The sequence below is a fragment of the Argiope bruennichi genome, chromosome 4, assembly GCF_947563725.1.
Source record: "Argiope bruennichi chromosome 4, qqArgBrue1.1, whole genome shotgun sequence".
In the NCBI taxonomy this organism is placed as follows: domain Eukaryota; kingdom Metazoa; phylum Arthropoda; class Arachnida; order Araneae; family Araneidae; genus Argiope; species Argiope bruennichi.
In genome coordinates this window covers 54,087,796-54,159,884 of record NC_079154.1, presented here as the reverse complement: position 1 = coordinate 54,159,884, position 72,089 = coordinate 54,087,796, and the positions used below count along the sequence as shown (strand labels likewise).

The window sequence follows — 72,089 nt, the reverse complement described above, 5'->3', positions numbered from 1 at the left end:
AGTCTGATTATGAACATGATTTTTAAAATCCATGTAAATTTTTATGCTCTTAAAAAAAAAAGTTTGAAGATGGAGAATTAAGAATATAAATTAAAGATGTTGAAAGCATTTATTAAACAGAATTTTTTCACTGTGAATGTTTAAAAATTAAAAAAAAGAAAGAAAGAATATAGGGAAATAGAAAAAGTTTGAAAGAATTATAAACTTTCATCCAGCATATTTGGCTAGAAAACCCAGGGTATGCCAGTGCCTTCCTCTGAATTCTGTTCCACCGCATTCTATTTTTGACATTTGTGCACCAGTTTCTTTTCTGGATAGCCAGGAGGTCAAATTATAAACTTTAATACCTGCAAATTTCCTGTGTAATGGCTATGCTAGTCCATCATAATCATAATATTTTTCAAAAAATTTCTGAATATAATGTTTTTACAAAGTTGAATGACCAATAAATGATGCTTCATTTAATTCTGTAAAATGCGGGGGAAGTTAGTGTATATATGCATGCATCATGAACAAAGAATTTAAAAGTAGTGTGAATGATTCTACCTCTAGTATGCTGGTCAATTGTAATAAAATCTAGGATCACTTGTATTCAGAAAGTATTTAACAGAATATGATATTATTTAGACAATTTTGACTTGTGAAGTATCTTTAACTGTGCAACAGATAATATTTCGTTATTTTACTGTAACAGAAATATTGCATTTGCTGCTTTGCATTTACATTGAACATGCTCTACTAAATGAAAAGTGCAAAGATCAGTTCCATTGGTTTAAAAATAATATATTTTTTATTATAATGAGCTGTTAAAAAGTCAAAAAGTGTAGATTTAGAAACATTACTCAGTTAAATACCATGCATTTTATAATATCTACATAAAATGGCTATATTTTTAAAATGATGAAATTGAATCTCATATAAATTAGAAAGAAGCTGTAGAATTTCAAAAAATTATATTCAAGTTAATGCTTCAAAAAAAAGAAAGAAAAACAAATTCTGAATTTAATGTAATTGATATGTATGACAAAAAAACCTTAAATCATTAAAAATAGGACTGGCTACAGGTTAAGTAAGTATGTTAATGTTAAAATAGAACATTTATATCAGTAAGATTAAGGGGTGCATCTGGAAGAGTCAAAAAGGCCCAATCTACTATGAATATTTGCAGCAATGCCAATCCATGGAAAGAAAAATGTTGTTCGCAATATGTTGAAAATATGTAATGAGCGTCATCTTAAATAAAAATACAATTTTACATGTCATAGGATCAGTCGAGGAAAATTTATAAATACTTCATGAAATGTGTTGCCTCATCCAACAGTTTTATCCCATGTTGCTACTTCAAGTTATCATTTCTTTCCAAACCTTTCAACTTGAAAGAGGTTTACTTTAAAAAAAAATTAGGGAAATTATTCTTCAAACAATAATTTTTTTTCAGTAGTACAGTTTATATATAGTCTAACAAATAAGTAGTTGTTTTACCTTGGATGGAAAATATTTTAACCAAATCTCTTCATTTTAGTAAGACATGTCTTATAAATCTAATATTACAATTTTTCAGAAATATTCTTTCTCATTATTTATTTGTGCTGGACAAGTTGCTACTGAATGACTTTACTTTATGTTCTAAAGTTACCAGTTTGTTACTTGTGATGTTCATCTTACCTGTACAGGAGGATGTGAGTGTGATATGCATTTATCAAACAGATATCATTTTTAGTTTACTCAGTCTTTCCAAAATATGTTACTCATGCAAAGCAAAAGTCACTCTTGGTTGCAATTTCATGTTACAAGAACTGCATCAGTGATTAGAGATTATTAACTACAATCATTTATATTTTTCTAGTAATAAACTAATGAAGAATAGTTGTAAATTTGAAAATAAATTCCTGAAGATTAAATTTAAAAAAAAAACTTAATAGGTTAGATTGAAAGGTAGAAAAAAAATTTATTCATCCATTCAAGTACATTTTTGTCATAAGAATAACAAGCATTTCAAAAAAAAAAAAAAAAAAGATTTATACTCAAATAAATTTTTATTAATGTAAGTTGTTGCATAATTAACTTAATTTTTGACTTTTCAGACTACAGAAATTTAAAAATCTTAGTATCAAAATGTACAGACCTATATTTGATGTGAAACTTTTGTACTAGATATTTATCCTCAGCTTGGTTATATTCAGTCATTTGTATCTGTATTATTTGTCCTTTTTTTTTTAAGTGTTCAATCTATATATTCATTTAATTAATGCTATACTGCATAATAATAATGGCTACCTTTTTAAACTATATGTATGTCATTATTTTGGAACAAATTCCTCCTCATATGACAGCTTTGTTCTTGAAGAATTAAGAAAGTGACCTTATATATTATGGAAGATTCAGAGTTTTTCCTGTAAAATAATATCAATAGATTTTTTTGTTAGTCAATTTTAATTTAAATAAAATTTGTTGTTCAGAATTCTTTTCTTATCCATTATTAATATTGTGATTCTGAGTTAATACATTAATTCATCTGACTGCAAAAGAGTTTTAATTTTATAAAACAATTATCACAAATGTTTTAATGATAAAGAACTTTTAGATTACAGGGTTTGATGAAAACTTTCATTTTCTTTGAACTATTTAATTTAAAAATTCTTTTTAAAAAAAAAGATGTTGTACTGGGAAAATACATTATGCTTGCATATAAGTGAATATTGTCTCATATTTCTTTTAAAAAGTTAATTAATAATTTAAATATTTTTATCCACACAGAATCCATTTTTTTAAATCCATTATATTCTATTCAATTTTATTTGTGAAATGATCAATTACTATGTGCGAATTGAAATTTCCTATTCTTATGCATATTTTTTATTGATAACATTAAACTGACTTGCCTCTATTCATGTCTTCAGTTATAAATGTGCATATCATTTCATTTTCTTTCTGAATATTATACAATCATACATTATTTTGATTATCAGTTCATACTTCCTTATTATATAGCAAATTCTAATTGTTTCTGATATTGACATAGCAGCTGCTGCATGGTAATGAGATAGTACTCAGAAGTTATCATTATTGATTTTCTGATTATTTTAATTACATATATTGAAAAACCTGTTACATATTTCTCTGCAAATTTGAAAAATTAATATTTTACCATTAAAATTCCAAGATAAGTATTGTTACAGATTACTTCACCTCACTACTAAGTCCGTAAATTCACCGGGTTCGATTGTAGTGGGTATATGGTTTGAAAACAATCAGCTGGCCTCAGTAGAAAACAACAACGACGTTTATTTAACACGAAGACACATATACAAAGACGAAAAATATGTACAGCCGAGACGAACACATAGCAGCACACTGCAACAACAGTAACCTACAAGTAAAAATCGACCATGGCACACAAAGCGGTCAGACAGAATTCAGCAGAAGAGGGGATCCTCGGAGCTTCGCCAAACGGCTAAAATTCTCCACTGTCTCCTCGCATTAGCTGTATCCAACTGCTGACTCTCTACTGTACGACTGGCTACTCTACACAAGACACTGCTTCTACAATAAATGCCAGGATTCGGTACACAGCAGTTCAGCACTCGCTTGAGCTCCACACAAGCGGACTATTCCGCCGTTGCTTCGTTATCCTCTCGACGACTCAACTATAGTTGAATTTCAATTTAACTCTTTAACATCCAAGCACTTTTCAAGCGGCACTCCCTTTAACATCCAGACTTTCTCAGCGTGTCTCTGGAAGACATAGACTCTCCCAAGCTGAGGGGCAGTTACCCCCCGCACTCCGAAGTAATAAATCTGTCGACGCTCTGCCTTGAATAACTGCCTTGCGGTTTTCGACAACCAGATTCATTTTCCATCAGCTTAAGAGTTTTATTCTAATGTATTTATATTTTTTAGTGTAAAGTGTTTCGTTCATCATCTTTGTGGGTATTTTTTTTTTCACAAAAAAAAATGTGAAATTTATTCTATAATTTAGAGATTATAATTTTTATTATTATTTTTATTATAATAAAAATTATAATTAAATTATAATTTTTTTTGTAAGTTTCAAAAACATTCTTATGTTTCATCTAATTTTCAATAAGCTTTCACTTTTTTTTTTTTTTCCAAAATTAAATAATATGTTATATATTACCATGTAAACATTTTTTACATAGTAATGTGGAGCATGCATTGTGCATATATCAATGCAATTAGTACATTTTTTTTATATAGTATAGATGTCAATGCAATTCAGTGATAGACGAGATAATGTTTTAAATCTTCATTTAATACCGAAATAAAAATAATCGTTGAATTAAAAAAAAAAATATTGCACTTTTTGAAAGATGTTTCGAAAATAATACGTTCTTTCAACAGTCAGCTAAGATTTTTTTCTTGTCTTTAGCATTCTTTTCTTTTTTTTTTTAGTATAAACGATTATCTTCATTGAATTTTTAAATATAAAATATTATTTTGCATTTTCGATAGTGATACTAAGAGAAAATTTTTAGAACTTTAATTAAATTTTTAAAGAAATTTTCACATTTTTTTCCCCCAAAACCTTACGAATTCTTGCTTTTACATTAAATAATCGAAAAAGAATGTAGGGTAAATATACATTCCAAAAATATCTTTATTTTGCCACTCATTTTTACTAATCTTTTAAAATATAACTATTAAAATTTTTGTTTAACCAAGGGAATATATTATGTCAAACGTTATATATCTCATCTATCGAATTGTTTAGATCAGCGGTTCTTAACCTATGGGTCACGACCCAAAATTGGGTAGCGAAGCATATTTCTTCGGTCGCGCTGAGTCAAACCAAAAAAGTTAGTAATACACCGAATTTCAGACATTTTAGAAATGACGACTTGAATAAATATCAACAATCGAAAATGAATGTGATTAACAAGATCAAAAAATATCAGCTGATTAAAAAAGCGAGAGCAAAAAAAGTACGTGTGATGATAATAACGGTGAGAACTAAATGGAACAAAGCTGGCGAGGGCGTACAAGAGAAGCGCTCCAAATATTTGAATGCCATTTAATTTTGATGTAAGTGATTTGCATGAGGAATTTGTTAATATTAATCAATTTCAAGAACAATTAATAGAAATACAAAGTGCTTTCTGGTTAAAATTAAAAACCGAAAAGCCAATAATTGTTAAAGAAGCCCTAAAAGTATTATTGCCCTTTGCAACAACATATATGTGTGAGGCTGGTTTTTCGGCTCTGTGTGTAATCAAAAACAGTTACTGGAACAAGTCAAATCCTGAAATAGATATAAGGTGCTCCTTGACAAGCATTCAACCGAGGTTTGAAGATCTTTCAAAATGTATTCAAGCACAAGGTTCTCATTAAAACTGTATGACTTGCATTTAAAATTTAAAAGACTTAACATATGCATTGATATTTCTTTTTTTTTTTTAGGAATAAGTTAAAATGTCAATTATTTTCAAAAAGTTATAAATATATTTTAATTTAGTCAATAAAAATTATTAAAAACACTTGATTATTAATTAAATTTTCCTTGGATCGAAAAGTACTTTTGTTTATCTTTATTATTAAAAAAATAAATAAAAAATTTGTAAGTTAAAAAAAATCATCATCGTAGGATTGAAGATTTTTTAAAAATACGATCTAAAATAAAGCAATGAAAAAATTTTGACTTTTTTTGGGTCGCGACATGAAAATATTTCTCAAATTTGGGTAGCGGCTTAAAAAGGTTAAGAACCACTGGTTTAGATAGATGAGATAATATATTTTTAAAACTTCATTTAATACTGAAATACAAAAATTTATGAAATAAAACTCGGGAAAAAATTACTCAGCGAAATATATTTCGAAAATACATCCCTTCAGTTTTCAGCCTGAACATTTTACTAAAACATTACATTCTTCAGAAACTAAATATGAAGTTTTAACACATTTAAAATTACATTCATCATAAATATTACTTTTTTAGTATGAACTGTCATGCTGAATTTCTGATTTTAAAATGTTATGTGAAGTTTTCTATAGTATTTTTAAGACAAGATAAATTTTTGAATGAAAGTTTAATATTAAATGTCCACAAATTTAAGCAAGAGGAAATCATTTGCAAATTTTTGATAATATGTATATTATATAACATTTTTTGACTCCTCATCTCTATCTTTCTCATTCATCTGACCCTCGTTAGTTTCATCTCCTGCTTCTTTGCTTAGAATAAACGAGAGATCAGCTAAAGTATCATTTTTTGGCCAACCATCATTTTCGCTGATAGATAGATCACTGTCATTTTCATCATAAGCAAGTAAAATTGCTTTAATTTCTTCTTCAGTGTGTTCACGATTTCTTTTACTCATAATGAAGAAATAATAAGCGTTTCAATACAAAAATTACTCTGATAATCCAAAAACCCGATTCACAATACGTGCAATAAAGAGTAGAAATTGACAACTAAAGGGAAATTTTCAGAATGGCATTCGAAAAAGGAACTCAGTATTTATATAACTTATCTCACTCTGTGAAGGAGGCAATAAAGAATACTTCCAATCATTTTTTTTAATTCTATTTTGAAAGCGGTAGTTTGTACTCAGCCTCAGAAATTCCGACAGTCCTTTGATGACAGAATAAGACGCTTGGAGTGTAAAACGACTTCGACCTACAGTAACAAGAGTCGCTACACATTTTGTGAGAAAACTGCGATGTGAATAGGCCGCAATGACAATGCAATAGTTTGTCTTTATGTCATTACAATAGTCTTAATAGTGAAAAAAGCTTCTGATCTTATCCGAAAAATAAACAACTTGTCGGTATCCTTATATATCATTCATCGTTAACAGAGCACTTCAGTAGAGAATTTTTCATAAATAGCCATAAAATATTTTCAATTTTGAGCTAACAACACTTGAAAATAGAAACTAAAACCCTTTCAAAATACAAAATAAACGCCAACAACCTATTTAGTGAATTCATCCTCAACCCCTACCGCCCTAAGGCACAGATGAAACTACTGTGAAAAAACCGCGATTGTGGAGGATAACGAGGACCTCCTGGAGTATTTAGTAGAGTTGCCGCTTTTACTACCTATCTCCCCTAAAACGGCTAGCAGCCACCCCAAACCGACCCACGGGGAAGTTATTGGGTAAATTCTCAAACCGCCCGGCTGGAATCGAAAGGGTTAAAAAGATGCTGGATCCATTAATTATATGTTTTGTTTTTTGCCATTACTTAAAAATTTTTGAGGCTCTAATTCTAAAGGTAACTTAATAGTTTTCTAATGTAATATATATAAAAATTCTGTTTTAAATATAATTTTTAAACTATATTTTGTGTTGATATATGAACTTTGATATTGTAAGTTTTAATCTTTACAGAGTAGGGATTGCAATACCGGACCAAAATTTCAATACCGGTATTCGGTATTTTTTAAATCTTAATACCGAGATACCGGTTTTAATACCGGTATTAGAAATTTTGGAAAAAGAAAGAAAACACAGGTGTTTCTTTGTTTTATTTGCCAGTTTTGTTAGAGAGTGTAAATATCACAAAAAATAATTTGTAACTTATAAATTATAGCAGTATATAATCACAAAAAAGTAAAGAAACATCTTATTTATTTAAATCACAAAAAAAGTGTAAATATCACTATTCAGTCTGTGGTACTATTACAAATTTTTGAAGTGTGATCTAAAAAAACAGTGCATCCATTGTACTGTCGTTAAGCCTGAAAAGTAATTTTGTGTAAAAATGACCAGCTGTCGAAAACGCTCTTTCGGCATCTACGCTAGTTGGCGGTACTGTTAGCAATGCGCAATATACTTTTTCTAAGTAGTTTCCTCTAAATCCCTCATCTTCAAATAAATCGATTTCTCGTCGGATGGTTTTGATATAACTGATTTCTGTATTGCATTTTGGTTCGTTGAAATTTTCTTATTTATCGCTAATTCTAATTTTTGTTCAAGGGGCAATTCCTTATTACTAACGACATTACTATCATCATAATCTTCGATAACTGTACCGAATTCTTCTGAATGTGGAAAGGTTTGTGGGTAAAAAATTTTAGAAAATTTACTCTAAACTTAATCAAATTTGAATTGGTTAATTTCTTTTCTTCTATTTCATTTTCATTTTTAAAATCATTATAATTATGTAAATACCATAAGACATTTTCTATTTCGGTATGCCTTTCTTATGTGAGATTTTTCAGTGTAATATATAATTCTTCAGATAGTGATGTGTGCTGTTCTTTCAGTGACTGCAACATGAAATTTATTGTTGCATTAGCTGTTAATAAATAAGAATCTCTCCGACATAATGTCTCAATAGTCAGTTTTATTGGAAGTAGAGCTGATATAGTTCTGGATATTAAGTCGAATTCACTATCTGAAAAATTAATTTACAGGTTTAAGTCGATTATTGCTTTTTGGATTGGATTTCTCAGTTTCAAAAATCGTTCCATCATTAGGAGTAAACTGTTCCAACGTGTTTTAGAATCTAATATTAACATATATTCTGTTTTATTTTCAGTTAGTATATATTTTAGTAATATATCCTTTTTATAGGGGAACGTTTAAATATTTTAACAATTTTTCGAACTTTATAAATTATAGGAAGCAACTCTTGATAGGTTAATATTTCATCCTCATTAGCAGTATCATCTTCAGCAATTACATTGTCATTATCTTCATTGTCAATATCACTCTCACTCTTACCCTTTTCAAAGTTGGAATCCGAAGTTTCTATATCCACAGTATTTGGATTCTTCTGTTCTTTATTTTTTTTGGTATAATATATCTATTACTCCTAATTGAATTCCATGTGCATAGCACAACTGCTGATTTCCACCAATCAACTTTCCAACTTTTTTCATAATTGTTGCTCCATCAGTCGTTATGGATACAATATTTTCTTTCAGGGATAATCCATGTTTCGCTAATTTATATTTAAGCAATTAACTAAGCCATTCATTAGCTAATTAATTTCGCCCGTTAGGGAGACATAAAAACAAAAATGTATACTGTATTGTTATGTTCGCGATACCTGAACAAATAGTGGAGACAATTTTAAAAATTTCTAGTAAATACCGAAAAACCGGTATTTAAACTTGTGAATACCGGTATTACGAAATTGTACAAATGGCTCAAAATACCGGTATTCGGTATCCCGGTATACCGGTATTGCAATCCCTAATACAGAGTGATTTAAATCTCCATATACAAATTTTTAAGAGTGTTAGAAAATTCAAAAAACAAAACGGAATCACATAGAAATATATGACCGGAAACTCAAACTTGACTCTGGAAGTGCTATCAATTGGCGGTGAAATTTTAATTACAGCGCTGCTCATATCAAATTCATATGGAGAGTATGGATGCATTATGAATGTTGAAATCGTGGACAAGCACCTTGTATATAGTGCAGTTGACGGCAGCAGAAAGGTTGCGACAGCTTTATATGTCGAACGGTATCCGAACAGACGTATTCCGAATCGCCACATGTTTAGAAAATTGCATCGTAATGTATGTGAATACAGGACATTCTGCAGTAGAAGACATAATATAGGACTTCCATGGGCGATACGCCGACCTGCCGTCGAAGAAAAGACATTGCATCGTGTCGAAGAAATTACAGGTTTCTTTCCTGGCAACGAACCATTGTCCGTGATATCGCGGCATCTTAATTCAGTGTGTGGCACACATTACACTGGGAGCATTTACATCCGTATCATATGCAACGAAGTCCAATCATTGCAACCTGAGGATTATCCTCGACATGTGGAATTCGCGCACAGGTACAGGGGTGTTTGTGCTCCGGGGAAACCCCGGAATTCCGGGGATTTTGAACTTCGATACCCGGAAATTCCGGGGATTTTGAACTTCGATACCCGGAAATTCCGGGGATCGTCGTTCAAAAGGAAGTAGGAATAATAATGAATTATTTATTTTGATCTGGGTAATTTTGTTTGCTTTGAAAGCAGAAAACGCAAGGTCAGTGTGTGTGGTGAAAACTTTTCCTTTCTTTCTCCAAAGGCAGTGATAATGCGTGAAAAGGGGGAAAAAACTTCTTTTTTGTTCTTTCCTTATTGCGAGTTATGACTCATTCCCCCGGTTCTCGGACATTCTCTTCTGGATTCTTTTCGGCAAGTAGGCGCGGCAGAAAAAAAAGGGAGAGACTTCGTTCGACCAGATGTGCGATCACGTGACCTGGGTTCAAAGGTCTTAATTTTGCAAAAAAAGTAATTCATTGAACTTTTATAATTAGGTCATTCAATACTTCATAATTGTAATTTTTCATTTCTCCCCCCCCCCTTCTCGAAACTCCAAAATGTCGGTAGTAAGTCCGTAAAAGTTTCAGGGGATTTTTTGGGGTCCCACAAACACCCCTGCTGGTACTTAAACAAACGCAATAAGAACTTGACGTTTCTTACTTCAATTCTGTCCTCGGATGAAGCCTCTTTCTCTCGTGAAGGGATCTTTAATCAATACAATATTCATTTGTAAAGCCATACATAATAAAATCATAAACATTTGATAACATTTTTGATAAAGGTTAAATATGTCGCCGTAATTTAAATGCATCATGAAAGTTAACATAAAACAAAATTAGCATAAAATAAATCTTAATATAAATAACCTCAGAAGTTTATATACACTTAACACTTCTATCAATGAGCAACATGGTGATTGGTGCTTTTGATAGGTTGTTTATAATTACTGTATAAACTAACGGAATCGGAATAAGTAAATTATAAGCTACAAGAACTTTGCTATGATGGAAGATTGCAGAAATGGAATAACGAATTATTTTTGATACTTTTCGAGGCTACAATGGACATATATTGTTTTAAATTTGCCTCACAGAAGAAAGACGAGAGGTACCTTCACAATCATTTTATAACATAGCACTGCAATTGTGAACGAATGACTCGTTGGAGCCTATAATTCTGTTTTGAAAACCGGCTCAATTTCAAAAGTTCAAAGAGCCACTAATCGGTTAATTCTGCTCAGTATTTGGTATTGAATAATTAATGGAACAACCTTTCTCCATAATCTCATTGAATTTCGGAGTAGAATTATGTTAAATATATATATATATATAATATATTGAGGCAAAGTTTAGTAATTCTTAGTTTTATTTTTCAAAAATACAGAATTTTTATCTCATTTCCTGCATTTAATTTCAAAGTAATATTCCTGGATTTTTTAAAAAAGTTAAATTGAGATTTAATTTCTTTATTACTCAGCATAAAAGAAAAGATTTAAACCACAATTATATTCCCTTTTTCTATACTTTCCATCATTGCGGTATCGATTGCTGAGTTTTTTAAAATTGATTTCGATGAAAGGTTTCAGTTAATTATTTGTGTTAATTAATTATCTTTTATTAATTCAAAATTGTACATGTGTAATTTAAACACTTCTGCTAATTCATGTAGAAAGCTAAACAACAATATGATAAAAGGGAAATGCATAAGTAGTTTATTGAAATCCAAATTGTGAAATAAAGTTCCATTAGATTTCTTTTCTTCCTTGAATACCTTAAATCATCTAAAATTCAAGTAAAATACGAAAACGTTTTATGCTATAGAAATCCAGACCTAACGACAAATTTTTATTTAGTGTCAACTAAAATTAGAAATGCCTGCCAATGACAAATCCTTGATTTGATTGGTAAAGCTCTCAGCACTAAATCCCTAGGTCTATGTTTCGACTTTCCAGTGGTTTTCTTTTCCGAGAGGAAATTTCAGATAAGAGGATTTTGTATATTATAATAATTTACTTAAAAATAATTTTAATTTTGAACTTCAAATTACCTGAACAGCAAATTGAAAAATAACTATTATACTGCATGTGATGAAAGGAAAGTCAATTTAAGTTCATTTTTATTTGAAGCTTTTTTTTAATTTCATTTCCATGGCTTCAGATTAAAATTATGTAATTAATGTTTTCATACCAAGCCCATTTTTATGATTTACAAATTTTTTATCTTAGAAATCAATATTTTACATATTTACTCTAAAATTTCGTTTTTACTATTTATTATTGGTTTCAGGTTTGAAATATTGCTTCTTATCCATTAGAATCTTCTTATGAAATAAATTTTAATTGGAAATCAGTGATGCTCATTCTAAAATTTCCCATTTTTAATCTTTTTTCATTAACTCGCTTCCTGCTCTATGTATATCTTCGGGGCAAATTTTGCAATTAATTTTAAATTAACTTTCCGATGAGCTAGAGATTTGAAACTTTAAACATACTTCGGAACTAGGTGACATTGCAATATTAATTCACTTTCTGGTATGTTTGGTACAAATTTCGTAATCGATTAAAAACTTTTATTGCTGACAGATGGCGCCATATCAGGTCGTTAGCTCATTGGGAAATTAGTTTAAAATCTATTATAATTTCATACACAAGACTAAAGAGCAAAAAATAGTAATTTTAATAAAATAAAAATTAAGTATATTAGGTTTTTAAAACTGATTAAAAAGTATAAACTAATTTCCCCTTGCCTCATACAGATTTATAACTCCATACATATTAACCTAAAAATTTGTGACTGTGAATTTTTGTTATTTTTCCGCAACCACTCATTTTTTTTTTTTTTTTGGATTTCTATGTATTTATTTCATACTTTTTAGTTCGTTTTAAAAACGTGGTTTATAATGAAAATTGTTTACATAATTATAATTTCAGTTATATGTTATTCTAAAATAAAAGTGAGAATTTAAAAATGATTTTTTTTCATTTATTGTGCTAAATTTACTACAAATAATATTTATTCATGATTTTACCACTAATGCTTCCATTTGACCATGATTGATGCAAGATATATTTCAAATTCATTTGCTAATGTCATGCCCCAAACCTGGCAGTAGTAACTTCCTTATTTCATTCATATCAGTTCTATTATTTTTATCAGTGCAAATGTCTACAGCCTAGAAAAGAAAGAAATTTGAAATTATGAATTTTTTGGATTCAATTAATGCTTTTTTATAATTGTAAACTTTAAAATAAATATTGATATATACATAGTTATGCATTATTCAAATGATGGCTTTATAAAGATCCGTCTTTTGTATAATAGTGAAGATTCCAACTATAAGAAATTCACTAAACAATACAACTCGGAAATTATTTAATTCTATGAATAATGATTTTTTTAAATGGTTTCGTCTTTTTTATGGGAATGAAGACAAGGGAGCGTCTCTTGTTTTTATAGTAGCGCCAACAGTACGACTTTGCTACTCACGCATCACTCGTTCGCTTGCACAACCCCTTTTTACAGGAGGGTACATTCACATATCTCACAGATAGAACAACCATGCCCAAACCGGGACGCCCAGATCACGGGGAAGACGCGCTACCCCTATGCCAGGACGCCGGCTCAGTTAGCATTTGCTTTGGGCGAGAAAATATCAAGTGTTTTTTTTTTTTTTCAGCGATAAGAAATATTATAAATAGTTTTTCAAAATAATTTTTATCCCTATTATTATTTTAAAATATGTGTAGGACACACGTGTTCTGTTAATAAACCAAGGGTTTAAAGTAAATCTTATATAGGAAAAATCACTCTTTCGCGCACGCGTTTTTGAATTGTTGAATGGCAGACAGTTCGCCTCCCTCTCTAATCACTCATGGAAATCATTTCACCAAAATCTCAAGTTGGAAGTGTTTTTAAAATATGTGATTTTTTTCTAATAAGTAATATACATTCAGTGTATTACTTATAAGATTCAGTATATTTCTTATAAATAATATACATGAAAAGATATGGCACTTTTTTATTTTGTTTATTTTTAAAATATGAATATTTATTTTTAGCAATAATAAAGTAAAATCACGCAAGAAAAGAAATTGAATAAATCATCATCATGATTTTTTAAAAAGAAACGAAGACAAAATTTTACTTTATGTAAGGATAAAAAATTTGGAATATTTTATATTTTTAAATATTTTAGTAGCCGCAAAAGCGTAACCTCTGTCCTTCCGTATTGTCAAAGAATGATCATCTTCGCCGCAATAGCATTTTGGCGGGAACTATAATGAATCTTAATGGTCACCGACTACAGTACGACCTCTCCCATAGGAGGTTTGCCTCGCCATCCGAGTGGAAAAAACAAGCCCTATGCTGTTACTTTATCCACCAGTAAAACGAGACCCAATCACCCTACTGGAAGCTACTTCATTTCATTTTTGAGATGTCCCTCATAGAGGAAGTGTTTTAATAAAATGTAATTTATAAAACAGCATTTTCAATAATTGTTCAATTTTATTTAACTTAACTGCCAAAAAAAGTTTCTTACCAATCGTAAATTATATGAACAAAACTATTTTAGAAATTTTCAATACGTTCTATTATTCTAACTTAATTTAAAATACGGTGGCGATTAGGGTTTGACAGTTTTTCAAAACCGGTTTTTTAAAGCAAATTTGTCACGTTTGAAAACCGGTTTTCCGGAACGCCTGGATATTCCTCTTCTTCAATAGAAACAAACAAATATTTTGAATTTTATCGGTTGGGACAGATTCGTCTAGCAGCTTAAGGCAATGAGATGCCAATTTTTTAAACAAGTGAAGGTATATTTGAATTTCTGGTAAATGAACTAAAAAATTTAAACACTGAAATAAGTTTGAAATTATTATACGCTTTTAAAGAACGAATTCAAGAAAGAAGAACAAGTAGAATTAGCAACTCTTTTGCTGTATTTACAAAATCCACAAAACATTTCTAGTTCAGCGAAGAAATCTAGTGTACTTTCTTTAGCTCCAAAAATCGAAATTATCAAGTTAACTAGTTAGATATTGTCTAGAATATTTCCGAATCCTTATGTGGAAACCGATTGATGAAGAGCAAATCGAAGAAACTATACATCAGAGTAATGCTTTTTTAAAAGAAGCCATTGAAAAATCAATTCATAAGTTTCTTGAAGACCCTGAAGGAAAACTTACAAATCCAAAGACACTGAAAGCTGAATTTTCATTATTTGAGGCAGCGAATAAAAGAACAAAGATTTGTTATTTGATACCATGAAAACTATAATGCCATCAAAAACATAGCTTGTAAAAAACCAAGTCTCGCAACTCAGTTCTTCTATCGTAAAAAGTTTTGAGATCCATGTAATACCAAGTCGGACAATTTATTCAGTCCCTACTTAAGGGTCCTTCTGTCTTAAGTTATTACGTAATTAGCTAACTTAACAACATCTTATAGTAACCATATCAATATTAAAAATCTTTTATGGTTAAAATAAATAGATTGACTTGGCCATCGCATAGATTGACTTGGCTTCTCGGTGAACTTCGGGATGAGACCCCATCGCATGAAATCACAATGTATCTTTACATTAAATTAGATTACATTAACATATTATATTAAATTAGATTGTTTAGTGCGATTGCCAAGTCAATCTATTTATTTTAATCATAAAAGATTTTTAATATTGATATGGTTACTATAAGATGTTGTTAAGTTAGCTAATTACGTAATAACTTAAGACAGAAGGACCCTTAAGTAGGGACTGAATACATTGACCGACTTGGTATTACATGGATCTCAAAACTTTTTACGATAGAAGAACTGAGTTGCGAGACTTGGTTTTTTACAAGCTATGTTTTTGATGGCATCTCATTTCTTTTTGTATGTAGTCTTCCTCTTTTTCTTTTCCGGTCCTACTTCTTGAGCTTCAGCTACATTTTTTCTTAAAGCCCACTCCCTGTCTGTATGGGTTTTTCTCGTAAGCTTTGATGTTACAATTTTTAACAAGTCTGGACGGTAAATGCTTCTTAGTTTGTTGTATTCACAAATTGAGGATTCCTGCGCTTTAATACTTCCAAAGTCGACATTAATTAGATGTAAGCCATCCAGACTTGTAACTCTCGACAGTGCCACGTAAGCTTGACCGGATGTGAATACTGCAAAACCTATATCCATCAGGGAATTATTTAGAGTTAGGCCTTTTGTGTATGGTTATAGCATAGGCTATACATATGGGAAACTGTTCGCGATGAACATAAGCTCTATTAATAATTTCAAATTTAGTTTTGAAAGGACTAAGCTCGTAAACATGTTCTTTATTAAATGTAATGTACGTCAGCGTTATTATCAGTTGCGTCCATTTTATTTGTGATCATATCGAAGACTCTTTTTTGATCGACATTAAGTTTTGCGATCATACTTTGCAGATCAGTTTGTTCTTCTTCTACCAGATTGATTCTCTGAAAGTCACCTATTGCGTTTGCAACTTCCAAAGCTTCAAATTGAATTATTTCAAATTAGATATTGTTACAAACCTGTAATTTTGCTTCCCAGCGAGAATAGTGTCATCATAAGAAAGACCGTTTTACATTAATCTGTATTGGATGCTGTCGGATGTCGAGCCAGTGATCCCAGAGCTTGGTGACAAATTTGGCTACCATTTGGCGACGAGTTTGCCGACAAAATAGATAATGCTCGAAACTTCCAGAAATTTATCGATCCGCCCATTATTACACGCATATTTTAGTTTTTCCTTGATTTATACACTAAACACTAATTGTATTCTAAATTTAAAGCTTCTATGTCTGCTAGAAGTGCCTTAGAGTTTTGATGATCGGTCGGTCAGTCAGTCAGTGACAAAATTCACAAATTTTGACTAGTTATAATTCTTACACTACTGGTTCAAATTTGATGAAATTTGAAATATACCGTGTTTATATAATGCCTGCTTGGTTACTGAAAATTCAGGCTTCTAGCGTTATCCACAACGAAGTTATAGAGGGTCAAAAATGGCCTGAACTGCTTCGAGAAAAGGATGGTACGGCCGTGCCGCTTGTTTTTGCTCGACTTGGCGGGGGCACTGCCGTGCCCCCAGATCAAGCTCAGCAGCTAGTTGAACGAGTATTTTCTATTTCTGGCAATATGTTCAAAATAAGAAGAAAACTTAGACACCTTTCAGTGGACATTTTATGTTTTTTTTTTTTTTAATCCCATTTTCTAAAGAGAAATTAAAATTAGTGAAAATAATATAAATATTATTTGAAATTTTTGTTTGAGTTTTCGTTATTTTGTGTAAGTAATACACATACGAATCCTTAATTTTTTAATATATTTTTTGACTTTGACAATGATTTCGTTTTTTGTTTTTTTATATAGATTAAATAAAATATTTTTCCCTATTCTATTTTTTTTTTTTTTTTGACAAAAATTCGAAAACCGTCTAAAACCGGTTTTTTGGAAATATTGAATTCGAAAATCGGTTTTTCAAAAAGTCGGTTTTTGTATAAACCCTAGTGGCGATGCTTGTCGAAATTATCGTAATTTAAAAAGTAAGTTTCCATCTGTTCTTTGACTTTTTTTTTATTGTCAGTTTTAGCAATGTTACGTGATTTTTCAATAATTTTTTTATGATATATCATTTTGTATTCAGATACGTAAATAAATTTATAATCTTATTTCAAATTAATATGGAATAGAAAGCAAATTTTGATATATTTTCATTTATGAGCGATGCACCTTTGTTCTGGAGACATAATAATATTGGCACATAAAAACACATTTTCATTTAGATGGTACATAAGAACTATTACACACTAAGAATTACCTAAAAATTAGTCTTCAGCTTTTCAAACTCAACTGCTTATTTATAATGGAAATTTTTCCACGATCCAATGATTGGAAATTAAATCAGAAAATTTAACCTTATTAAATTATAACATGAAGGATTTTTTTTTAGAAAAATAGACACTTTTGCCAAATTTAAATTATAGTTCATGAAACCAATGTTTTGCCATTTTGCTTGAAAATGGAAAAGAATGCCTTACTTAAATTGAGATATACCAGCCTAAACACAGATGCTCCTAAACTACAATCGCAATTAGGAATTTTTAAATCGCTTAAACTTGGTTAATATCTATTGGTTTTTTTCATACAATATAATGGGGGGGGGAATGTTTTTATTGAAAGTGTAACTTGATAGTTTACTTTATCTTAACAGATGGGCGCATTAAATTCAATTCTTTTTTATTCGTTGTTAATTCATATTTCAACGTTTTATTTTATTCTGAAACTAGTTTATCTGTAATTCACGAAATATTAGAAGAATTGCCAAGGGAAAAAATCTTTAGAAGGCCTTGTTGAAGAACGTAGAAAATGATATAACGGCTTTTTCGCAATACATAGTTTCCACTAAAACTTCACGGAGTCAGCGGGCTGAACTATTAATGCTTTTCGTGCTGCAATCTACCATTTGAATATAAGATGAAGAGTTTTCAGCGGTCAAACGAACTATGTAAAAGTGCGTGATGCTGATAAATGATTTCTTCCAAAATAAATAAAATATTTGAATTATAGTGTGCGATGATTTATATGGACTAGTGAGTGCAAGAGAGGATAACGTTTTAAGGCGGAACAAATGTTAATGTTAAGGAGGGATAAAGTGTACTTTCACGTGCTAATAATTAATGATTCTTGTTCTCGCAAATCGGCTTTCAAATGACCCCGGCCGAAGATTCGTGCTTTGTGGTTCTATTCTGGTTCGATAATCGTCAAATCGAAATATGGTGATAACACGATGCGCTCTGAAATTACCCTGCTGCTCGTGAGATTGAATTTCATAAATGTGATGACTCATTCTTTGGCTAGTTGGCGGGCATTGATTTGAATAAATATTTGCACTGTTATAGCCATTTTAATGAATTGGGGATGCTCAGTGGCGCTTTTAGGTATTTTGCGGCTCCAAAAATTGATCAGTTTAGTTTCATATTTCAGCACATTTTTAACGTATTAATGATTTATTTTAGGTTAATATATTTTAATAGCTGTGTAAATATATATATTATTTTTATTATTGAAACAAATATTCAGTGTTTACAAATATTATAATAATTAAAGGTATTTAATGAAACATATGTGACCTTGATAAATTATGTATGCTTAACTATTAATATTATTTTATCATGAATAGGATTCGTATTCTTTACAATCGTATTTATTTGGCAATTAGGAAAATTAAGTTTTTCAATTGGCCTCCTCTCAGCCTAGCGGTCCTGGGCAGTTAGAAATCCGCCATTGGATGCTTGTTATTCTCTTCAGTTATTTTCTCTTAAGATTTTATGCGACTTTTTAATCATTGTATAATTTAGGTAGAAAATTTATTCAAAGTTCTTTCATTTTCAATTCTATTGTGTAGAAATGCCTATCGTGGCTGGTTCGTGAGTGCTTTCAATAAATAGGCAAATAGAAAACTTAACAAATTTATTGCAGATTCGTTCGAGTTACTCTGCTCAGTAACTCCTTCTCCTCCAAGAGCCAACACTCGAATGACATCACTCTTTTAATTACACTCGCGCTAGTGGTCTAGCGCCATCTATGAACGTTTATTTCCTAACGCTTCAAAATCCAAACACTACAATGCCTTCAATATATAACATCAGTCTTTACATTGTGTTCTGTCTGCTGAAAAAATGCATTGGAGATGATTGAAAAATTTTTGCTTTATGAAAAAATGTTTTAAAAAATGGTAGGTTAAATGCCAATTGTTATGGATTCTTCGTAGTTACACCGGATTTTACCGAATTATATTACCGGATTTTACCGAAGATTACAATTTCTACAAATCGAATTTTTACACTTGCGCACATTGATTTAATCTTATTCCTTTATGACGATACTGACAAAGGATATTTTTTTAGAAATAGAAATTTGTTTATTTAAAATATGATGAAATACAGAAATGATTTTGAATTCAAAATTTTGACATAAGTTTGTTTCCGTGTATGTATGTGCGCTGCAACCACCTTCCCAATGTTGACATATATGCTGTTATTGTATTAAATGATAATTATAAATATATTTTCTCTCCCGCCCCGTTCATTTGTCTTAAGCACTTTTCTCCGGTTATATTCGGTTTTACTTTGTATGTTCATTTTGTTATTTTATTTATATATTGTTTTGCATTTTTAGATCACTTTGTGAGTGTGTATTTCATTTCTACTATTTTATAGTTAGCGACGAATAAAGATTAATACGACAAAAATGATATAGTTTTTTTTTAAAAAAATGTTTTTTAAATGGGATAATAAATAAAGATTGTTATTATTATTATTATTTAAAGAAGAAGAAGAATTTTTATAGAAATTGATTGGGGACATGAACTGAAATCACCGATAGGTGACGCTTTGTCTCCAAAAGCTATTACTCATTGGGAAAACTTTTACGAATTATGTTACAATTTTGGAATATTCATCTTTATCAGTAATGACATGTACCAGATGAAATACGGATGTATACTAATAGAATGATTCTACTGGAAGAATTACGCATTGATGGCTGATGATTTTCTCAAGTTCAGCAAGCTTTAAGAATTTTGTTCGTACATTATATTCAAAGACACCTTTTGCAGGAAAAAATTACGTGGATTAAGATTGGGAGAATATCAATTTATCTATCTTGCTAGTTATCAAGTGTAATGACGTGGTTATCAAAATATTCATCTAGGAAAGTGAAAACCTGATCGGTCCTATAGAATTTTGCACCTTACATAGAACAGACTGTGCTGTATTAATCCTTCAAAGGCCTCGAATATTCCCAAAGTGATTCTATGCTACCAGTCGATGATATTTGGTACTAACAAAATGGTTGCTGTTTAATTTTCTGTAAGAGTTATTTAAATAATTGTCATGCCGGCATTCTGGCATAGGGGTAGCGAGTCTTCCCCGTGATCTGGGCGTCCCGGTTTGGGCATGGTTGTTCTTCCTGGTCTATCTGTGAGATGTGTGAATGTGCCCTCCTGTAAAAAAGGGTTGTGCAAGCGAATGAGTGATGCGTGAGTAATCAAGTCGTACTCTTGGCCCAAGTTGGCTCTACGATAAAAACAAGAGGCGCTCCCCCACCAGCTTAAATCGGCCGCCTTTGAACAGCGGGCTTGTCCGTGGCAAGTGCCATAAGAAACAACAACAACGAATAATTGTCATACTATCTCATATTAAAAACTATCAATCTTTCTGAGCACCTTATTTTATAAAAATTTAAATACCAACAATAAATGCTTATTATAATGAATCTGTATCCATTTGTTGTATTTATGGCTCCCAGTTTACTTGGTGATTTTCCGATTACGCCGAATTTTATTTTACATAAGATGATTATTTTATACATAATGCATTTCGCCTGCAATAATGCAGTCGACTTCATTTGGCGGGGTTTTTAATTTTTTGGCGATCTATTGCAGACACCATAAATATCCGCAAGTACTACAGTTTGTTATATCAAATACCAGCGATGTGCCTGCGAATAGTTTTCTACGATAGTCGTCCCGAGTTCTCACTAAGTATAATAGATCTATAATCTTCGCTTAATTATTTGTTTCATATATTTAGAATTCAAAGGAAAAGGTTAATTTTAAAAATTTAATTTATCGAATTTTTGTTTGACTGTATCATTTTTTCCAATTAATAATCCTGTAATATTCTGTGCATGTGAAAAATGGATGACAATAGGAAAAAATGCATACTTTTCTCAATAAATCCGGCGATATGGGCATGTTCGCACTGTATAGTTCTTCATCCACTTTTTCTCTGTACTGCAAATCAAATGCTGGTTCTAGGCAGCTAGGTAGCGGATATGGCGACAGCCCAAATTTCTTGATCACGTCTTCTCTCATCATCTGCACGAGATCATTTCTTTCTTTCCTGAAATAGGAGAAAAAAATGATCACTCCTAAATAAGGAATTTAATGTTATTATTTAAATACGGTGGATAGCGTTTAATACGTTTGTAGTTGATGTTATTCGCTTTATATTATCAAAATCCTCTGATCCCGAACCGACGTATTCAGATGTACATAAAAATATTCGTTTTGTGTAATCATTATATTGTTTAATGTTATTTTAAATAGATAATCAATTTATCCTTCGTTTTCAACAGTCATTTACGATTTTTTCTTGGAATTTTTCGCTTCATTTTTAAAGAAACATCTGAGAGTCATTTTTCTAATGAGATAATTTATATATATCAGTACTAGAGCGGTCCAGATTGATCAACTAAAAATCATGCTGCAGGTGGAGGTTGAAATGGAACAACCTTTAACTAAAGCTACCACTAATTGTGTAACAAAATCAAAATGGATTTCTAAAAAAAATTCAGCGTCATGGATTTTTGAATTTTGTGACAGGTATGAAAACTTAACTGCCTTTCCTTTATGAAATTTTGAAAAGTCGTTAGCATTTTGTGAACCAGACAAAGAAATAAATGTCGGTGATACTTACGAGAACGAATGTACAGAAAAAAACACTCGAGCGAACGCCGAAATGAGTCAGGCTGTTGACATTTTGAAACGCGACGTGCAACAGCTCAAAAGATTTTTAAAAATAATACAAATATGAATATATTTGAATTCCTGAGGAATAATTGTCAACAAGCAACAAATAATATTTTTTTAATTTTGTTATTTTTGAAATAACTTAAAGATAGCTCTGAAATAAGTTTTTTTCATTTTTCTCTTTTGTTATGATAAAAATATAGTTGTTTTCACCCAACACGGTTATTGTTATCAATCGGTTAACGCTATTGAAATTCTTAAGTCCCATAGCTATCACATTAAACAGTAACTTTTGTATTTAGATTTTTATATTATAACATCTGGAATGAAAATTTTCCAATAACTATATGTTAATGTATATGTTGGAGCTACTTTCGCACTGAATGCAAGTAAGCGACGATCTTTGTTACCAGTTGTTCTAACATCAAAGTGAACTTCTTTGTGATTCGATATTCCGAGATGAAAACTTTTATGTCAAAGATTTTACCAAAACCGACTAATGTTTTAATTTTGATTCGAAAAGAAATCAGATTTCAATTTCTTCATAATGATTTCCAAACAACTTTTAATATCTTTGATGGAGAAAGCGCTGGGCATGTGCTTTAACCCTTTCTAGGGCCGTGGGAAGTATGCTTCCCACCAAATTTATCAATCTTTGTATGAAATTATGTAGGTTGGCATAAGTTCTTAGTAAAACAGAAACTAAGATACTTCAGTTTTTTATCTCACACAAAATGATGATTCTTGATTTATTACTTAATTATTAATTAACCAAATTAATTAATCAATCAAATTAAATTTATCTAATAAGCTAAATGAATCCCTTTTCTTATTCTAATTTCAAGCCTAAAAATATTTTAACATAATATGATTAAGAGAAATGGCCCTTTAAAGGGTTAACTAATTAGTTTTGGACTTCTCTGTAAAAGAAGGAGAGGAAACAGTGGTCGTAGTTCCGAGATCATGATGAACCTTGTACCCGGACATAGGATACATTAAATCTATCGGAATCAACTTTCCGCAATAGTGAAAATATAGGGAGGGGAATGTTATCGGTTCCGTCATCTGACTGTCGTCAGATAATGAATGTATCCCAAAATAACTTTCATGTAGTTTCAAAACAGAACATTAATCTCAAAAACTAAATTATTCTCCAAAAAAAAATGAAAATACCGATTTGAAAGGGAAGATGCAGTATTTTTATTTATTTACTTTAATTTGTAGCCGTCTTTTATTTGAAATCAGCTAGTGATCGTATGCGTTTTGATATATGGTAGAGATTTCGTTTCATCTTGTTTTATATAGCCAGTTTGGGATATTCTCCAAAAAAAAAAAAAAAAAAAAAAAAAAAAAACATTCGATTTAACCATTACAATGGAAATTTTATCATTTAGTTTGTTAATTTTCGGGAACAATAATTTTTGTTTGCCATATGATATGAACCATAAGAATAGCGAAATAAATATTTTTAAAAATATAAAAGACTTTGAACTTAATGTTTTAATTTTAATAAAGAAATATTAGATATTTTTTTCACCGTAAGTATTTTAATTCCACAAATCGCTTCCGCGTAATTTTTAAATGAATAATAAAAAATCAATAGCCAGTAGCAGGCGTTTTCTTCCCTCAATTTTATCTCACAGTATGCGTGTTTTTGTTCAACTTCATACGATGGGCATTTTAGGAATATGCCTCTTCTTAATGACCGATTGGATTGAAAAATGAACGCGTATCAATGAATTCGTGTTAAAGGTCATAAATTAAAATGTAACCATCTCACTTGCTTCATTTTCTAATAAACAAGTTTACATATACATCAATAGAAAGACAGTCAAATTTTAAACCCAATTTAATACATGTCTACAATTATCATAAAATTATATGCCGAATTTCATCCATCTAGCTCGTTGCGATTTTGAATTACGGCGAACGGGAAGACAAACATACTTCCAACAAACGTTCAAAAGTTGAGAGACATCTTACAATTTTGCTGTAAAGATTCATAAGCAACCGGTTGCGTTTTAGGGTTATTTATTGTGTTCTTGGAGATATATAATTCTAAAATTGGTTTCTTCGAGGTCTCGGATGCCAAAAATGTAAAAACTCATAAAAATTTCGAAGCCAAATTTTTTAGCAATCACAGTTGTTTTGCTTTGCATATTATAAAGTAAAGAAAAATTTCTATTTGGAAATCTTTGTTTTGAAATTTTCGAAATCATTATGCCAGAACTTTTCTTAAAATAGTTTTTATTCAAAAATGTGTCCCACTATAATGATTTCAAAAACTGTCAATCAACCATTGAGATTTTTTTTTTGGAATTAAGTTCATTTTTTTTAAATCTTTAATTACCCGAAGGATCTGCTTTAAGTTTATACTTTATTTTTTGCTTCGTGATCAATGTTTTCAACGTTACATTTTAAAATATTCTACGCAGCTTCCTTTTGGGTGTATTACTTATTGCAGTGCTACAGCTTCTAGGACAGAATATATTTTACTAATAAAGGACCTTGAAATCGAACTCAGTCTCACATTTAAAAATTTATTAATGATTATTTCTCTAAAGCATTATATATGTATCTTTTGGCGATGGCAGTACTTTTGATTGAAATTGAATTGGCGAGGAAAGGCGAAAATGTTGGACGAATTCGTTGTTTGATTGTCCAGCTCTAAAGAGATTTAAATTTTCCCATATCTCTTGCATGACTGAAGATAATTTAAATTGCCCGAATTATAGACTCATCACAACATTTATATTCCCGATGTTTCAATAGCAACTTTCCCTCAGAAATTAAGAGTTAAAAGCTAACTCTCAGCCAGTGACTTCGATAGCTTTTTTATCTATACTTTGTTGGAAAGACTAGCCTGCATTTTTTCCCAGCCTTTTTCATATTCAGCTTCATTGGAGGAGAATGAAATTTCTTATCCTTATATGCGTGTTAACCGTTAAAACTCGAAAGCCGTTAATCTACAGATTAACTGATTCGCATCCCTCCACTTTTAGTTTGGTTTCGCCAACGTCTAGTCGTCTTTTATTTCTCATAATTTGCGTAGGCTGCCATTGCATAGCATAGCTAAATCTGTTTTCAAATTCGCCTTTGACTGTTAGTGCATGAATTTCTTTTGTGATTTTTATAAAAGCAGAAAATTTAGTTCCACGTATGCAAGCAAGCATCGAATTGGTGAGTAAAACGAAGAACAGCTTCTTCGCAAACCTCTTCAGCGAAGATTCAAAGTAGAATAGTGTTTTAATGACAAAACGAAAGTATTTCTGAATGTTCGTTTGCTGTAACTTGATTCTTTAGATATTAAAAGATAAATAAACTAGGGATGACAAATATTTTCAGAGCGGTTATTACATAACCAATATCAAAAAGTCACAAATACAAGTGATCAATACTTTTCAAAGAGGGGTGTGATTCAAATCCTTGATACGATCTTACTGATTATATTTCGATTACAGGTTTTGCATCACGATAGAAAGTAACAATCGATACGATATCACTGAAATTTGCCGGAGCGGTGACTTTACTGGAAAATAAGAATCGATATGATCTGTCCAATGGAAGCTCTCGAAAGAAATCTGTGATTGGATTGAAAAGTGAACGGACCGGTTATTGGAATTATTGTATCGTATCATTGAATTGCTTATCACTGAAATTTATCGGAGCGGTGATTTCACCGGAAAGTGCGAGGCTTCACTAGAAAGTGCGAAGTCACCGCTCCACTTTACGGGAGTGACCGATATTCGTATTTGATGATGCGCTATTCCATACAGATCATTTTTAATTGCTCGTGACATGATTGACTTTGATTACATGTACTCTGTTTACTGCTAGCGCCATCTATTGGTAGAATATAGGACTAAAGTAAACATTTTAAAGAAATGACATATATTTTTAACTCATCTTTTCCAGAAAATGGTTCACTCTAATAAATAAATTAAATAAATAGTTTTGAGAAAAAAAATAAAATTTAAGGAGTAAGCTGAAACAGATAAATTCAATCACACGTTAATTAAATTAGTAAATTAAGTATTAATTATAATAAATAAATTTTATATTTAATATTAAGTAATAATTTTCAATTAAAAATATGATTGGAATAACAAATATTTGGAACGCATATTTAAAAATAACAATAGCAATATTATTTGTTATTCAAAAAATCGTGGATTATGCATCTTTAAAATAAACAGCATTTAATTTAAGCGTACAGAAACGTTGCTGTTGTTCCAGCAAAGTTCTTATATTCACTTTATCGAGTGCCTGGTTCGAAATTTGCAGATTACCTAGGTAATTTGAGAAAGGAAACAATTTTCCGAACTTTAGGGAATCACCCTAAGTAATCTGCACTTTAGCAGTAAAATATATACGGATAAAAGAAAGAAACTTCCGACAGGAAGTTTATACTTACATCTCAATATCCGATTTCATCTTTTCGTCTTCAGTACTTTTTCGATGAATTTCAATTAGTTCTTCTGAAAACAGAGATTAAAAATACATACATATTTATAAATTAACAAACTATTTAGAGAAGCTTACATATTTGCTTGTCAAATGTTGGGAAAATTCAAGTTTGCAGGTTTGCTCTTAATTTCTTTAATCAATTATTATCTTTTTAAAGAATTAATATTCCATTTATTACCTTAAATAAGAAAACTTCTTAAATAACTTTATTGTAAAATTATTAACAACACGAGGATCCAAATATGCGAAATTTTGATTTCTGCTAATAACTTCGATCATTATTCAGCAATGAATTTTTCCAAATATGATTGAAACAGCAAAGTGTTTCAAAAAATCGAGCTACCTCATTGTTTCATTTTTTATTTCGTACTCTAAATTGCTTCAACATTTTAAACTAGCCGTCTTTAGTGACCATTTGGTTCGTCAGGATTGATGATTGCTAAAACTTTTAATTAAATATTTTATATAAGTTCGTCTTAATTTATTTCCTCTGCAAAATATATTTCAACGAATTTTGACATGTACAACTCATTCTATTTTAGAAGCCTTAAACTGTTCTGTTCGCTGTGCTATATATTTCTATAATTCACTATCAAAATCTTTCTGCAAGCAATTACATCAGAAGGAAGATTAGCAATGTTTGAAAATGGATGCACTTTAAAACATTTTCGCCATTGCCTAGTTATTTTTAAGGAGTGATACACTAAAATTTGTCATAGATATAAAACAGGCATAAAAACTTCTGTCTCCTGTCTTTTTAAAAAGTAACTGAAATCATAGTACGGAAGCAGTGGAAAGGAAATCTTGATTTTGGAGGCAACTTTTCGTTCTTATACAATATTTGATGATATCCATCGTCAATGTTTAGAAAAGAAGAATCCTCAAAATGAAGTTGCTATAATAGACTATCGTGATGAAACAAAAAAGTTCGTGAATTATGGTGAGAAAATCCCATTTTTTTTAAATTAAAGAAATAATTCAGAATATAGCTTTTATTAAATTAGAGTTACTACATATTTTCTAAAACTTTGGTTATCCTTAATTTAAAGAAGCCACAGAATAAATAAATAAATTAAGTGAAAATATTCCGATCATAAAAAAAAATGTTCTCTCTTTATTCCAGAAATAAAAAATTCTTTTGTAAATGAGAAAAATTATAAAAATTTGATCTATATCTTTCAAATAAACATAGAGTTTTCCCTATGTTGCAGTAATAATCTTTGGTTATTTGCAATCTTTCTCATGACCTATTAGTTAATTCGTTAAAAGCTACCTGCTGCATTTATTTCTAATTTTAACGAATGATTGTTTTCTTTTGCAACTTGAATGTAATGATTTATACAACTATTCATATAAACTGTACGCTGACACCTTAAATAATACTCCAAAATAGATTTGCGGCATCGCAGTATGGATCTATCTCATTTTTATGAAATTGTATCATTTCCAAACTTTCCGCTCTTCTTCGAAAGCATGCTTTACATTAGGGGTGGACACCACTAAGTAGATCGCGATCGACCAATGGACCACCAAGACATTTTGGGGTGACCGCCTTTACTAAGACTTAAGACGCGCATACTAAAAGAAACCAATTGTTACATTCAAGTGTTACCCATTTGGCAATGTTGATGTGGACGAAATAACTGAAAATATAAATTATCTATATACTTATAATAAAGCTCAATGTGTGTGTGTGTGTGTGTGTGTGTGTGTGTGTGTGTGTGTGTGTGTGTGTGTGTGTGTGTGTGTGTGTGTGTGTGTGTGTGTGTGTGTGTGTGTTGGCTCTCTACAGGCAAGGTCATTTGACATACAGCTATCAAATTTGGTACATGTATTCCTTAGAGGTCGGGAATGTGCACCTGGGGTCCCTTTTTTTGAAATTTTAATTAGAATTTTAATTATTAATTAAAAACTAACTTTCCCGAAAAAAATATCTTCCATTTTCTCCACCGCCAACTTTTCCGCCAAAAAAATCTTCCATTTTCCCCACCGCCAAATGAGTAAGGCTTCCGTTTTTTTTTTCTCCCAACAGAAATGAGGCTAGGGTTAACGTTTTTCGGCGGATAATTTCAAACGATTCTGTTTATTTTCTTAATGTTTTATGCATTTAAAATCAAGCATTGTTAATTAATCCATGTTTCAGATTCATTCTGAAGTACTTTTGAATTAAAATAACACAGAATAAAGGAAATTAAAAATGTATAATCTGCATAGCGTTACTCCAACTGGCGTAGAAAAATTCACGCATTTGCGTTACCGTAACTGGCGAAGAAAATTCACTTATGCGCATTCTGTTCCGATTGTTGCCATGACAACCATTATCAACGGACGATCTAAATTATTTTTAGGTTAATTGCATGCTTTTGTAAGTAAATTGTATTTATGTTAGTTATATATTTTTTGTATATGCTTATAGTTTTAAGTACATCGTTTTTTAAGTAGTTTTTTTTAACCTGTTTTCAATGATTTAAATTATTTTTTGGTTAGTTGCATGCTTTTGTAATTAAATTGTATTTATGTTAGTTATATATATTTTTTGTATATGCTTATAGTTTTAAGTACATCGTTTTTTAAGTAGTTTTTTTAAACCTGTTTTCGACCGATTATTTTAAACGATTCATTTTATTTTCTTAGTGTTTGATGCATTTAAAATAAAACATTGTTAATGAATCGATCTGTTTATGATGAATCTGAGAAAATTTTGTTGACAAATTCTTGAGATAATACATAAATTAAGAAAGATATTCTTTAGTGCCCATAAAGTTTAAAGCTCAGTGACTCTATTATCAGTAATCATATTATTAAAAAAAATGCTTTGTTTCAGTAAAAAATATTATTATATTAATTGCGGATTAATCATTTACACTTTAATTTAATGTAAAGCATAAATTCTACGGGAGCTAACAGAAAATTAGAGAGATACAGATTACGTTATGACTGAAGGTCTTTATAATATTATGAGTGAATTGAAATTTGAAATTTTGAAATATTTTAATGAAGAAGCTATTAAAGTAGGAATTACATAAAATATTTAACTATTAAAATTTTAACGAGCATTAAGATTGGCGAACCGGCTGGTCGCCAAAGGCGGCTAGTATATATATATATTACATCTTGAGGAAAACGAAGATTTTCTCCTTCTAAATGACATAATTTCAAAAGCACGTTGTTCAGAACCTAAGAATAACTTTTGGAATCTAATAGACGTGTCCTAATTTTTAAAAGCTGCATATCATTTAACATCGTTCTTTGGTTCTACCTACCTGTGTGAATCTGTATTTCAACGATGAATATAATTAAGAAGAGATATCGCTCCCATCTCACAAACGAATCCAGTGCAAGATTAGCAGTTAGTAATTATATACCGAGATATTGGCGGATTGTATGTAGCCGAAGTCTTCTACTAACTATAATTACAAAAACTAACTTTAGAAGAAAATGATTTATTTTTTAATGCATTTTGAATTTTTTGATATTAAATACCCAATTTGATGTTATTATATTTGTGGCAATTATTATTATGTTTGTAGGTATGTACATATTCCGTATTTATTATTAAGCTACTATAAATATTGTAGACCTACGCCACTGTGTGAACTGCAACACCTTGAAAAAATTAGAAGTAGCACATACCCTGAAAAAGTCTGCCCACCCTTGCTTTACACCATTACAATTATCCGCTTTCGGCTGCTTTTTTTATGTATTACCCGAGTTTTTTTTTTTTTTTTTTTTTTTCAAATATTGAATCTGCGAAAATTAAAGAAATATCCATCGTAACATTTAAATGAATACTTTACTCCTCTTTCTTCTATCCGAATTCTAATCCTAATTATGATGGTGAAGTAAGGGATTCAGAAACCAAGATCTTCATTATCTGTACATTCATTGTCTATATGATGTTACTAAAACAATGCTAATTTAATGATTTAATTACTGTTGTTCATCTCATTATGAATAGAAACAATGATTTGAAACTAACTTCTTACTTGGATATATCTCAGGATGTTGTTCCATGAAAGTCAACACGAACCTGTCGGCGTCCGTCAGAATAAACAATTTACCACTGGCACGAATTTCTGCACCTATGTAGAAGTCCTCGGCCGTGTAGAATTTGGGCTTGACACTCTGGCCTGTATCAGGTTTGGGTACTTTGCATCTTTTGAGAAAAGCACCACCCGGGAAGCCCGAGTTCGGAATGCTTTCTTCGGTGATGGCCATTGTGTCGTCGCAAGGGTAGAATGTCACCACAAATCGTCGCATCTTGTCGTCTCTCAAAGGAGTCACCTGAAATGAATCGTTTTTGATAAGTATTTTAAACATGATTAGCAAATAACTACTTTTGGATTGCACCACTCTTCTTTTAGACATATATTTAATTGTTAACTTTATAATTTATTTATTTTTTAATAAATATTTGCTGCAAAATACTTTTATAGACGGAATTCGCTAGTAATGCATGTTGAAAGATAAAATTCGTGCTCAAAGGAAGGAAGAAATGGAGGTTTGTTTTCCGGCGTATGCTCCTGAACGAGTTCTTAGCTTGTGCCGGGTTAACAAAATCAAAACATGAATATCACAAAATTGTGCTCAAATGCCTCTAACTGTGGAGATTCGTACACAATGGTGAGAACTGTTATGCTTTTATCACCTCGTAAGTTTGATCTATTCAGAATAGTATTCATAAGGATGATATTAGCTTATAAATTAAGGAAAAATAATGGAATGGGATCGAATTCAGCAAGAAATATTTCCTGCACAGCTTTATTTCTTCTAAATGCTGTTACTGTAAAAAAAAAAAAAAAAGTCTCGATAATATTAAAAAATTAGCATTTTTGTAATAGATATTCGCCTTGAGAAGTTGTTGGGATGGGGGCTCAAAATCTATTTGATGTATAATATCATTACTAACTCAGTAGAAAATCAATGACTTTGACTAGAAAGTACCTCAAAACAATTTTGCGCCTGAAGCTTCAAAATCAGCTACAAAACTAAAATACAGTTTTTTTTTTTATCTATGAAAAATTATTAGAAATTTTTTAAATTCAATAAGTTTTTGTTTTGACCATACAGTTACAGAAAAATATCTTATTAAGCTTTAATAGAAATAGGCTTGCAACTGAAGTGTATTTTAAATTGCTGTTTCTGCCAGATAATATAAATAATATAATAATTTATCAAAATATACATCATGTAGACAAATCAACCATACAGTTACTAAATATTATTCTCTTGGTATCATTTGTAGGAGAATTGTACATCCTAACTCTACGGATTGCTTCTTTCTAATTTGCATAAATTTAAAGTACCTTTTCTTTTCTCATATGAGGCCCGGATCCAAGTAACATTGCAAAAAACCAATAATCTATCTTCTAATCTCTGCTTTTGCTTAAGAAATGAATGAAATATTGATTGAAATACTCATTCAATTTGTGATAAAATATTCTTTAAAACGTAATCAGACTTAATACTTGCCAGTTCAGCCTTATATCGCAAAATTACTCCATCATACAGCAGTTCCTTCAACAGATCTTTTTTGGGTGGTTTTGGGACCAACGATAAGCAATTCTGCAGTGAATCTTCCCAATTTCCTATTCCAGTGTGTGGCGGTAAAATCTAAAAGTAAAGAATTAATTTTGGCATTAAATTACTTGCAAATTCAAAGCTATTGTCTTCAGAAAACGCTGGCCACCCTTTCTCTATTCAATCTGAACTTATAGTTCTTGTCTGCACCATATTGATATTGCGGCTGTTACACTAGATTTTAAGGATATATAGATTTTAATAAATAATCATTCCTTTATACATCATTTTTTTCAATGTACGAACAAGCTTGAATATTTTAGGTCTTGTCTCGGCTATGCTTGTGACACTATCCACGTTCAATGGGTTCCATTCCACGTCTGTCTAAATAGCAATAAGCTAGTTGATGCTTTAGCCAAGACGGCTTCAACTGAAACCATGCATGGAGACAATCTCCTCAATCAAACCAACCATGAATCTTCTCGATTAAGAAAAAGGATATAAATAAGCTTTAAGAAGCTGTTTCCAACCATGCATAATACTTTGGTCGAGTACCAGAGAGGTCTCTTCAATTCAAGAATAAATGTAGAAGGCAACAAAAAGCAGACAACTCTCCCACTATTATTAGTGGATACATCAATGTACTTACTTTACAGCATGGCCGGAAGCCCTTTCCTGATTATCATTGATGTCAAGATAATTTGACATCCAGCTCCCACATTCTTGATTGCTTAGGTTTTACCAAATATGACATTTTAAAAGATCCAATTTAAATCCATCAACTTTTGAGAGATGTCACCTTTGCTGGATCAATTGAGTTTAATGCCAACAACATAAAGACAAATCAATGTTCTGTATATTTCGAATGAAATATATTTTCTGCTTGAAGCATCAATGATATAAATGCTCGGCATTAAGCTATCAAAAATAAATAGCTATTAGCATAACACTCTTTTCCGATAAGCTAAAAGACCAAAAGATTATAAATAGATGTGTTGCCCAGAGTGTCTGCGGGTAATCTAGCTGTTGATCCATCAACTAATAAGTCAATTAAAATAATTTTAAAATGCATATGGAGACGATTTACTCTTTTCTAATTATAATTTAGTTTGCAAAAATTTAGTTTTAGGGACAGCTTTTATTTTCCTTTAACGGAAAAAATAACGTCACCTAATGTAAAGACAATGTTTCAATATTATCCAACAATCATTTATTTTCAGATCGAAATGCATTATATATTTTTAGAATTTTCTAATCTATACTTATAATAAAGCTCAATGTGTGTGTGTGTGTTGGCGCTCTACAGGCCAGACCGTTTGACATACAGCTACCAAATTTGGTATATGTATACCTTGGAGGTTGGGAATGTGCACCTGGGGTTTCATTTTTCGAATTTTTAATTAGAATTTTAATTATTAATTAAAAACTAACTTTCCAAAAAAATCTTCCATTTTCCCCACCGCCAACTTTTCCGCCAAAAAAATCTTCCATTATCCCCAGCGCCAAACGAGAAAGGGTTCAGTTTTTTTTTCTCCCAACAGTAATGAGGCTAGGGTTAAAATTTTTCGGCGGATTATTTCAATCGGTTCTGTTTATTTTCTTAATGTTTGATGCATTTAAAATTAAACATTGTTAATGAATCAATCTTTCAGATTCATTCTGAAGTACTTTTGAATTAAAATAAAACAGAATAAAGGAAATTAAAAATTTCTAATCCGCATAGCGTTACCCCAACTGGCGTAGAAAAAATCACATATTTGCGTTACGTAACCGGCGAAGAAAATTCACGCATGCGCATTCTGTTCTGATTGTTGCCATGACAACGTTATAATGGATGATTTAAATTATTTTTGGGTTAGTTGCATGCTTTTGTAAGTAAATTGTATTTATGTTAGTTATATATTTTTTGTATATGCTTATAGTTTTTAAGTACATCGTTTTTTAAGTAGTTTTTTTAAAACCTGTTTTCAACCGTTTATTTTAAACGATTCGTTTTATTTTCTTAGTGTTTGATGCATTTAAATTTAAACATTGTTAATGAATCGATCTGCTCATAATGAATCTAAGAAAATTTTGTTGACCAACTCTTGAGATATTACATAAATTAAAAAAGATATTCTTTAGTGCCCATAAAGTTTAAACGCTGAGTGACTCTATTTTCAGTAATCAGATTATAAAAAAATGCTTTGTTTCAGTAAAAAATATTATTATATTAATTGCAGATTAATTCTTTCCACTTTAATTTAAAGCATAAATTCTACGAGTGCTAACAGAAAATGAGAGAGATACATATTACGTTATGACTGAAGGCCTTTATAATATTATGAATAAATTATATGATAATCAAAATTTGAAGTTTTAAAATATTTTGATGAAGAAGCTATTTAAGTAGAAATTGCATAAAATATTTAATTATTAAAATTTTAACGAGCATTAAGATTGGCGAACCGGCTGGTCGCCAAAGGCGGCTAGTTGCTAAGTAAAACTTATTTTTGTTACTTTCCTCATTAATTAATTTATGGATATTGTAATGGCAACTTTTCTTTAAAATTTATTATATTCTGTATGGATGAATTGACTTACTCTTGGCACTGCTGGCTTTGGCTTCTCCGCAACGGCGATGCTCTCCATGTCTTCTATGCCATAGTGAGTTTTGTAATAATGTCTAGTGAATTCATCACAATCATAAAGAAAAATTTTCTTCCCCAAGATCACAACGTCTTTTCCAGTCCTCAAATCTTCTGGTTTAAACCAAGTCATGTCGTCTTCCTTCACTTCCAAATAACTCGTGGGGAAGCTGTCTGAAATGCATAAAGATTCCTGTAGGATGTGATAATGATCTCTAACAAAAAATAGTTTTAGCTTGATGGTGATGAATACAGACCTGGTAACTCTTTTGCGTCCACGGGTATTTTTTGTTTCCTTATCAACACTTTAAAAGGAATTCTGCCACAGTTGCGCGCATGATCTTCTAATACCTCCATTGTATCATCCGCTAGGTAGTACTGAAATAATGCTGCATAGTTAACTTAAATGTCATGTGAAGAAATGACATAAACATAACCTGTACTTTTAAGAATCTGCTTTAACTCTTTTTGTACCTCCTCGCATACGTAGTATAGAAAAAGTATTGTAATCATCAATAATAATAATAATAAAATACATTCGAACACATGATTTTGACGAAAGTAACTCAAAAACATTTTAAGCCAGACGGATGAAATCTGATTTACGCTTTTTACACCAAATTTGTAGATTCCTGTCAAATTTTGAGCTAAATCCATTCAGAGGAAATCTGTCTCTTTGACTGTTCGAACATAAGTTAATACGATAGCTACAAAATGGAGAGTGCTTGGTGGATAAAATTTGGTACATAAATGCAACATCTATAGTATCTGTCAAATTTTGAGCCGAATCCAACAAGGGGTTGACCGTCTGTACTTTGTTGACCGATCTTTCAAAATCATAACTCAAAAGCGCAATGACTTAAGTATATCGAATTTGGTATGGGATTTGGTGTCTACAATTGTAGTTTTGTATCAAAGTTTTGTTTTAATCGGTTGGGGGAAAAATGTGTTTAAAACACAAATAATTATCGGATACCATTAACCACATGCCAGGGATTAATCTCCAAAAAACTCGCCAAGGATGACACGATATATCCAGTAAAAATGCTAATTTGACTCCAAAGATTAATATTTCATAGCTATTATCAATCAATTCGCGGGATATGTTTTCTGAGATAACATCTTTATTAGAGAAAATGCGAGAAATTTTTGGGGAGACCACACCGAGTGATAAATTATTTAGGAAAGGAGAAATTCGTTCAACAACTAAACAAGTATCAAACTCGGTACCTATAACACCGTTGTAACACAGATAATGTTTTTACAGTTGACAACAATAAACTGAAATCCTTATGAAGAAAGTTTTTTTTTTTTATTTCATTTAGTTTCTGAAATTTAAAAAGCAAAGCATTTGCATAACGACATAAAAAAACTTTCTTTTAATCATTGTTGAACCACGGGACTTTTCTGGTACTCTCGGCATTGTGGTAAACATATTAGAACCAAAATATACAAATTAGGATTTCACAGGAGGTACGTTTTTATAAGAAGAGCGTTCAATTATAGAAATCCTAACTTCTCATAGATGTGATAAAAACTCAGAGACTAAGATGTGGTTCAGGTGTCGTCACTGTTAGGTTGTGTTTCAAAATTAGGATGTCCATTTCTGAAAGTTTCGCTTTCTATTCAAAACTTTAAGAAACTTCTTCTTGATAATGATTACAGAGTTAGATATTTTGTTAGATCCAGTAAATCATTTATTTTAAAATTTAAGAATAGTTGTGTTAAAACAGCTTTACTTTATTCACTTTAATCTCGTGAGATATGTACAAGCCCGCAGAATTAGTTTTAAATGTATTCCAAATGTATTTTAGATGTGTATTGTGTTCTATAACTGTGTATCAAATTTTATCCACATTGCTTTTTACAGTAATCATTCACTTTTGTCCCGGACAGACAAACAAACTTGATATGAATAGAATTCATTCAAAATTCCATATTATTCTACAAATTTATAGTAAAGGTCGCATATCAAATTTCATTTGTCTAGCTCAAAACATTTTCGAATTATCATGTTCACAGACTGATATACAGATAAAATTGTTGTTTAAGCTTACTCGCAGCGCCAGATCCCTGGGTAGGTGAAAGAACGACCCCTGCCCCCTCGTGCGAGCTGGTCTAAGAAATAGATGCCCCTTTACTTACCTCCCATTAAGCGAGGGTGTGATATAATATTGCAATTTTATAAGGTTTTAATACTTTAATTACTATTAATCAAATTATAATTTGATATCTTTGTTGAGTTTCACAATAAACTGGTTTATAAACTACAGTCCACTTCATTTTGTTGAGCTAGAGACAATTGCCAAAAATGTGTTTTTTGGAGTCAGACCTGAAACGTGAAAATTCACCAAAATTGCGAGTTCGAAATTCTTGGATGGGTGCAATACTTTTTTTTTCTTCATATGTCAGAGACCATTTCACGATTTCTTTTATGCGAGAAAATAAAAAGAATTTATTAAGTTACCTGAACGATTACTCTTCTCATGTCTGGTGGCTCATTGAGAATATCTTGCCACATGCCATAAAATCGCAGCACTTTCCGATCGTTAGTCAAGAATTTGTATAGCTTCTCATCCTGCAAACTTATAGCCCTTATTTCCTTTCTCGGTGCCATGGTGAGTTTTTGCTGTTCATGAGGATCTGGTGGAATAGGTTCTGGCTCGTTCAATTCTATTCCGGCATCTATCAGATATTCCTGCAAGGAATATTTGAGTGGAATATATTTCAGAAATATTACATGATTGTATTAGAAAGTATGCAGTGCTTATAAAACCAGTTATAATTATGCATCAAATTAAAGGCGCCATTAACACTAAAATGCACACCTGAAATTTGACAAAAACAAGGCTTGTCTTATGTCTGGCTAGCCACGTGACACCGTATTTAATTTCCTCCTATATTATTCTTGTAGCTCAGGAATGAAGTAGGAGGGGTTGAGTATTACTGTACGGTTCAACAAAGTATTGTATATCTAAAAGACTCCTGTAGTACCTTCATAAATATTTTATTTAACTTGTTCGAGAAATCCTTCTCCAAGTACCAGACCCCCCGGGGGGCACCTCGAAATGAGGATGAGATGCTTCCGGCATGGTGGTTGGATCTCGCCACCCTGGAGGGTACACAAATAGGTGGGGGCTCTGACTCCTCCCATCGATGACGGGACGTATTTCCTTCTGGGAGGGTTGTACAGTGGCCGGTGATGGCCCTTAGGACTCAACCACAATTCCCGCCAGTGTTGCTGTTGCGGCGGTCCGGTCATTCAGTTTTATGGTTTAAATTCGTGTGCCTTCGTGGCGGGTGGGAGAGTCAGATGGCTGACTTTCCAAGTACCAGAGTTTACCTTAGCACTACAGCTATTATTGCCTCTAACAAAAGCCCCGTCAATATTGTTGGGAAAAAAAAACACAAGGCACATCAATTTTTTTTTTTTTTTTTTTTTTTTTTTTTTTTTACCCATCAATAAGGGTTAATGTTTAGTAAGTGATTCTTCTGTATCAGTCAGAGATAAGGTTCTAGAGGCAAGATTTTATTACGTTGCTTGTGGCATTTTATTTCTTGTCATATTTTTATTGCTTAGTTACAAAATATAAATCCGAATTCAAACAGTAAGCATTTTTTTTTCTGTATTCGTACACTTGTTCATAGTTTTACTAGTCTTACTTGTTTAAAAAGGAAATTAAATAATACTATTGTTTCAGTTCAGTTTATAAGAGCTAAAGTCGAGTTTCAAAAATTCAAAAAAAGATATGTTTTAATAGTTTGATGGGTTTATTAAGTTTAGATTAGTAAAAGTACATTGTTTTTAATATGCGTGTGCTCGTTCAATAAATACGAATCGTTGATTAGTAGATGTGTTGTATCTTTTCATCCTAAAAATTTGCAATTAATTGAATAGAATGGATTATGTATATCTAGATACGAAGAATGTTCCAATGTACTTTCAGAAAATGCACGAATTGCTGCGTTAATATTGCCTAACTCAAGCAATAATATGGTCTTCTGATTTCTATAACCTGAGAAAATCTTACTTTAGTCCATTGATCACAGTCTGTGAGACGGATGCTGATACCATAAACCATGATGTCCTTTCGCAAATTGAGGTCCTTCCAAAGATATTTTCTCCCTTTACCACTGGGGTGAGGGAAGGCGTGTCTTTTGAACAGTGTGCCCTGAAAGAATGAAAAGCCAAAATTGATTGCAGAATATAGGAAGTGTTCCCATAACAAATGTGTGACTCTATTGGAAATGACACCATTCTTCAGTCGATTGTATCCATTCCAATGTCAATGGGCATAAGCACTCACACACACAAAATATGATTTGTAACTATACAAATAAAAAAGATACATTAACATATGAAAAACAAATTCTTAACATTTATGTACGTAATAAAGCAAGCGAATGGAATCGGTTACTACCTTGATTGAAAGATTTCTTCGGATACATTAAGAAATTATTTTATACGACCTATAAACTCTCTTCTGTTATTCTTATTGATGCTTGGCAGAAGATATTTTATTTTATATAAAAACAAAAGTATTTAGAATTTTACAGTTATAATTGAAAAATATGAAATAATATATTCTACAATATGCATTTCTTTTTAAAACTCCAAAAGAAATTATAATAAAGATACAAATATATCTATATCGATATCTATATCTATATCTATATATATATATATATATATATATATATATATATATATATATATATATATATATAAATGCAATTTAGGATAATTTGATTCAGTCTGCCGTTTAGCTCATTTTCTTCCCTTGTGAGTTTTGGCATGTAAAATGAGCATACAGATCTTATTTTGATTTTTTTTCCCCATTTTGTTATTGATCTTAGGACAAAATAAGAAAAATTTGTTTTACTCTTCAAAAAATAAATAAAAAGTCATCGCAGAAGAGTTTTTCGTTTCAGCTTTCTCAAGTACTGAAACATTATGCGAGTTTTGTGTTCACAGTGCAAAGAAGAAAAACCTGAGTATGTCTTTCTTTCCGCTGTATCCAAACTTTGTGTTTTCGAGATATTCCATTCATGTAATCCCAATTATGCAAGCAGATAGTCTATCCTTTGGGGATTAGGTCCATTTTTCTTGCATTTCCAGACAGACAGATATATTTCGCATCAACGGATTACGTCCAAAATTTGGCAGAAATCTCAAAAATTAGTGAAAATATCACTTCTTAAGAATGATAATTGTAGTTGGTTGCATATTTACTTTTACAAAATATAAAATAATTCGAATATTGCAATCGTTTAAAAATTCGAACTCAATATTTTGACGAATCTCCATCTTTTAGAACTCCATGAGACCGAAAAACCATTTTTAGAAAATGTAACAGCTGTCTACTGGGAAAACGATAACTCAAAAATGCTTTGAGATAGACGGGTGAAATTTGGTATGCCACCTTTACACCAAATTTGTAGATTTTTATCAAATTTTAAGCAAAATACGTTCAGATGAAATTTGTCTGTCCAACTATTCGCATATAATTTAACATGATGACTACAAAATGACGAGAGTCAGATGAATAAAATTCGGCACATTTATTTAATACTTATAATATAGACACCTATCAAATTTTGAGCGAAATCCAACTACGGGTTGATTATCTGTCGGTCTGCACTTTCAGAAACAAGTAAAGGCAATGATTCAAAAACCCATTGACTGAAATAAATCAAATTTGGTGTGGAATTTTGTGACTACAAGTGTAGATTTGCGTCAAGTTTTTGTTTCGATCGATTAAGAAAAACGGATCTGACACACAAATTTGATTCCCGGATACTATTAACCTTATGCCAGTGATTTATCGCCAAAAAATTCACCAAAGAGGAATGATAGATTCAGAAAAAATGTTAAATTCATACCAAAGATTAATATTTCGTAACGGGTGTACGCCAAACCCATGCAAGGTGTTCTCTGAGATCACACCTTTATTAGAGAAGATGCGAGATGTTTCGAGGAGACCATTCATGCTAGTTGGTCTGATAAATAGACATAATTCCAAGCATGGATTCTTTTGCATTCAGGGAGATTTTGAAACATGGAAACTCATTAAAATCAAGAAGTCGAACTTTTTGACGATTTCAATATTATATCTTTGTATTCGAGAGATTTGTAGTGAATAGCTTATAAGCCAGTTAACAACTACGCTGCACGAGCAATTGCTTTTGTATCTTGGTCATGTTACTGGGCTGCGAACCACAAGGTCCCAGGTTCTCTCCTCGCTCCTATCAATCGGCCACATTGGTGACCTCGGACGATGAACCTTCAACCTTCGTACAGCTGTTGTGGCGCCATCTACCCGCAACCAAAGTCGTCAAACTCACTTGACGCAGCAACAGCATCAGCAACCACTCACCCACACACGCTCGCCATAAAGCTTGACGTTACTCAAATGGGTACAGGCGCAATAGACTCAACAGGAAATACATCATCACTCAACAGTCATATCTTTCGTCTCACCTCCGACTCACTGGAGGGAGAGTCTGTAGTGAATAGCTTATAAGCCAGTTAACAACTACGCTGCACGAGCAATTGCTTTTGTATCGTAGTCATGTAACTGGGATGCGAACCACAAAGTCCCAGGTTCTATCCTCGCTCCTATCAATCGGCCACAGATTAATAAAGAAAAAAAAATGTCATAGTAAAATAAGATGTTTTGATTTGTTCCTTTTAATTTTTCTATATTCGTAAAATTATACTAATGATTTCAAACTTCCAAATGACCGATCCATTTAGCTTACCTGTAAAAGACCACTGTTGGGTGTTTGTGGTTCAATCACCTCCATCGTATCATCCTGTAAATAGTATAAAACCTTCACCTTCCGTATTCTGTAGTTTTCTCTCGACCAATCGAAGATCTCTTCCCGGAAATATCCAAAAAACCGCAGAACCTAAATGAAAATTTTTTGTAGATTTAAAATCAGCGCACTATAAACTGATGAGTAAAACAGAAAATTCAGAAGTATTCCTAACGGTGTACAGTTTTAACGAAAAACAAATTTGTCTTATCTAAACGTAATTCCGCTTTGTTTCGACAGACGCTAACGAAGTACAAGCAAAATCTGTCAAAATTATTTTTTTTTCTTTAATGATTTTTATTAAAGAACAGCACCAATATTCAGAGTTGCAAAGATCTGAACCCCACAAATGGAATATTTTTGGAAATTCTATTTGGCTCCTAATATAAAAAAAATACTGAGTCTATCATTATTGGCACATGACTCCCAATCAATGACTTGATCCTATGATTTTGTTGCTCAATTATTATGGCGTAACGAAGGTATCTTAAAAAGTTCTAACAAAGGCAAATGTTTTTAAATGATACCTATAATAAATATTAGCGCCAATGTACAACTCTGCAAACTGAAGTAGCATAGTCAAAAACGGTTTTTAATCCATGAAACACTGCTAAACCAGAACAAACCTACTCTACTCATTAACCAAAGTTAAGAAAAATTGTTTTTCACCCTTTCCAAAGGGCGAAAAATGAAAGGTTCAAATTTTTTGAAACTATTTGATTAGTATGATAAATTAGTATCATAAATAAACCAAACATTTCCTCATTTGAACGATTATTCCTATAAATTTCTTATAAGCATTATCAAATATTTAATTAACTTGTTAAGCTGTTAGGCTATTATTATGGAATTCATTTTTTAAGAAAATTTGGCCTTTTTTTTATTTAAAGACTCCAAAACATGAATATAATTAAGTCAATCTTCCACAAATTAAGCAGATGTTCTTTAAAAAATATATATGCTACGAATTAAAAGTGGAAGGGAAAATCCTTCTTCTGAGTTAATGTCAAAAAAATGGCAATTTTCCTTAATCTCAATTTTAACAATAACAAAAGAAAATTTCGAGGAATGGACTTAAATTTCTTAATACTTTTTAAACATTACTTCAGGCAACTTATCAATATATATATTTATAAATATAAATATTTGTTCTTTTTTTTTTCATATAAAACACTGTTTCAGACAATATTTTAAACATTCATATAAAACATTGTTTCATGCTTTTAAAATATAACTGAAATAATGCTTTAATGGTATGAAGAATATTCTTCATGTTTTTATAATATTGTTTTAGACAATGTACTAAATTAAAATTTTTAAAAATCATTAAAACCAAAAAAATTGTACAGAAATGAAACTGATGTGAATAAAAAGGTAATTTTTTTAAATTTTAAGATAGTGAGAAAACCATATTTTTCAGACAATATATAGTATAGGAAGACATGAGCATTCATTTCCATAAGCAAGCCATAGCAATTACCTATCCAGGGACGGTTAAGCCTATTATTGCGCTCCGTTAAGCTTTCAGTTTGACGTCTATTTCTGTCATCATCATCATCTTCTTCTTCTTCTTCTTTTTTTTTTTTTTTTTTTTTCGATTGAATGACCTTTTTCCGAGAAATTTCCGAGAATTTGCAATTCCCTTAATTATCTACTTGAAATGCTGAAGTGCAATAATAAAAGCGTTCTGTGAAGTAGTCTGAGATCGTCTGATGGCAATTTATTTACATTTGACTGTTACCATTCAACTGTAAATAATCAGAAAGATTTCTGTGCCATGTATATTAAAGTTTTATGCACATAAATTGTACTAAACTTGGTTTAACTGCCCAGAATAACTTTCTCGAGTTTCTCCAAAACATCTGTTATTCTAGAACCAATCTTTAAAAAATGTAAATTTTCCTATGTTCTTAATGTGAGGCAACCAATTAAATCCAGATATTCAAGTACAGTAATCGACAAAGGGGAAAAAATCGAATGCGAGATTTTGACGAATCTCCACGTTTTAGACCCCCCTGAGTTCGAAAAACACATTTTAAGAAAATGTCTGTCTGTCTTTGACTAAGATAACTCAAAAACGATTCGAGCTAGAAAACTGAAGTTTGGTATACGATCTTCAGACCAAATGTGCGGATTGCTATCAAATTTTGAGTAAAATCTGTGCTGAGAAATTCCGGCTTTTCGAATATAAGTTAACGCGATAATTACAAAACAAAGAGAGCTAGATGAATAAAATTCGGTACACAGATTAACATCTGTAGTGTAGACGTCGAATTTTGAGCCAATCCGGGTTGACTCTCTGTCGGTCCGTACTTTCAGAAACATGTAAACGCGATAATTCAAAAACGCAGTGATCTTAAATGTATCAAATTTGGTATGGGATTTCGTAACTACAAGTGCAGTCACTAATTTAAATTTTGGATACCATTAGCGCATGCTAGGGATCAATCGTCAAATAACTCGCCAAGGATAATACGATAGAATCAGTAAACATGCTAAATTCACGCCAAAAATTTATATTTCGTAACTACTGTACATAAGTGTCATGTCAGGCGTTCTCTGACGACAAATTGGTCAGAGAGTATACGAGAAAGTTTTGAAGAGACCACTCGTGCTGGTTTAAATATGAAACTGCTTACCTTTTTATCCATGGCCAAATGTCGGGGAAGTTGAATCTCCCTCTTTGGCGACCTCTTCGGGCCATAGGTGAGTTCTGCTGCCTTTTCTGTGTCTAAAACTTTATTTTGGGCATCTAACAATTCCAGAGCCCTCTTGGAAGTCGCCGAGAATATCGGCCGAGGCACTGGAACCCCTTTGCTGTAAACGAGGGTCCTTGGATAGCCGAAGTGGGTTTTCTGAAAATGAATGAATCAGGATTCCTTTTGAAATAAATTTCATTCACAGCTCTACGTTTTAAAATGGAAATTGTCGTAACATGTGTTATGATTCAGAAAATTCAAAGTAAATTTCAAGGAAGAAGAAAGCATAAAACAAAAGAAATAGGCTGGGTTTGGTTTAATGGCACAAACCATACTAATCCTATCTCTCTTGTTTTATGTTTTCGAAACGATTTATTCTAGCGCCGATTATAAATAATGGCGATTTTCAACATATTGTCAGTATTTGTTAATTTTCTTTTTGGCGACTTTTATCAAAAAACAGTCGCTAATACATGCTCCCTTTAACCGGTACGTACCGAACGATACAGAAGTGAATCCTTATTTTCATGTAATAACATTAACTGACAGTTGATAAGATACGAGAAAAAAATGTGTATTTCACATGTACTGTCAGATCTATGCTTAATCTTGCAAAGTACGGTGATGTTTATGTGTTACTTAATGTAAATGTTTATGTGTCACTTAATGTAAATGTTTATGTTTCACTTAATGTAAATGTTTATGTCTCACTTAATGTAAATGTTTATGTCTCACTTAATGTAAATGTTTATGTGTTACTTAAATGTAAGTTATTAAACTGTGCTTATGTCAGTGATATAATAGAAATAATAAGACATTAAATAAAAGTATTCTAGTGAAAATTCTTTTTGTCTAACGAGGGCTGAGTTACACCGTCCTGTCTTTGCGTTTGGGATGATCTGATCGTTTGATACGTACTTACGTATTAACCATATGCAAACGATTAATGGCTGAAGGTCACACACTAATAGGCTCTTTCGTTACTAAAATTAGACAATAATTGCTAATGGCATGTAGCTAATACGTAAATAGCGACTATTGTCAAGCAATCTGTTTTCTAGCAATCTTGTGTAGCAACTGAATGACAGACCGTATTTATCGTCACGGTGCAACCATTTCTTTTGTAGGTACGACTGGAATTGCTGTGGAAGTAACTCGATCCACAACAATGTCATAGCAATGGTGGTTTTCCAGCTCAGAAATTAGCAGTGCAATAAAATATATTCATGAAGATATTGTTTCTTTTAAACAACCTTATTATAAGTAGCACACATTTTAAATTTGTAAATAGCATTTAACCACAAATGAAAAATCTTTGCGTTTCATACTTAATGCTATAAATTTCATGTAGTTTTTATTAAAAGGAAATTATGTGAATATTTTTCATAAAAGTATTCACACAATTCATGTAAATACTTTTATGTGCTCATTGCAGAGATGAACACATAAAATTACTCATTTTCATTGCTGAAATAAAATTATTGGAATCTCCCCAACCCCCAACCCCTGTCACATACTGAAGTCTTTGTCTAATCAGCTCAATAATGCTTATCGAAGATAGATTATCAAATAAATTACAATGACTGATATGCAATGTTCAGCGTTTTTACATTTAATAATTGATAATAAATTATTCCTTAAAAAATTTTCATCTCAATAACATTTTAGATCGACGCATCGTTTTCCAAAGAGTAACTTCTAATGAAAACAAATTGAATATTCAATAAACCAGGTATCAAAGCAACAAGAATTGAAGTCGAGATGTGTAAACAACAAATTAAAAGAAATTGATAATGAAAGCAAATTTTGCTAGTGATGGAGAAAGAAAGAAAAAAGTCATATGGCTGCGTATCAAGATTGCAGGTCTTTTTGCAGATCTCATTCCTCTACTTCAATGGGTGAGAGAAATGGCTTTCATGGGCTACCGAGCAGTTAGCCATGATCTGTATTTCTCAAGCTTACTGATTCTTTTCCTGTCTTAATTTTAAAATTTTATTGCCTTTTTTTTTCAATGTTGTTGTTTATCCAATTATCAGAATGAAAAAAAAAAAAAAAAGCAAAGAGCATCGAACTCTCAGAATAGGAAAGAAGGGAAATTCGTTGATACCAAAATTTAGAAATGACATCAGGAAGTGCTGCAGCCCTAACGGACGAATTGCCGTGGCAGGGAAGCGTATATCTGCATACTAGCTTCTAGCTTGACATCCATATACTCGTGGAATCTCTAAAGGTGGAATTTCCTTTTTGTGTGATCACTTTGGAAATCAGCCCCGTCCTCCAAAAGTAATCGGGATTGTTGAAAAACAGTCATCGTAATAAAAAGAAGGGCAGGGATTAAGTTTGAGGCTTAAGGGCCATTACCGGTCTTGGTTTGTTTAGTTATATTAACGTCCCTTTTTAAAGTAACACTAGGGCTATTTTGGGACGGACCTCGTAATTTTGAACCGCGGTCAGATGACGAGGACGACATCTGAGCTCGCACCCCTCTCCACACCACACCAGCGGAAGGACGTTTGGTCCGGGCGGATTTAACTTACACCAGACCCGCTTACATGATGGTTCTTCGGTGAAATTGGGTCACGAATCTGAAACCCTCCAGTTCCAAAGCTGAGAACGTACCACTAGGTCACTGCAACCTTTACCGGTCTTGGTAAAATCTCTCCTGTAGGAAGTAAGTCTCATCATTAAACAGAAGGTAAATCGACATCATAGCTATATTTTACCCATTAGGTAAGCGAGAACCTACTTACTTATTCAGCAATCCCTCTCCCATATTCGGGTTGGATTTTGTGTAAAGAATTTTAAAAATTCCTACAAATTTTTTGAGTATTTTATTTTAATCTGCAATGTTTATGCAAAACTGTGGCACTCACGTTTTTGCAATATTTATTGAAAAATAATCCGGCAAAGTATTTTCATTATTGTGAGATATTATATATTTAAAGATATAAATTCGACATATCTCTTTAGTTCGAGAATATAAGAATATGCTTTATCCTCTATTTTAATATTTTAAGCACGATTTGGGCTCGAATGAATATAGTTTTTGATATAAAGGCCGTTAGAGTATTAACTTTTTCCTTAACTAAATAAAATGTTTCCTCAATCGGAAGGTTTTTTTTTACCGAACCAAAAATTAATAAAATTCAGGTACTTGTTGGTTGTAACCGCGACCAAAAAGCGCCAAGAAAAAATTTCGTCAGTTTAGCGATTTTAATCATCAAATTGTATAGCTGATACTGTATAACTGTGTAGGTAATTCGCGTGTTTTTTTTTTCTGTGTGTGTGTGTGTATATGCACTTGAATATATTTTTATAATTTGGCGAATTTTTTTTTTTTTTTGGTGGCCATTAAAAATGAATTGCACCAAAATTCAGTATACGTATTTACCACATACCATTGGCGAACTTTAGTAATAACCGCGCGTTATTGACGTAGTCAAATATTATTTACCAAAGAGCATCTGGTGTCTTTAGTGATTAATCACTAGCATGTAGTTAGTGTATAGGTACCAATTTAATTACACCGAGTTGCATTTTAATAGATCGAACAAAATTATTATAAAAATCTTCAATTCTTTCAAATAATTTAAATTTTGCTTTATATATTGATCATTTTAAAAAACTAATGGAGTTTTAAAACTATAATGTATTATATCAATGCAAAACAGTTCTCTGGTCTTTGATGTTAATAATCATCGGCTCGTTTTAAGACGTTTGTTTCCACTTTTTGTAGGCATCAAAGATAACGTAAATTTTGGCGAACTTGGCGAAAAACTGAACATTATTCTTAGCTTTTTAGCTAATCATTCTGTATATAAATAGTTACAGATTCAAAACAAACGACGTTTTTATTACCACGTGTAGTACTAGATATAAATCTCTGACTCATAAATAATTTTAAGACCGTTCAAATACATTAATATAGAATAAGTTTGTTTACAACTATGCTCTGTATTAAGAATGAATGCTTTTGATATAGGTAGATGTGTAATAAATATAAATTTTAACTTTACTACAGGCATAATGAGACAATTAAGCCTCAAATAATTTTGCATATGTTTAGACTGAGTCCGTGAAAAAATTCAATACATCACCACTATTAATGATGAAAGGGTCTTTTTTCATTTGAAATGCTGATAATACTTTATCATATGAGCAGTCAATTTTAAAATATCTTATAATTTAAAAAGAGCAAAGAAGGAATTCGGTATTTATTTACGTTTTTATTTGATGTAACTTTTTAAATTTTGTAAATTTACAATATCTGGCAATTAATTTGAAACTATTTATTTTGAGTTTTCAATTGAAAATATTGCTTCTTTCTTTAAAAAACAACATCTGGGGCAAAATTTCAATTCATTCATGTAATTATAAAACATAACTTCAACATTCGAAAATAATAGCCTCTTGGCATTTTGACAAACACACCATCCTATTATTATACAGCCGAATATCAAATTTAATTATTAAGTAAAATATTAAAACGAAATAAATTGATTGCTTGATTTTCTAAAGGTTAGTAAGTTTCCTCAATAAAAGCATTTTTAAACTTAATGAGAAATTTTATTCCTTTAGCAACATTTCTTTCGTAAGCAAAATTAGATAATAAAATTTCCATACCGTGAAATCCCGGAAATTATATCCTGGTAAGCAAGGTAAACTTTGATTCATCTTCATATAAGTTAGCAAATTAAAAAAGAAAAAAAATTACGAGAAATTTTTAATTTAAAACAAGTTCCGAAACAGTTGGTATGCTTTCTTCCGCAAAAAGCTAAAATTAGGAAGAAAGTCAAGATGAAAATATAGCTAGATTTTGATGAGTCAAATCTCCAACACGTTGCCAAGCAACCAATATTCGCTACAAATCTTGGAGACGCGAAGTAATATAACAAAAACAGAAAGAAAAGGGGTGTAAACTACCGCCCCCTGGAATTACAACGCATGAAATATGAACTATATTAATTTATTTAAGAATTTTTAGTAAAAAAATTGATTTTTTTTTCAGGCTAACATTTTTTAATGCTCATTTTAAAATCTTAAGTGGCATCCATCGTCTGTATAGAAAATATTTGTTTTTTTAGATGTTATTATATTCTTTAAGAATGGATAGGTTTTGAAATGATTTTATAGCAAAACTAATATTTTTTTGTATAAATTTCAATTTGTTTAAAATTACAATTTAATAATTTTTAACTATTTAAAAAATTATTTTTTGAAGCAATCATTTGAATAACTAACATGGTTTTTAACCCTTTAAAGGGCCATTTTTTTTCTAGTCATATTATGTTAAAATATTTTTAGGCTTGAAATTAGAATAAGAAAAGGGATTCATTTAGCTTATTAGATAAATTTAATTTGATTAATGAATTAATTTGGTTAATTAATAATTAAGTAAGTTAAGTTCGACACAACTTCGTCGAACCGACTTAAAAGTTGTGTCTGGTTACTAAAATTTTTTTAGTAAGATCAAGATACATCATTTTGTCTGAGATAAAGAACTGAAGCATCTAAGTTTCTGACTTACTAAAAAAAATTTATCAGAAATTATGCCAACCTACATAATTTCATACAAAGATTGATAAATTTGGTGGGAAGCATACTACCCACGGCCCTAGAAAGGGTTAAATCAGCCATCTTCCTCGATTCTCGGAACGTTTTATATGTAGCTTCGTCGAACCGACTTAAAAGTTGTGTCTGGTTACTAAATTTTTTTTTTTAATAATTTGTCGAAGAATGTGATAATCTTGATAATCTTTTAATTTTTTTAAATTGGGGAACTTTTGGCGAGTTTTTGGAAGGTTGGCACAATTTTAGCGTTCTCTGCGAGTGTTACCGCTTCGTTGGCGCTCTTTGTTAAAAAATGCAACCATGCGCTGACTTGGCTTCAACGATAAAATTTATTGTAACCCTGCTGACATGGGATCAGCTTTTAAAACAGTTTTGAATTAAATCGTTGCGGGGTCGGTTGAACCTCGATCAAATAAAAAGTTGGCTTCCGAATTGTCGTTTGATTTTAAATAAGATTACAGTCCACTTATTAAAAAATTGAAATGAACCAGCTTAAACTTATGGTAAATTGGTACCAGCGAGAAACAGATCCTTTTATCAAATTTTACACATGAATATTATGAAGAAAATCAAGCATGAGTTTCCAACCTCTTCCCATAGAACTATTTCATCCTACAATTTTTGTGTCAAAATTGCATATCAAATTTCATTCCTCAAATGCTTTGGCGGTGTGGGATAAATAAATTTTTGTGGATGCCAAATTTCATTGATCTACCTCATTGCTTGTTAACGTCGTTTTCATATGCATACAGATAAACAGATAGACTTTCCGTTCACGTATATTGTGTGCAGATGACATACCAAGTTTCAATCTCTTGATTTCCCTCTTTTTACTTTTCCGAATACGTAGTATTCAAAGTGAAAATATTGTAACCGCGAAAAAATTCATATTCGATATTCTAACGAATTTCCCCGTTCCTGTGATTGTCTCTTTTCAAGAACTATGACTCAAAAACGTTTGACTTAGACAAAAGAAATTTATTATATGTTCACTCCTTTAAATTTGTATATTTCTCTCAAATTTTAAACGAAATCCATTCAGAAGATGCCTATCTAGTTAACACAATAACTATAAAATGAAGAGATCTGGATAGATAAAATTTAATGTCTAATGTATAGATATCTATCAAATTTAGAATCAAATTTCTCAAGGCGTTGACTATTTGTCTATCTGTACTTCTGCACTGTATGTAAAATTGGTAGATTAGTAATTTATACTATAGTTTTTTACTTTCTCATATAGGAAATATAAAGAAAGCAGTGTAATCGTCAAAAAACTTTGAGCACGAGATTTTGACAAAACTCTACTTTTAGATCCCCCTGTGTCCTAAAAAACATATGACATCATGTGCATCTATGATTTAGTTTTTATTTTAGTTATATTAACGTCCCGTTGTAAAGCAACACTAGGGCTATTTTGGGACGGACCTCGTCATTTTGAACCGCGGTCAGATGACGAGGATGACACCTAAGCTGGCACCCCCCTCTCCACTCCACACCAGCGGGAGGATGTTTGGCATGACGGATTTAACGTGCAACAGACCCCCTTACATGACGGTTTTACGGTGGAATCGAGTCTAGAACCTGAAACCCTACGACTGACAAGCAGAGACTTTACCACCAGGCCACCGCGGCTCCGTGTGCATCTATGAATACGATAATTCAAAAACACATTGAGCTAGAGATGAAATTTGGTATATGACCGAATTTGTAGATTTCCATCAAATTATAAATTGAGTCCATTCAGAGAAAGTCCTTCTGTCTGAACGATCAAATTCAAGTGAATTCGATAACTTCAAATTGAAAAGAGCTCGATAAATGAAATTTGGCAAACAGGTTTAACATCTAAAATGTCGATTCTTATCAAATTTTGAACCTAATCTGTGAAAGGCTTGACCGTCTGTCAGTCTGTACTTTCACATGCATGTAAACACAATAACTCATAAACATGATGGTTTAAGTCGATCAAGTTCGGTATATGATCCAGCAACTACAACCGTAGTTCTGTCTCAGATTTTGATAGTAATCAGTCTGAAGAAAGGCGTCCAAAATATATATTCTATATAAAAATATTAGATTCATATCAAAGATCTATATTTCGTTACTATTCTTCGCCAGTATCATGTAAGGCATTCGTGGCCTTATCCAAGATCCATAATTTTGTGTGGAGAAAGAGGGATAAGGCCTTTATTGGAGAAAATGCAAGAAAGTTTCAGGGGGACCACTGCCGCTGGATTGATTTTGTTTTCTTATATAAATGAAGAATTTTCAAATATGTTTTATCGAATCCTTTATCTAATAATAAGTTTCATTTATAATTTTATTCCTCGCAAAAAAGAGAGTTAGAAATTATAATATTTTCACTACTATTTCTCTCACAAAGTGAAGTGATATAAAAATAATATTTTTTAATTTTTAATACATATAATAATTTCTAAAGACATAATACCTATTAATATATGATACTTTTATTTTATTCTTTTTTAAAGTATATTTCAGCAAATACAGTTTAAAAAATACAGAACCGTTTCTTTTCATCTAATTTTATAATATTTATTAAATTGAAATTTCAAAAAATACATGTTTCTTTTTGTATTATAGTAATACTGATCTATAAGCAAATAATTTAATCGTTTGCTTTGACTAAACTTTTTAGATAATATAAGGCAATTAACAATTTCAATTGTTAAGTTTAATAGTTCCTCTTCCGATATTTCTTTGTGTAAGCAATTACCAAGTGCAAACGATATAGTTGTGTAAGCCAAATATGTCACTTAACGTACATCACAAATTCATTTTGTAATTTTTTTCTATTTTATTATTTGAAATTAAATACGGTGTTCTGTGTATTACAAACAGTTCTTTTTATTGTGAATCTAATCACCTTCGGCAACCAGCTACTTCACAGGGAATATCAATTATATTTAATTCCCATGAAATCGTTTTAGATATATTTTCATGTCCATGATTCCGCTAAATTATCAAACTTTATAGGGTGTGATATTTTATTTGCCTTTCGTGTATTATGTTCATTGTATACATGAACCTTTCTAATAGTAATTAGTTTCATAATATTATAGCGTTTTTTAAAAACGAAAATGCTCAGTTTATGTATCTTCTAAATTTCGCGATATTGTAACTTCATTAAATAATTTTTTTTCCCTTGAGCTTTTCAACAAACGAAGAAAATCACACGATAAAATACTTGATGAAATAATGAAAATGATTTGGATTTCAGGTAAGTAATGTAATTTATTGTTGGAAATTAGGCACAAAATATTAAAAATTGTTAAAATTCAGTAAACATTTACATGATTAATAAATTGATATCATTAAAAAGATAATTTGTTGAACTTTAAATCTGTGTAAAAATGCTTTCGTACAATAACATTGTCGGTAGTCATCACGGAAAAATTTCAAAATTCAGTTGAAATTTTAATTAATTCGAATTATAGTTAAAAATTTTAAAAAATCGTTACGAAGTACGTATGCCCACTATCTAATGCATATATGTGCCATGTTTGGTAGCTTTAAGTCAAAAGATCTGTTCTGTTGAGTGCCAACACACAAACATCTTTATTATAAGTAGAGATCATTATCATTACGGTTTGTTTTTATTTTTTTTAAATCTTTATTTAAGTCTACGTTAGTGCGCTTCTTTTTGTTTATATCTGTATAATTTATCAGGCCAAAAATTTCAGGAAAAATAATGGGTTAGTTCGAAAGTTATAGAACAGAGTAAGATAACATGTAATGAACTATTCATGTGATTGCTACATCACACAAATAAAAAATTCAGATCACACTTGTTAATCTGAAGCTCTCTGTTCTGAGCTTCAGATTAACAAGAAAGAAATAACTTATGTATAAACCTTGTGAAAACAATTATGTATTCAGAAACAAAAAATTTGCTTCTGAAGAGTATGTTATTTAAACTTATTTTAATGTATGTTTAGTGCTGCATTTTATGCTCCAACAAGTTAGTGAGTTATTGCTGTGGTAAAATATACTAGAAGTAAGGGTCCAGTTATAGAATCGCAATTTTAAGATTTAAAAAAAAAAATACCCTACTACTTTTATTTTATTTATTTATATCATACACTTCAGAAAAGAAAAAAAAAGCAAGCGGAGTTTTAGAACTAAAACACATTACCTTACAGTAATATCTGAATGTATTGGTTCTGAGATGCTTTTCTAATAAAAAGATTAACAATTCCCTTATCAACAAATTTTAATCTCATCAATTTTTATATTCGAGTTTCTCATCTGCGACCAAATAATATATTTGTAAAATCTTCAAATTCAAGTCTAATCATGTTCTCATGGATAGATTTTTTTTTTACCCTTTCATTATATTTGAATTTAAAAAGTAGAATAAATATACTAATGTTTTATCGCGATAGTCCTCCTAACAGTGACGCCCTGGGCATCTATATTTAATACCGTTCCCCATTTCATTATTCTCTGATCTATGTTTTTATAAAATTTTATATATTTAGGATGCTATTAAATAATACTTGCCTCTGAAAATTTCAACTGTTGTAGGATAATTCTGGAATACACCAGGATAATCAAACGATGTTTTTGATCATAAATACGGCATTCCTTTTGTTTAGTCCTTATAGGAAAGATGGCGAAAAGATATATAGGGGGTGGAAATGATGTGGTATAACTTCTTTACAAATGAAGATTTAAAAAAATGAAATTAGGCAAATCAGCGTCTCATAGAAATGAATAACTTTTATATTAAGATTTTTTCGATGTTTATAATTTTTTAGAAGTTAGGAGTTAAAAAGTGATTTTCAACTCCTACATTTTTGGCATAATCTATATTGCCACATTAAAAAAAAAAAAAAAAAAAAAAAAAAAACTTCTACACTTACTTTCTTAATTCTTTCCTCCTAAACTTAATCCTTAATTTGAAATAATTTAAATGCTCACGAAATAAAGTTTAATATCTTGAAGAAAACTAATGAAATAAAAATATCGAAGTAGAAAGATATCTTGGCAACATTATGTAAAAATGTTTAGCTTTAGAAAATTTCAGAAGCTTCACCTGCTCTAATTCTTTTTAATGCATTTTATTATAATTTTTGTCTTGAAAGCCAGAATTTTAGTTTATTTTTTTCTCTTTATTTCACTTTAAAAAATGTACCAATTATTTTCTAAAATTGTATTTTCTTCGTGACACTATACATTAAAGTGAAATATGACTCACTCTCACAAAATCCTTAACTATTAGGACCAGAAGAATGAAATTTGGCAGATATTTTTTCACTATGGTTTTATAACTTTTGGTATTTTTTTAAATATAATGAAACACTGTCTTAAAGATTTAATTATTCTTTTTTAATATCAAGGAAAATTCCTGTCCTGAAATTGACTTTTAACAATAATTCATCAATTTATTAAACGAATATCAATTACCTTGAAAGACGTCACTCATCTCAGATTTTGAATTATATTTAATAATATTTATTATGTGCAGGATAATTATCTGCATAATTTTTCATATTTTGTGCAATAAGCAATTTTTTGTTATAATTTTATAATTTAAATAATTTTAAACGAACTTCTTTGACCGGAATTTTTGCTAATTTTTAGCGGCCCTTTGGTTTAATATCTGCCACATTATTGAGAGTATACTATTTTAAAAACAGACAACATATTTGTAACACAAGTATGCTAAAAAAACAGATAATACATTCGCTTGAACCCCATTACAAGATTTTATTTAAAATTAATTAAGAAAGAAAGACGATATTTCACCCAAAATAAATTTAAAAAATCAAACGATAAATCCTTAATTCTTTATTATTATAAATTGTTTTTCTCTATATTTGATAGAAAGAAGAATAATTGCAAACGATAATTAAGTACCTCGTATTTGTTTAAAATATATAAGATAAATTTTTAGGTCTTCCAGGCTAATATAATCATTTGGCATTTGCTTAAAAATTCCAGAGCTTTTCAATAATATATTTTAGAATTTGAAACAAATCTGTTTGTGTATTATTTTTATATAATTTGTTTCTTTAATATTATTTTATTTTGCTTATAAATGCTGGATCATGCGATGAAAATGAAGTAATTATCGATGGTTGCTTCAGTGTACAATATTTCATTGTTTTTATCTAAGGATTGAAAGGAATTAAAAAATATTTATTAGATGATAAGGAGCCAGCCTACCGAGAGGATTTTTCCCCTTTGATTAAATCTAAATCATAATAATAGCATATGCGACTATTTTGATTTATTTATGACACATAGTTACTAACACGATTATTACTATTATTAGTAGTTATTTACACTTATTATTAATAGTAATTATAAGGACTTGGCAAATTTTTTATTTAGAAAAAGAGAAATTCCAGCATCAAATACTCTCTCCGTTTCAGTCTGACAATCTTTCTAAGATTTACTTTTATCCACAAACTATATATAATGTCAAAACATAATGTAAAATTGTGACATTAAATAATAGGTAACTTTGTTTCTGGGCTAAAACATGATATTAGTTTAAGAAGATAATGAGGGAATATAAAATGACTGAGAAACTTGTAAACCTAACCATATCTAAGTATTTGCCTTGAAACCTATTTGATTAAACAAATTTGGACGCCATGTTCGTAACATTAAATTTTAATTCGTGTGAGATACATTTCAATAACAAGACTTTGGTCGATATTCGATATAAAGAAAGAAAAGAAATTTTGATTAACAGAAATGTTTTTTTGTTACTATTATATGTAGAAATACTCTAATAAAATCTAAAATATATTAATAGCTGTCAACATTATAATGCATTCATTTTCTTTTCTTCTAAAAAATAGTGAGTTAAACGGTGATTTATATTGGAATATTAACTATTTTCTTGACCTTAATTAGCATTAAAGTATTATTATTATTATTATTTTAACTTTCGGCAGTTGGATAAATTCATTATCGGAAGAGGGTGAGGTGCAGGAAGAAAGAAAGAAAACACGAGACAAAGACGGAACGAAAATCAACCCAATCATTTCATATATAGGGCGAGTTTCATCTAATTTGCAAAACGAAAAAGGATAATAAAAGAGAGCATGTGAATGATAAAACACTGTAGCAATCCTGTTCTCTCTTATTATTGGAAAAGTTATGGTTAATAAAATAAATATGCTACAAATTGGGGAAAAAAATACTTATTTGGCATGTTTTTATCATATCTACATCTGAAATAATCACTTATTTTAAAAGAGCAGGAAAAATCCTATATCATTTTTTCTAAGAAATCTAGTTTAAAGCTAAGCTACGCGCATTGAAATCTTGACAAAACGCAAAATCAAATTACAGCCAAAATCTTTAATACTCCTATTAGTACAAAACAGCATTGCTAGATATCCTCTATTGGCTGGTATTCAGAATTATGAAGATGCAAGAAAAAAAATTGTTCCTAAATAAGAAAAATTACATTTTTATTAAGTTCTAAATATAATGAAAAAAAATAATATGCCATGCAGTAAAGTTTGAATAAAACTTCATTTTGAAAATAATTCGTATTGACGAATTTGCATACATTCCATGCACCCACTATCCTTTCATTTGTTGACTTTTCGAGGAATGTCTAATTCCATGAACACCGATTTCACTGATATATTAGAAAATAAAGATTATATTTCTCTTGAACTAGTGCACTGATATGGTTTATTGTAAGTTCATTCGAAACTAATGGAGTGAGGTTTTGGAAAATTTGGCAGATTGTTGTTGGAACGGTATTTGCGGTAATCAAGATTAAAGATTTTGGTGACTACTTGATTTTGCATTTCGCAAAAGTTTTGGTGCTTGAAACTCGGCAATAAATCCAGGTATCAATATAAAAATTGTATCATGTTATAGAATTTTTTCTATTTTAGGAAAATACATGCTTATTTTAAGTGTTGACCTGTCAAGAACTTTTCAAAGTAGTTTTTTTTTTTAACCAATTTGTTGCATTTTTTTTTATTTGCCGGAACATACCGCTGGTTAAGAGATTGAACAAGATTGCTATAGTGACTTTTCTATTCCTTTCTTTCGTTTGCATATTAGTTCATGCTCACTTTGTAATAGTGATATGCAACCCGTTTAGGGAGACACAATAGGTAGATGAATTTTGAAAAAAATTCTGAGTAATTTTGAGAAAATTTCACAAGACTTTTTTAAATTTTTAGATGCTAAATAGGATGAGAAATTCTGAAGTATGATAATGTCTTCAGATCAACTTGAATTTTTGAACATGAAGTAAAATGGATCTTGAAGTTTCTGATATAACTTGTAGAAGAATGTATTGCATTAGTTTATGATGATTTTTTCTTCATTTTTTATAAAGTTCAGTTCATTCTTATCAATGTAGATTTTCAGTTACTATAATTATAGTCGAGCAACTTCAATTAATTAAAAACTTTGTTGTCAAAAAGTTTTTTTAAAAAAATTTGGAACTGAGGAGTTGAAGGGAAGTGAAGCGATTCACAATGCCGGATGAGTATGTAAACAAAATTTGCACTGTTTTTAAATTTTATTGTGTATAATTCATTATATTTTTCTAAGAAGAATTGATTGAAAAAGGGTGAGTGTATAAATAACGAATTTACATTTTTAGGAATAAAAATTTCAATACGAATAACTAAACTTTAGTTTATACGAATAACTAAATTTAATTTCAATAAAATAACAATACGATAAACTATTCCTTTTCTTCAAGTAAAGGAATAAAAATTCAAATTGAATTTACTACCATTTGTTGTGTGTTTTTCTTAAAAGGCCAGATACTTTTCATTTTTACGACGTAGAAAAAAGTTTTTACTGCTTGGTATTTAATTATAATTGTTACGGATTTATTTAAAGTTCTAAAACAGTATCTTGCTTCCATATTTAAGTACATTTTGTTTTCTTGGACATTAATATCTTGTGTACTATTTTTTTTAAAATTAAATATCGTATCAGTATGTGACTTTGGAACTTAAGAGGGAGGGGAGTAAAGAGGTCCTTTAGAGGGTTTAATCCGTCCCTTATTGAGGCACATAATATACATCATTAAAAACGTATTGATTACTTTCAATCGCTGGAAAATTAGTGGAGTCTTACCTAAGTTGAGGTTTAAATTGTATAAATATTTGAATTTTGTCATTTTTGCTTGATTAAATCGGCAAAACGTACCATCTCCCATCATTAAATTTCGGGTCACTTTCAAAAGATTTGTTTTCCTTATGTCATTCATTAAAAAAAAAATTAAAAGTAATTTTATACAAAATACTAAAAAATATTTAATACTGTCGGAAGTCCATTTAATTTTAGGAGTGAACTAATTCATTTAAAATGTTTAATTATATAATTGTTTTAAAATTATAAAGCATTTTTTTTAGAATATAGAATTAATATAGAATTTACAGTTTAGCAATATTGTTAGAATAATTTTCCAAAATTTACATGACACTCAATTTTAATTTAAATAAGCTTGAGTGTCTTTGTCAATTCTGTGCAAAATAAATTTCTCAGAAACTAGTCCAAAATGTCATGAAGCATTGGGCCTATTGCAGAGTCCCAAGATAATTGCCTATTTAATAATCTGATTTTTGCTCTTTAAAATATGTATTAATGCATGCTAGTTTATTTTCGATAATCCCTTACTGCTTTTATAAATGTCTATAAAACATATTCAAGTAATATGTATGTATTTTTTTTTTTTTTTTTTTTTTTTTTGTTGAAATCCTTTCAAGCATTTGTGCAGTAGTTAAGATTTTGAAATGATATTTGATATAATTGGATTCATACTTATTATACATTTCTTATAATATAAGATTTTGAATTTTAGTAAAAATTCATAGTTTTAGTAAACTGCTACTTAATTAGAATTAAATGAAGAAAGCCAACTTGAAAATATTTTATTCTAATTAGTAAGTTTGTGTTCAAACAGAACCATCAATTTTATCAGAATGCTTTAATAAATAAAGGCGTTTTAAACTACCTTGAAAAAATATACAGAATTGTTTTCCTACCTATAAGTAAAGATTATGATAGATTTTGTAGTTTATTCACCTTAATTATTTTTAGAAAACCATTAGTGTTAAAAAAAATTAAATGGACCAAATTTTAGCCACTAATCTGTAGATATAATTAAGTTCAAAATATTTTACATTCAAATTGGGTTGAAATGTTAGGAAAATTGTAAGTAGGAACTAAGTCAAATAAGTATCAAAATAAGTAATAAGTGTATCAAAAGTTATTCAAAAATTAATTAAATTAATAGCTACTAAATTAACTAGGCTTAGGGAAAATTTGATTGTAAAGATCTTAAACAAAATTCAAACTTTATATGCCACTATCCTTAATTTGATGTTGATCTGATTTTTTTATCATTACTTATCAATTGTGGCATATTAGCAGTGATAAAATTTTATAAACTCATTATTAAATTATAACTTTATGATACTAATCTAATTAATTTCTTTGTATCAAAATTAATTACAGAAAATATTTTAGTGATTTTATTAATTTCCTCTAATTGGTTTAGTGTGTTATTTACCTATGATTCTGAATTGTCTGTCTCCAATTCTTTATGTATAACTTAGAAGTAATATGATGATGAGGGAAAAAAATCAGATTATTATCTTGACATCTGAGAAATTTCAAGTATTTAGAATTTTAAAAAATAATTTGTATATTTAGCTGATTAGAATGTATAAAAAATTAATATCATGCAAATTGAAAATAATTTTTTTTTTCTTTTTGCTTAAACATGCAAATATTTCTTTATATTTGAGAACTGAAGATAAATATTAAACTAACAGATGAATCATATATTTTAATGAATAAAATTGAAATATTTATTTATGTTTATTTTATACATTTATGAATATAAAATGAGTACTGTAATGAAAGCTTTTATTTGTAATCCTGGTCTGCCTTTTAATTATAAAACCCACTGATTTGAAAACATTATAACTGGATTTTTTTAATTGAAAATTGTCAAGGAAGGAAGAAAAATATTTTTTTTGTCTTTCATGTTGAAATAATGTTCAGAAATTATAAAAGATTTTTTTTAGAAAATTTTTTGAGGCTAATCCACTAATTGAACTGAACAAGTATACCTTATCTAAAACTTTAATAAGTCTCTTGTTTGTTTATTGCATTTCTTATATTAAATTAATGAGTTATTTATTATTTTTGATAATGTTATGTTTTTTATTAAATATACTTTTCCCTCATAGCAGCATGTTTAGTACATTTAAGAATGTGCATAATATTCTTAGAATTTTGTTATTCTTAAAGAGTATCAAACATCTCACAGCCATCCAAAGTTTGATAAGCTAGAAGCTAGTAGTAATCAAAGAATAATGCATGATTATGAAACCTAGTCAAATGTATTTCCTGTGCCCGCATACCCTTGCCATTTTTACCAGAAGAAAATGACAGAAAGGTGAAATGAAATAATATGGAATATGTGGCCTGTTTGTGGAATAAAAATTCTTATTACAACAGAACTCATTGTGAAAATTTATTTATAATATATTTATACATTTGTATATGTAATTAATGCTGTATCTGTTCTTTTTTAAAAAATCTATATAAGAATTTTTGTTTGTTGAATGTTAGAACAATAAGCAATATACACATTGATATAAATGGATTTTCTGCATTAAGAAATAATACTCACACAATGATAACCTATTATTATTTTTATTTATTTACTTATGGAAAACCTGACTTTTTGTGTCTGGGGCCTCTGACTCGGAGGACAATGCTACTCGTAGCTCATGGATAAATGATTTGAGTTCTCATGTTTGTCATATAAATTATTTTTTATATATAAATTTCAGAATAAAATGATTTTTATGTTTTGTTTGGAATTCTTATTAATTAAATATTGAATTTGTGGAATCATTTCCCCTACATTAAAAATATCTAAGTAGAAAGAGTAAAAGTAAGGGATTATAGAAATTTTATAAGTCCTTGAATTTCTTTCTGTGTAACTGCTTAGTGTACTTCATAAATAAATTCTGCAAACATAAAAATATACATTATTTCATTCTGTAATTAATTATTTGTATATACTGGAAGCAAACTATTTTTAAAGTTAATTAATGTATGTAATTTTAAACAAATCATGTCTATCTAATATATTTTTTAACATCTAAATTATACAAAAAATTAGATGTTAGAACCATTTGATTTTTTTATCATCAAAAAAATCTACACATCAATGGGAAAATTGCAATTATTATGAGAGTTTCAATTTAAATATATAATATTTTATTTGCAAATGGGTACCTAAAATCTGTTTTGAATCTGAAATTCGCAAGTGATATATTATTTTAAAGTTTGTTTCATGATTAGTATTTTTACTGTGGTGTTTGTCTCTGAAACTTTTTGGTGTTTAAATTATTTTCTATTTTGAATCATAATTCCAAGTACTTTAGAAAAAAGTATTCATCATATATTAGATTCCAAACTGTTTAAAATAATTATAAAGTTTTTAAAGATTTTTTTTTTTTTTTTGTAAAATATCTAGATACTACTTAATTATTTGCTGTAATAAATCATTTTCAATTATAGGTGTTTTTTCATTAAAAAAACAAGATGAATCCTGACGAGGAGTTCTTAATCAACCAGATCTTGAACACTCTGAAAACAGATCCAGCTGCTGCAAAATGCTGGATGATATTTTCAAAATCAGCATATCCTCAAAGCTTTGCTGTCTTATTTCAGTGTTATAAAATGGAATGTGAAGAAAAAAATTTAAATGAGAGTGCAGCATGTTTGAGTGACTTAATAAAAAAGTTTCCCAAGGAAGTTAACCTAATAAAGGAACTGAGGAACATAGCTAAAGTTTTATGTTCAGACTCTGATAATTTTTTAAAACAGATTTTTGAACTACTTCCCGAAGAGATAAAATATGAAGTAATGCTTGTTGTGACAAGAAATGCACAGACTATTGAGGAACATTGTGAGCTAACATTGTTATTCTTAAAACGAATGCCTCATTCTAGACTACTCAACCATGGCACCAATATTATTGACACATTATTATCTGCTGAAGATCACCCTGGTATTCATATTCCTATAAATCAATTTCGTAAAATGTTAGTTTGTGATGCATTGCCTCTTATACTTCGTGTATCACAGTTTGATTATAAATTTAAGATTATATTTCAACTTTTACAGAAAGCTGTTGAATTTTATGTAAGCTGTATGTTTACTTTTCCTACTGCACAGGAAGCAGCAATTCGAAAGGAGGTCATAGCCCAGTCTGAGAATAATCCTGATGAAGGCTGGAAACCTTTATTCAAATTGTTGGAAACTGTTGCTCTTCGATATCGATGGAATTATCCGGAGATGTTTGTTTCAAACTTCAGTGAATCAAGCTTGCAACAATTATTATCTCTTTTGAAAAGAAAGAACAAAACTTTGGCATGTCTGAGCAGCGAGAAGCATAGACGTGAAGAAATGTCCGGCTTTGAAGAAGCATATTTCTGTTTGGTTGTGACATTTTTTTATTATTTGTATAGTTTTGGAAGGCTCATTCACACCAAGAATCAATCAGGTCCAGGTGTTGGACCATTTAATTATTTCCTTATGGAAGGAATTTCTTCTCCCCAAGAAAATTGTCCCAAAACTTTAGGACCTGAATTTAAGCGTACAGAAAGAGGGTATTGTATAAATACTTCTTTTTTTAATTCTTTATAATTTCCAGATGTGTGAAATGTGTCTTTCTCTAGTTTTTTAAAATGTTTATATTAACATAAATTCAAAACTAATGTGTTTGGAGTAGGAGTAAAATCTTTTATTTTTATTAACTCGACATTAATTCTCATGAAAATACATGTTTAGAAGTTAGAGAAGTTTTAAAATAATAAAATTTTTCTCAAGAGTCTATTTGTAAAGATTTAGGAATAATTTATTAAAGAGTTTATTATTTCTTAATTTTTTAATAATTTATTATTTCTTATATTCCATGAACTATTTTCTTTCTTTAATTAACTTTTTCCATTGCCTTTTAACCCTTTAACTGTGGTATCAGAGCTCTATCTGTGTATAAATTATTATATGAATATTAAACATATAAGCCAAAATTAATGTCATTTATTAAAATTTTAATTTGATTAAAAAGTCATGCATAATCTATAAGCATAAAAAATCATGTTTTTATGTTTATAGATTATGCATGACTTTGTGTTCTTAATAGAACCAATCCAAATACTTATTTTGAAAAACTCATGTTAATTCAATTAGATAACTATAAAAACATCACATTTAAGTGATATATATATATATATGGTTATTTCTAATTCACTTAAGGGGTTAAGTGAAAAAAAAATCATTGTCCACATCAAAATATATTGCTGATCATACTTAATTCAGTTGTTAGCAAAGAAAATGTAAATGTAGCAATTCACATTATTTAAATCCTGTGAGATAAGTTAAGCATGACAATTACTCTTTGTGATGCTAAAAAAAATCAAAAGGTTAGATGCCTTTGTAAAATTTGAAATACAAATATATGCTGCCTTACTAGTGAAAACACTTGAGAAATGCATCTGCGTAGATATTCATTAATGTTATGTGTCATTTGAAATCTTGTCAGATTCTTACAGCACAGTACTTTCTGTATATTTGAAATTTAGTTACATCACTCTTGTTCATACCAAATTACATAATTTATAATATGTCCTTTATAAATATTCTGTAAGTTTTTTTTTCCAGCTGAGTGGTTTACAGTATATCTTGGACTCTGAGAAAAGTTGATGAAGTTGGCCAAATCATACCACATATTAAAGCGTCAACTTATTAATTATGTCTATATTACCATTGGAGTATGCAAAATAAAAGAGCCAACTTTTTTTTGTCATTATTTGTTGTCAGAAAAATTACCAAAAATGAAATTCGAAGTTCAAAATTGATATTATAAATTTATTATAAGTTGTACATTTAGGTAACTTGAATATAAAGAATTTCACATTTTGTCTGTTTTGTGCATTTGGCACAAATTTCTGATTATTTAAAAAGTTATTTACAAAAAATATGCTTCAAGATTTTAACAAATTTAATTAGAAACTTCTTTATGAAAATTTTTTTTGAAGTATAATAATTGAATGGAGTGCCACTATATTCTTAATATTTCTTATGTAAGATTATTTTAAGGAAAAATCTAAATTGTGTCTGAGTCTTCTATTGTTTTATTTTCATGCATTAATTGAAAATTCTGTTAATTTGACAGTTCTTGTAAATTATAAGTAAAAGGAAAACTTCATTGTAACTTTAAAATAATTCTATTAATTTTAAGATTATAAACCTGACGAATCTTAAATATGAGATTTGAGTAAAGAACAATGAGTGTGTTTAACCCTCCTTCTTTTAAATAATTAAAGAATAAAAAATATCCTCTATTTAACTACTAATTCTTATCTTCCCTCAAATGTAATCGGTCTGACTTTTGCACATTAAAGGAGGAAATTAAAACAATATACAAATTGATTAGGAATCGGAGGGTTCAAAAGAAATTTGATTAAGTTATCCAACTTAATCTCATAAGGAGAGTGCAATCTAAACACCTTAGTGGTACAACTATTGTATAATGCATAGCAAGAAATTTTTTTTTTTAAATTACAGAATTTTTTTTCTTTAGCAGTTTATTAAATAATATTGTTTCATGAAAATGTGTAAGATTTATTTTAATTTAATATTTTTTATGGTCTATTTTATTTAGAAACTAGCATCAAATATTTTATTAATTATTTTTTATTTGAAATTCTAAATTTTCTTTATTGACAGGTACATTGTTGTAAGCAAATCTGCTCCACCAGAAGTTTCCAACATGCTCATACCTTCATTTGTCACAGTTGTGGAATGCTGGGAAATGCTGCATCGGCACCAGCATTTTTTAAAGGAATTTCAGAATTTGAGTAAAAACATACAACTAGAAAACTGGCCAATATTTCAAGAGTTTTTTATCAACATGCTGATGTATGGACGAGCTCACCGTGATGCAATTGAGCATTTGAGTCGAGTACAAGGAACTACAGGCGATTTAAGCACAAAGAATAAATCCTCTCTACAGGTTGCAAGCTGTTACTATTTTCTTGGAGAGTTCAAACATTGCCTTCAGATTTTATTTGACGTCGTCTTAAGCTTGCCACATAGTACCACTGCTTCACCTAAATCTGCTATTGGGCGATGTCCAGCAAGATTCTTGTATTTCATGGGTTATAATAACAAAGAAATTTTGCAATATACTATTTCTATGCTTTTAAAATTGTACAAATGTAAAGATAACATAGATGATACATATAAAGATATTGCATTAGGATACATGCTAGTGTTGATGCAGTATGATATGGAGCATGAGTATGAATTGTTAAATCGGATAATTGAGACGATAAAGAAAGCAAAAAGTTTTTGCTTTCCAAAATTCTTTAACTATATAATTAATGTTGATATTCTTGAAGAGATATCATACTTGGCTACACCTGTTGGAGGTGGTGTGAATTTGGAAATTTTGTCAACTCCCACGTTTCAGGCAAGTAAACAGCGAGCTGTTACTCGTGGAGTTAACAAAGGAGCTAGAGATGATCTGAAGCAAGCATTTGTAAATCAGATGGCTCGCTGTTATGAGAATATTGACAATTTGTTTATTGAATTTATAAAGGAAGAAGATAAATATCTTCTTTTGCCATTGAGTGATTCTTTATAGTTGAAATTGTAGCTTCAATTTCTATCCATTGTAAAGTAATGCATTTTTCGCATCATGATTGTATGTAACAAAAATAAAGTTTTTGGAAAAAATTTATACTGAAAAATAAGTATTACTGAAGAGTATTTTTCGATTTTTAAAATGGTGAAAAACCATTGTGCTATTAATAGTGTCAAAAATTGTCAATATTTTGCTTAAATTTTAATTCAGATATTGCTTTGAAATGCAAATTTCCACTCTCCAATATATATCTGTCAAGTTTGGTAGTCTAAATCAAATGGCCTCACCTGTAGAGCATCAACACATTAATCTGTATTGTAAAATTTAATATCGCAGGTCTCATATTTATCGAATAATATTTCATTATTTCTTTTCTATCAATACTAATAATAAAAAAATAAAATTGTCAGGGTTTTTTTTTTTTTTGTAGAAAAAAAATATAATCTTTATACAAATATCTGTCCATCAATTTCAATCTTAAAATTAATTTAAAACACTTTATTATAAGCATTTATAAATATTAAGTAATAAATTATTTGTAAAACGAATTTATCTTTAATAAAATAGTTAAACATTTCTAAAATTAAAAAAATAAATAAATAATGGCAAAGTTGAAATGTATACAGATACTTAATGGTTTAACTCATTATCTCCAAAAAGTAATAAGAGGGATTTCATATGCGAGTGTGAGAATTCCTTTTGAGCTTAGAAAACTGAAAAGTATAGTTATGAGTAGTTATAATTCCTAACAGTTATAGAAAATGTTATTGCAATTATATATCTTTTACAATAATTATTAACAAATTACTGTTAACTAACTTCAGTATTGTGAATCATACTTGATATAAGAGTGCAAAAGTGTGAGAGGGCATCTGGAATTTAACCTTCACATGATCACCATGAAGATAATTTTATGAACTCTTGCAACAGGGAAACTCCAATATACATTTTCATATGTATTTAATTTCATTAAAAAAATTTTAGGAGATTTGAACTTTTTGTGCTAAACACATCATAGCATAAAGGGAAAAAGTATATAGCATGCACCTGTATATATGCAAATAAAAAACTGACAAGTATTGTCGTAAAATGGAATTTCTCAATTTGCAGTAACAAATATTCATAAAAAAAAAAAAAATCAGTTTGTTATATTTCATGTATATGAATAATACTTCCATTTTCAGTGTCAACCAGTACATTTTTTATGTTTTTATAATTATGTCAGACTTATTATGAAATTAAAATGTATTTTACTAATAATTCATTTTTTTAATAATAACCAGTGGAAATATTTTTACTTTATTTCTAGGACAACTGTGCATTATTTGTGAATAAAATATACTTTTAAAACTTTTTTTCATCAGTTGAATCTACAATTTAGACAATATATCAGATTCCATTTATTGAAATTGTGTCAAGAATACACAGATTAATAGCTCACTGATGCAGTTAATTCAAAATTCACTATAAATGTAGACTTTGATAATAAAACCATACAGTTATTGGCATAATGGGGGCGATCCCGATACAAAGAACACAACTATCAATAAATTATTTGTAAAATTAATTTTTTAAAGCAATTTTATAATTCAGAATGTCCAAAGAATGGGTTCTGCTCTTGTTTGGCGAGGAATGCCAGGATTTCGCCACCGGAAGGGTACCTGACGCACTAGAATTCACGACGAGTGGAAGGTTGTTCTGTTTGCGTAAAACATTCAAAAGTTCCGATGATTACTCTGATGGATAATGGCGGAACATCTCGTTGGCTGATAATTTTCTCTTTATGGACCAAATCGTTGATGCATTCGGAGAGAGCAGCATCCACGGAGAGTCAGCGTGACCGCCAGGGCTTTGATACATGGTGTAGATTTTTAACCTGAGCGAGTAGTTGGTCATTGTCTCTGCAATAGGATATTTTCCTCTGGTTTCCTCTCTCCAAATGGACCGACTCACCCACCACATGACAATCCAGGGTTAGGGCGATGCACCCCTAATGGTGATCAAATCTTCTGCCAAGTGAAATCATTAAGATGGACTTCTCACACACAGACTGTAGCCTCATCCTTACAGGGATTGCTTTATATAACGCGTTAACACAGTGGCGTTATGTCGGTCAATTCTCTTACTGTGAGTTCTAGGGTAGACCTGCAAGATTTGGTTCAATGTTTCTTTTTTATTACAGCTAATTCTGAAAAGTTTTTCTTTTGTAGGTCGATCCCCCCAGCTTACCTTTATTTAATAGGCAAACAATTTATTCGTGTTTTGACAAGGTTGATAAAGTCTACCTGATAAAAATTTATTATGAGGATTTATCCAGTCGTTCTGACGAGCCACCAAGCTACTGCTCGGAAAGGTGAGTCCGTCAACCCACCGATATAGCTGATCGGGCAAAATGTTTCTTAACATTGTTGGCTAATAGAAAGCGTTCGACTCGATCTCAAAACCCGTTCAAATAGTCCCTGGTCAACATCCCGGGTCCATGGCGGCTGAAATTCGGCCAAGACTCGTGAGACACCAAACGGGGACCGAAACACGGAGACAAGAAACCCCAAGCCCACCGTCCGAAATTGCTGCATATAGATAGGCACTAGGGGCAATCGCCCATCGAAAGCTTGGTTTTGAGTATTGATCTTCGCTATGTTCCGGTCTAAGCGGAGCTCAAAACAGAAGATGAAACAGCTTAGGTAAAAGATGGGTTTTAAGAATATATAAACATTGCTGAGGTTTCAGAGGTACAGTTTTTAATTTTGTAAAAGGGGTCCGCAGTTGGTGGCTAAAACACCCCAGGCCGAGAAAGAAACTCGTAAATCTTTGAATTGATATGATACAGATAATGATTTAATGGGGGATCCCAACCCTGAAAATCTTATTCAGGGTGCATAGAGAGAAATGGATGCAAAAAGGTGCATATTTCTCCAAACTGCAAAAGAAATCCGTTTGCACGAAATCCTTCTGCATGTGTACACGATAATGGAAGTACATGTACATGATAATGGAAGGGAATAGATCAATAAAATTACGGTGGAATAAAAAAAAATCATTCTAAAACTTTTTTTATTTCAATTTGTCAAAGGGTTAAAACGTCTGTCGATGAAGAAACCGATAACTGAAAAATCCAATGATTTAGACACAAACGAAATTTTGTACATGATGATCTTGTCATAAAAATTATAGAGATTCACCAATTTTGAATCAGTTTGATCGCAAGAAAAGATGCCCAAAATCAATAGGTCGTTCTCTTCACAATAGTACAAAACACGCCATTTCTGTATTTCAATATATAGACTGTGCTCAGTGTTGAAGAAAGGGGTGAAGAGAAAGGAAGTCATTAAATACTATCTTAAAATGTTTGAAATCCCTGGGTTCCTTCTCCGAATACGTCAGTTTTCGTTATTGATACTTCCGGTAAACGTAGATTTATGCATGACCTTCGTAAAACCAGGCCTCAACTTATTTGTGACTCACAGGGGTAGGATGATTGGCTGCCATGAGCAGAATCCCGCTTTATTCCTTGATGTTTAGGTATATTTTAAATTCACTTAATTTATTTTGCATCAAATTCAAAATTATTTTTTTCCCTGTGTGAATAAAAGAAATGGCATGGTAGAATATCTTAAGGTCTTTTATAGCTTATGGACCACTTAATAAAATTCAAACTTCATTTAAATCACAATACAAATTTATTAGATATATACATTGGGGTATTATTGTTAGTTTTTCTTGTTCTATTGGAGATTTTTTTTTAATTTTATTAAAAATCGCTTTGTTTTTTTCCCTGAAAATATTTTTAAAGCTTAAAATTAAATTAATCTAATACTTTCTAAAGCTTTTGATCATTTTTTTTATTGTAGTGACAGGTAATACATGTATTTTATAAGTTAACATATAATTGTTTACTTCTCAAATTACTTATGAACTTTCAAATAAAATATTAATGTATTTAATATAAAATTTAAATTTTACACCAACTAATAATAAAGCAAAGCCATTCATAAAAAATGAAATAAATTTCTATAAGATTAGCTACGAAAATCTGTAGACTATTTTGACCTTTCTTAAAATCAAAATCTGTTGATAAAAAAAAGAATTACTTTCACAGCTTGTTTTTTCACATTAAGAATTGTTTACATTTAATATATTAGTAATTCATTCAATTTAATAAACTAGCTTTTATTATATCTGATTTTACATTTCAATGCATTTATAATAAATTTCAATTCAATCTGTAGAAACAGTAAGAGAAAAAAAATCACATACTATTTGAATCATAACATTTTATTTACAGAGAGACAATAACCAAATACATTTTGTTTTCCAACTTTATTATAAATTTCACACAGGCAAATGAAAATAATTATAATATTAAATAAAGTTAAAATACAAACTTACAAATTACTTCTAATTTGGAAGAAATTAATAAAGAATGACTTACCTTAGGAGCTTGAGAAGTGCTTAGACAAAAATTATTTTGTTTGCTTTTCGAATTATACTCCATGTATTTGATTTAAAGTTTTTAAATTTTAAAATTAAATCAGAAAAAGTTTTGATTTTTTCTATCTCTCTTTTTGCTATGTCCTAGAGACTGCTATTTAAAGCTGCTTTTAAATTTTCCCATTTTTTTTACATGTTGCCCTATCCATTGGAATTTCTCTTCTTGCTTTTGATTCTGAGGAAAAGTATGAGGGTAAATTAGGGAAAATTGAAGGTACAGCATCAGGTACAAGCCTAGAAAAAAAGAAAGAAAAGTGGAATTCTTTAGATAAAAAAAATTAGTAGTTTATTAAAACTTAAAATCAAAAACAGAATAGATATTTTCTTAATACATAAACTAAAAGTTAACGTATGTTGGACAGTATTAAATAAAATCATTGATTATTAAATAATAAAATTTAAAATCAACAGAAACATTCATTCATCCAAAATAAACACCTAGTTTAATATTATGTTGGGATATCTATAGTTATTATTTATCCTACTATTCAAGTAATACAATATTCTATTTGAATTAATCAATTGATTTTACACGGTATGAAAAATTAATTTAAAAACAGTAACTTTTCATTACTTTTTTAAAAAAAAGTTTCAGATATTTTGTAAAAGTTGCATTCATTTATAATTAAAGATTGTGTATAACTAATGATATTTAAAAATAATAATAAATATTAATTGTTTTATATATAATCTGATGATTTATAGATAAACAAATAAAAACTACATTTTCTAAACCTATATGAGCATGCAATTTATATTGTTTTTACAACTATATCTAACTTTTTTACATAATATTTTAGAATAAAATATAAGTTTAATCTGCTACAATCTATAGTCATGATATATATCAGTATGCTTTTCCTAGCTGAGCCATAGATTGCGCACTCATAATCTATTTTTGAAAGGATGGTAGCTCTATAAAT

General features: G+C 30.2%; 2 protein-coding genes across 2 annotated transcripts; one reads left to right on the top strand and one right to left on the bottom strand.

Annotated features, from left to right (window-relative positions):
• Positions 1-12,817: 12,817 nt before the first annotated feature.
• On the bottom strand, positions 12,818-47,087 carry LOC129966264 (EF-hand domain-containing protein 1-like). The gene is made up of 12 exons (XM_056080678.1): positions 47,025-47,087; positions 44,346-44,561; positions 41,650-41,799; positions 38,919-39,059; positions 37,355-37,585; positions 35,145-35,265; positions 34,844-35,061; positions 32,202-32,353; positions 30,727-31,010; positions 26,688-26,751; positions 21,467-21,644; positions 12,818-12,913 (listed from the first exon to the last, which is right to left on the bottom strand). Exons 1-12 carry the CDS (start codon positions 47,085-47,087, stop codon positions 12,818-12,820), a joined length of 1,914 nt encoding a protein of 637 aa, XP_055936653.1.
• Positions 47,088-58,452: 11,365 nt separating this feature from the next.
• On the top strand, positions 58,453-66,771 carry LOC129967005 (integrator complex subunit 10-like). Its single transcript, XM_056081636.1, has 3 exons — positions 58,453-58,554; positions 62,541-63,634; positions 65,757-66,771. Exons 2-3 carry the CDS (start codon positions 62,565-62,567, stop codon positions 66,673-66,675), a joined length of 1,989 nt encoding a protein of 662 aa, XP_055937611.1. The 5' UTR covers positions 58,453-58,554; positions 62,541-62,564; the 3' UTR covers positions 66,676-66,771.
• The last annotated feature ends 5,318 nt before the right edge of the window (positions 66,772-72,089 follow it).

Excerpts from the sequence above, each read along its gene's own strand:
- LOC129966264 (XM_056080678.1), bottom strand. The coding sequence starts at position 47,087 with ATGAGACTTACTTCCTACAGGAGAGATTTTACCAAGACCGGTAAAGGT. Across the intron at positions 44,562-47,024 it reads AAGGTTGCAGTGACCTAGTG|AAAACCCACTTCGGCTATCC; the intron begins GTACGTTCTCAG and ends ATTCATTTTCAG. Across the intron at positions 32,354-34,843 it reads CAAAGCCAGCAGTGCCAAGA|ATTTTACCGCCACACACTGG; the intron begins GTAAGTCAATTC and ends CTTTACTTTTAG.
- LOC129967005 (XM_056081636.1), top strand. The coding sequence starts at position 62,565 with ATGAATCCTGACGAGGAGTTCTTAATCAACCAGATCTTGAACACTCTG. Across the intron at positions 63,635-65,756 it reads TTTAAGCGTACAGAAAGAGG|GTACATTGTTGTAAGCAAAT; the intron begins GTATTGTATAAA and ends CTTTATTGACAG.